This window comes from Cavia porcellus, unplaced genomic scaffold (genome assembly GCF_034190915.1).
Source record: "Cavia porcellus strain 051 isolate PalLab524CR breed Dunkin Hartley unplaced genomic scaffold, mCavPor4.1 scaffold_18, whole genome shotgun sequence".
In the NCBI taxonomy this organism is placed as follows: Eukaryota; Metazoa; Chordata; class Mammalia; order Rodentia; family Caviidae; genus Cavia; species Cavia porcellus.
Window position 1 is genome coordinate 69,989,071 of NW_026947501.1, and position 57,736 is coordinate 70,046,806.

General features: G+C 55.0%; 1 protein-coding gene across 4 annotated transcripts; it reads right to left on the reverse strand.

Annotated features, from left to right (window-relative positions):
* Window positions 1-491: 491 nt before the first annotated feature.
* Window positions 492-56,019, reverse strand: Crmp1 (collapsin response mediator protein 1). Of its 4 annotated transcripts, none has more exons than XM_003464345.5 (14): window positions 55,538-56,019; window positions 32,826-32,914; window positions 29,381-29,565; window positions 25,786-25,950; window positions 21,604-21,665; window positions 20,195-20,275; window positions 14,930-14,998; window positions 13,606-13,726; window positions 12,759-12,915; window positions 11,957-12,098; window positions 11,547-11,717; window positions 3,496-3,675; window positions 1,937-2,102; window positions 492-1,501 (listed from the first exon to the last, which is right to left on the reverse strand). In XM_003464345.5, the coding sequence occupies exons 1-14, from the start codon at window positions 55,916-55,918 to the stop codon at window positions 1,410-1,412; spliced, it is 2,061 nt and encodes a 686-aa protein (XP_003464393.1). In that variant the 5' UTR covers window positions 55,919-56,019; the 3' UTR covers window positions 492-1,409. The 4 variants fall into 4 exon arrangements, with proteins under 4 accessions (XP_003464393.1, XP_063086251.1, XP_013002001.1 ...); XM_063230181.1 differs by lacking the exon at window positions 55,538-56,019 and adding an exon at window positions 51,808-52,129; XM_013146547.3 differs by lacking the exon at window positions 55,538-56,019 and adding an exon at window positions 47,765-47,890.
* Window positions 56,020-57,736: the final 1,717 nt, after the last annotated feature.

A 57,736-nucleotide genomic window follows, 5' to 3' on the forward strand; every position in this document is an offset into this window, starting at 1 on the left:
AGCACTGAACCCACTCCAAGTGAAAAGCCCCCAGCATGGCAGTGAAGCCTGAAATCCCAGCACTCTGGGAGGCTGAGTTTGGGGGTCTGAGCCCAGCCAGCCTAGACAACTTAGCAAGCCCGGGTCAAAATTAAAAAATAAAATGAGGGCTGAGGATGTAGCTCCGTGTGCAGTGCCTGGGTTTTAAATTTTGAGTCACCTGTAGGGAAAGGGTCCCCTTGAAACCATAGTGCTAAGTAAAAATGAGACAGAGGTTTCTCTTATGTGAGAGACCTGAAGTATAAATCTCACAACCAGACGACAGACAGGTGAGAAGGCAGAGACCAGCCTTGCAGAGATGGGAGATACAGAGATGGTGGCAGACAGCTGGGGGGACCCAGAAGCACAAGGCCCTGTGCCAGCTCCCCAGGAAGGACGCATTGCTGCGTCTGTAACCCCGAGCCCTGCAAAGGTTCGCTATAAAGAATGACAGGCAAGGGAAGACCATCAGCTCAGCGCGCAGTTGGTTTTATTTTTTTCCCACAAGCTTTGAATTCAGAAATGAGTCACAACAAGTGGTTATTAAGTAAAAATGGGGTGATTACAAAGGAAAACTGTACAAAAACGTTAAAAATCTGACTGCCCTATTCACCTCCTCAGAGGGGACAGGACAGGGCACCCTGGGGCGGCTGTCACCCCACCGTCCTCGGCCTGAATGGAAGTGGCAGTCCCTTGTGAACCTGGCCCAGCCAGAAGCCCAGCGCTGGCTGGAAGGACACACAGAGCAGAAAGACACCGCGGCAAGTTGGGGCGTCACGGACATGGGAGTCCGACACAGGACGGGGCAGTGTTTCTTTGAGACCAGGCGGGAGGTGTCCCCTGCCATTCTGAGAAGTCACAGATCTCCGTGGGACGGGCGGGGAGGGTTCGCTCTGGGGCAGATCGGGGTGGGGGCATTCGGTAAACAGCTTCGTTTCTGAGTCTGGGCATCGGCCCTGAGGTCTCCGCGTGGTGTCCACGACAGCCCTTGATGGCCGCGGCCGCACTCACAGACGGGCATACACAGCTTAGAACATGCATCAAACTATATCCTAGGTCACTACGGGTGCAAGGGAACCGCCACTCACAGGGTCGTGGAGCCACTGACGTCACAGTGGGGGACAGAACAAGACGAGGCTAAAACCTGCGGCTCACGAGGGAGGGGAGCGGGAGCCGCGCTCCGAGGCCCACGGGAACGCGCGTACACGCCACGGCCAGGAGTTTCCAAGCAAACACGCCACATGAGAACCACTGCTCCTAAACCAAAAGAGAAAGGACATCATTCAGTTCCCCCATCGGTACCAACTAAAACTGTGGGCTTCAAGGACAAGGACAGGAAGAGAGATGGCTGTGTCTCAGACTCCTTTGCGCTGTCCCTCTGCTCCTCCGGGTCAACCGAGGCTGGTGATGTTGGAGCGGCCACCCGGGGGCGCCACGATGCGGTGGCCGGTGCGCCGCGGGTTGTTGTCGTCTATCTGGGCACCTGAGGGAGACAGAGGAACAGAGGCCACAGCTGGGTGTGATGCGGGGGACCTCGCTGGCCCTGGCCCTTTCCCTGCCCTGTCGCCGGGGTCACTGCCCCGCGCACCCCGGGTCACCCAACAATGCTAAATCTGTCAGCAAACCCTGGGCGCCCCTGGGTGCAGGCTCTGAGCTGCACACATACGGGGTTTCCTGCAGGCACGTGGGCCAAGCACCACATCCTGGTAATATGACGGAATCCTATGGAGGCCTCAGCTTCCTCCCCCTCAAAAAATAATAGGACCGTCCAGTGCACACGCAGGGCCGGAGTCAGGGTGAGACGCACTGGGGGGTAGCACGCGCGCTCTGTAAACCACGAGCTGCGGGCGGAGGACAGCCATGCGCCCCATGCGCGCCGGGACTCCGCGTGGCCCCGGGGACCCGCCGCAGCTCCCACCTGACAGGCTGAAGTTGGACTGGTGCAGGTTCCGGATGGGCGGCGGCTGGTGCTTGGAAGGCGAGGACTTGGCAGAAGGCGCGGGGGTTGCATATTTGGGTGTGGCCGGCACCTCGTACACAGGACCATCGTACATGCCCCGGGAGACCCCATGCAGCCCCGCGACCTGCAGAGGACGCAGGAGGAAGGGGAGGCTGAGAGGTGGTGCATGTGCACATGTGCTTTCTGTACACGCAGCCGGTGGGCGCGGAGAAACACACGCACACAGACACACCCAATGCGCCCTCACACACAGCTGCACACACCCACACATGCAACCCACATCTCACGCACTCCTACTCTGCACCCCACACCTCTCATTCATACCACACTTGTGATAAATGCACACACATCGGTACACTCCTAAGTACATGCACATATTATACATACATGGACACACAGTGTTCCACGCAAGAGGACCCCAAATCCACCTACAAGAAGAGGTCACTCTCCCTCACCCCTCGGGGCATCCTCCTCCCCAGACACCCCGGCGCCCTAGGATGGGGCATAGTTTGATGCACAGATGATTCCAGAAAGGGGAGGGAGTGGGGAGGACGATGGAGGGCGAGTGGGCAGGGCCCATGCACAGCGACTGCGTGGAGCCCAATCCTTGCATGGAGACCGGTCTGCAGGGGTGCGACTGGTGCCACTGCAAGCGGGCACCCCATGCGTGGCCAGCTACCTTGGACAGAGCCATAGGGCGGCGTCTGTGCCCAGCCTCTGAGAACACTGTCTGGGGCCTGTTCAGAGCCCACCAAGGGCCAGTGACAGCAGGGGACCGTGACCCTGCCCTGACTGCCCCTCTCCCCTCGGCAGCAGGCAGGCCCGCAGGCTCAGTTCCCCCCACTTCTGGGCCAACAGCCCCAGGCAGCACCCCAGCTCTGGGCAGCCAGAGCCAGGCGCTGTGGAGGCTCTGCCCCACTGGCCTGGCCTCTGCTCTGCCGCCATCCTGCTCCTGCATGCAGAGGACCCGGCTAAGGACCTGTCCTTCTGAAGCCACTGTCTGCCGACTGCGTCCTGAGTCCCCATCGTCGCCACCCTTCCCACCTTGGCCTGACTCGCTCTTCCCTCCTGACGCACAGCACGTGGGTGATGTGGTATTTCTGGGCCGGGCCACCCCTGGTGGGTGACACAGAGGGGCACAACAGCCATCCATGGGGCTGGGGCCGGGGTGCAGTGCCTGCCCCTTCCTGTCTACACTGGGAAGAGCACAGATGCACACAGGGATCCCCCAACATGTGAACAAAACACATGCACACAGCTGGCCTTTCTGACATATCACAGGGCTGGCCCCAGTGGGCAGCTGGTCGCCATGGTGATGGGAGGACTCCCCACCTCAGAGCTGCTGCAGAGGGGTCAGAGCCTTCTCATTGCCCCCACAGGGACCTCCTGAGAGCAGGGCTGGGATGGAGCCCGCTGGACAGATATAGAAAGGGGATACACATGACCGTGACACTTGTCACCACTGCACAGGACAGACCCTGAACACAGGACAAGGCTCTGAGCCACCAGCCACATACCTTGTTGCGGATTTTGACGCGCTGGTAGAGGTGCTCGGGGAAGGGCTTCCGTGGGATGAAGCGGCCCATGCCCTTGTTCACACTGATGTTGCCATCCTCGAAGACAATCTTGCCCTGGCTGATGACCACCAGCGGGGAGCCGTGGCACTCCATGCCCTCGAAGATGTTGTACTCCACCGCCTGCATCCAAGCACGAGAAAGCGTCACTCACCATGACTCCCAAAGCTTTTTCTCTGCAGGAACTGTGTCATTCACACATGCCATCTGGCAAAACCAGCGTTTCCCAAGGTGATTATCCCTCTCCTAAAGCACCTTCTTCAGGGCTGCATAGTATTTCTAACTGCTCTGCCCCAACTGAACACTTAGATTGCTGGTGGCTTTACAGGATCAAATATTGTTCTGGGGCACCAAGAATGCAAATGGTGCTCCCCAGGGACAAGCAGCATGGCAGCTCTGACTACACAGGCAAACAGACCAGGCTTTGCTCTTAGGACTTCCAAGTTCTGTGCCCTGCTTCCCTTCAAAGTTGTCTTCTTTTGTCTTTTGGAATCAGGGTCTCACTGTGTGGTTCAGGCTGGCCTTGGGCTCACTTTGTAGCCCAGGCTGGTCTCAGACTCACAACAATCCTCCTGCCCCAGCCTCCCAAGTGCCAGGATTACAGAAGTGCATCACCATGCCCAGCTAAAATTGTCATTTTTAAAAGGGATACTTGCTTCTTGTTTCTGTACTTACTTTTTGATCCCCTTTGGTTCTTTTTATGACAGAACAGGGGCGAAGCCTGTCCATCTGAGCCATGTGCTCTAACACGACTGGTTGTTAGTTCTGTTTCCTTCCTCTTAACCCCCTGCTGAAAGGAGCCCCGATCTGCTTGCAGTCGGTCTACTTCCCGGCTCTCCGCTCCCGTGGCCGTACCACACAGCTTGGTTTACCGTGGCTCTGTAACACGTCCTACTGACTCGGGTGACTAACACTCCCCCTTTACCACTCTCCTCCTTGTTCAGAAATCCTTTGATTATTCCCCCATTTGCTATCGAGAACTCTCTTTCTAGTTAAAAAACAGCGATGTGCTGGCTCTCAGATGACTTCGAATGTCCAGATGAAATGAGAAAGCAGTGTTCACTGCAGTAACCTTTTTAGCGTTGAAGGCCTTGCATTTATGTAAGTTTTGGTTTTTATCAGTTAGAAACAGGGGCTTGGTTCCATTGCGTCCCCGAAGGTGGTCTCTAATTGCAAAGAAGTGCCTTTGGCTCCCTGTACTCATTTACAATCAGCCAAGAGATTCTCTTACGGTTTCTGATGACTCTTCGGTGCGAACACTGGATTTTCAGGCAACACCCACCTCTGTAGACAGCTGCTGACACTGCACCCCACGCCGCCATGGCAGCGGCCCCAGGAAGCAGGCTCAGGGGCGTCTGCATCCTGAGACTTCGCTAAGCAGGTCCCCCCGAGCCCTGAGTGGTCCTGTCGAGCAGCACTGTGTAACGCTGGGTTGGTGCTGAGTGGGCCGCACCTGCCAGAGGAAGTCACGTGCCCACCAACAAAGGTGACTCGTGGCTTCCCATGCTCCCACCCCTCCTGCGGCTCAGAGCAGACCCACAGCTCCGGTTCCAAGAGGGCACTGACCTGCATCTCTAAACTGGGGGCTCTCGGGAGGCTGGGACCTTTATAGCACTCATAAACAAACACTCCATTTCACAACTGCATGGATTTTACAGCTTAATGACTTCCTCCTTTAAAGGTAGTACCTGACCAAACTCTCTCACCTGCTCCACCCACAAGCCCGCAGCCTAGTTCTCTCCCATGGGCGATCACCACGAGGGATTCTTTTCTGTCCTTTAAAGTCACCTGCCTGGCAGTGGTTGCATAAACAGAAAGCAGAACATCCCAGCCAGGCAGTGGAGAATGGTTCCACCAGGCAGGAATGAAGCGCCAGTCCCCGATGCAGCCTGGGTGGCAGGCTAAACCATGACATTAGAGGGAAGCGGCCAGTCATAAAAGGTCACACAGGGTAAGAGACAGGCGGGGAAACACCCAGGAACAGCAAATCCGCAGATCCCCACAGTGGAACAACTCAGAAGATGCAAAAATGCTCCAAGCACAGGCAGCCCCTGACCTTCAACACAAAGCCCTGCTGGCAGACAGACAGCCTCTCTGCATGGCGAAGACAAGAATCAGAGAGCCATGTCTCCCGTCACACACTAAACCAAACTCCAAGTGGACCGAAGCTCTAAATATCACAAGAGAAACACTGGACCTGCTGGAAGACAGAACCGTAGAACTCGTGAAGATGTAGGAGTAGGCAAAGATCTTATGAACAAAACCCAGACCATGAGGGAAATACTACAAAGAATCAACAAACTGGATCTCACCTTAGTTTTCTTTTTCTTCAAAAGAAAAATCAGCAAAATAAAGAAACAACCCACAGAGTGGGGAAAAAAATGCCAGCTGTTCCTTAGACAAAGAAGTAATATCTAGTGTACACAGAGAATTTAACAAAGTCAGATCCCCAAATTTAAAGACCCAATTAAAAAATGGGCATCTGAGATGAATGAAAAAGTACAAATGGCAAATAAATATATGGAAAAATGCTCAACATCACTGGTCATTCCAGCGATGCTAATTTTAAAAAAGCTGAGATTCTGTCTCATTCCAGAAAGAATAGCTATTATCAAGAAATCGGTAACAAATGCTGGCAGGGCTGTGGGGAAAAAGGAATCCTTCAGTACTCGTGGGAGTGTAGACTGGTGCAACCACCATGGAAATCTTGTGGAGATTCCTCAAAACACTAAAACTAGAGGTACCCTCTGACCCAGCTAGTTCCCTTCTTGGTATCTTCCCAAAAGAATTAAAATCACACCACAGTGACACATGCGTAACCATGCTTATAGTCACACAGTTGGTCATAGCCAAGTCTTGGAAATAGCCCAAATGCCCATCAACGATGAATGAATCAAACTGCGGGTTTTTTAAACTGTGGGGTGAACTACTAACCCATAAAGAAGGGTAAACTAGAGACACTCATAGGTAATGGATGCCCTCAGAGACCAAGCTCTTACGGGAAATAAATGGGGCACACGTGTGTGAAAACCATGTTGTTTCTCTGGTGTGAGAAACTGAAAGTGTAAATAAGAACCAGAATGTGTGCCAGAGGTTATGAAATGGGAAGAACATTCACCTGGGAAAGGAAAGGAGGGGGAGGGGAAGGAAGGGAAGGAAAAGAAGAGAAGAGGGAGAATTAGAAACAGAGCTTTCGTAAATGAAGAGGCCAAGAGGAAGTGAGGAGAGGCCAGGAGAAAGGGGGAGAGGAGCTGAGCTAAGTCACGTATAGGCGTGATGAGAGGGATCGCTATCGTTATCTAAAACAGAGGGGGAGGGAGGGACAGAGCCTGCACAAACTATCAAAACAGTTAAGAGTCAAGAGTTGCGGCATTTATACTTATATGACAAGATTATAAAATAAACATGCAATTACCATAAAAGTCAAGGTTTCTTTACCACATTCTATTTGGCCAGGATGGTGGTGGCTGCAAGAATGTTCACCTTATAAAAGTTAACTCGGCTGTAAAAATACAAGGTCTTTCCCAAAAGAAGGAAGGAAGGAAGGAAGGAAGGAAGGAAGGAAGGAAGGAAGGAAGAAAGGAAAGAAAGAAAGAAAGAAAGAAAGAAAGAAAGAAAGAAAGACAGACAGACAGAGGCCATCGGGGGCTGGGAGGAGGGATGGACTGACGGCTGGGGTGCAGATTTCTTAGGGGGCAGGGAAAACCTGTTGGAATTAGTGACTGTACAACCTTTAGAATACACCAAGACCACCACAGCTTCAACAACTGAACCAACGGTATGTGAATTATACCTCAGTTTTAAAAGTTAAAAACCAGCTTATGATAAAACACGTTTGTATTCCTGTGATGTGGCGCTCTGAAGCCATTAGGTTTTCCACTAAGCTACAAAAGAAGCTGTGACCTTGTCACACCAGAGTTTAATGCCAATCACTGTTCAGTGGCTACAAAGAGATTTTTTAACTCAAATCCCATGGCTGATTTAAAAAAGTACAGTGGGTATTTAAGCTGACAACATTATTACCATAAAAGACATCTTGCCATGAAGCTCTCTCAAAATCCTGCCCCTCACTACCAACACACTTATCCTTCTCGCCATCCTCTGAAGCAGTTCTGAAGTCCTCTTTCTCGAGGATGTGATCAAAAAGATAGTAAATGTTGCCCGCCCACCCCACTCCCCGTGCCATCCAACAGAAAGGCAGGCTCGTAGAAACAACGCTGTGTCCTGGTCCAGCTTATTCACCGGACCTGACACCTGACTTCCAGCTCTTTCCCAGAGTCAACATGACCACGAAAGGGAAATATTTTAAAACCATTCAGGACATCAAGGTAGCCATGGTAGCACCATGAAAGACACTGAGGAAGGAGGACTCCAGAGCTGCTGCAGAAAGTGGAGAGGACCATGGGACGGTGTGTCCAGAGCAGAGGGAGGTATTTTGAAGGGGATTTATGGCACTAAGTGCTTTACTGCAGTAGAATATTTAACATTTAAACATGCTCTGTATTTCTTGATTCACCTCTGGCTCAGCATTCTCCCTCCATTTCTAGAAAGCATTATTCTCTGGCAGTGTGTAAGTGACCCTGCCTGGGGCAAAGAACGAGACAGACAGAATCCTCTGGCTCCTGCATTGCCCTCTTCAGTGTGGAAGGAATTCAGACCTGGCCTGGCACAGAGCAGGAGGGGCCACATCCCCAGGACGACCTGACTGGAAGACAATGACTTCCCAGGTGGCACCCACAGGTGTGGAACAGAGCTAGGGGTCAAGGCATCATGTGACCTTGTTTGCAAACAACATCCCTACAGACGTGACTCGTAAGGAGAGGCCACCTTAGGGCAGGCCCTGGATCTAATGAAGGCAGTTCTTATAAGTGGATGACAAGGCACAAGGAGAGCCCTGTGGGGACAGAGACAGATGCTGCAGTGACACATCCTCAAGCCCAGGAACGTGGAGGGCTGTGGTGACACCAAAAGCCAAGGAAAGCATGGGGCCTGGGCCCCCCAGAACCTGGGAGGGACCACAGCCCGGCCACCTCCTTGAGACTGGATCCCATCCTCAGAGCCGTGACAGAGGACACTGCTGCTGTTCAAGCTGTTCAGTTTGTGCCACTTCCTTACAGCAGCCTCAGGGGACCAACACACTCCTCCTCTCTGGGTCCACTTTGCTATTTATTAATGACCACACAGCTGGATTAAAGTAAGGCTTCAGTGAGAGGTGGGGATGCACTGCGATGACTCGCACTCAGGGAGTGCTGAGCAGTGAGCTTCTGCCACACAGCACTGGATTACAGTGACATACGGATCTGCAGAGAGTCGGCCTGCGGCCCGACCTCAGCCCTGTGTGCTGGCTCTCCTGCTTCCCTTGGGTCCTCGCCTGTGCCCTGGGAAGCTGACAGGGACCGGTGGACTCTGCTCTAGACTGGGGCTAAGATCCTGTCTCCCAGAGATGTAGGATGCAGAAAGCCGGAGGTGTCACCAGGGAGCCTCTGCATTCAAATGGGCCTGGCCACGGACCATGCGGCTGCCAAGAGCCCTACACAGCCCCATGAAAAGTTTCTTGGCACCAAGTGGGGACTCGGGTCATGCTTATGAGCCACAAATGGTTCCCCATGAGGATCCCTGTTCCTGAGGTCCTGGCCCCACCCACACAGTTGCACCCCTCCCCACCAGGAGGGCACTGAGACCCCGCGCTGTGAGCATGTCCTGCTTCCGGCCTGGGCTCTTGAACAGACTCGGGGAAGCAGAGACTAGACAGTGGCCTTTGGTCCCGGAGAGGAGGAACTGCAGGGAGCTCTGGATGGACTCGAAGGTGCCTTACGCCATCTCTGCGTTCTCTATGGGCTCGCTGGATGCGCAGAAACCAAGGGCAAGTGAGACTCAAAGCAGAGGTCACCCTGTCACAGGCCTGGGTGCCCGCGGACTACAGAGCAGTGCATCCGCTGTGGTTTCCGACCCGGGCTCACAGCTGACACAGCTGAGGGCTGCTAGGATGTGGTGGGAAGGGGCGGTCCAGGGGCGTGGTCTGTGGGAAGAGGCGGTCCCAGGGCGTGGCCTGGAAGGGTTCATCCCCTGCTGGCCCCTCCCTTCTCGCACTGCTTCCTATCACCATGCTGTGAGCAGCTCCCCTCCACCAGGCCCCTCTGTCCTGTGTCCAGTGAACTATGGGCCAAAACGGGAGCCAAACTGCACCTGTCCTTCCTCAAGGTGTGGGAGTGGGGTACTGTGTCTCAGTGATAGGAAAGTGACAAGACAGCACCCCTGGGCTGTGCCCTGGCTTAGCGCACTTACACCCTTTCCTGCTGGCTGCAGGCAGTCACACTAGCAAGGGGTATTTCTGATGACCAGACCGGAGGCTTGCAGCTTGAAGGAGCTGTGAGAAAGAGTCCTGGGCCCAACACTTCCCTGCTCTGAGCCAGTGGCTTATGCAGTAGGAGCCTCGAGGTGAGAACGCACAGGCGAGGATGCGCATAAAATCCCAGCAACAATCACTCCACACACAGAGAGCCTCCAGGCAACCAGAACTAGAAATTCATCCCAGCCAGCTACTGCCCTTGTTGGAATCTTCTCGAAAGCGTTAAAGACATCGTATTACAGTGACCTGTACACACCCGTGATCTCAGCAGCGCTGCTTATACCGGCTTCATCTTAGAAGTGGCCTGCATGTCCACCCACAGACAGACGGGCAAGGAAAGCACAGTATTTACACACAGTGGGGTACTGTGGCCCACAGAAGGATGGACTGGGGGGGTCTGTGGGAAAATGGACACACGTCGAGACCATAATGTTAAATAATCCGACACGAGCTTACATACTGCAAAGCTCCTCGTATGTGAGAAATCCAAAGTACAAATAAAAGAGTGAAATAAAGCAAACAGGGAGGTGGACCTTTCGCAAATGGTAAAGGCATCAAGACCCAGAGGGAGGGGTGAGAGGAGATGGAGGAGGCAAAGAAGAATTAACCTTTCAGTGTCTACTGGCACGTGCTTGGGACACCCACAGCAGCGGAACACAATGACATGTTCTCTCCAAACACATTCTTGGTCTTTGAGTGCTCCTAGCTAACATGTAAGAATGCCATGCACAACTTTTAAAAATTTCAATCTTGGGCACAAGTGGGCTGAGCTGTGCGATATGCAGGCCCCCACTGCCCACAAGGTGTTACAGCTGAGTGAACTGGAAATGTTCTAGGCAGTCCCAGATAGGGCTGGGCCCTGGGAGGAGCCAGTGCAGACGCCCAGACACTTGGCGACCGTGGGGGAGACAGACACCTCTGCTGAGGGCCAGATCTCAGGACAAAAGGCAAAACAAGTATCCCTAAGTGTAAGCGTCAGGGATTGATGTCCTACATGGGTATGGATCACCTTGAGGAAGCCAGGAGTCACCATCCAACCCCCTATAGGAAGAGTCCCTGCTGTTTAAGCATGACTGCTGGCTACTTGACTCACTGCCCATTTGTCCCTGGTTTAACAAATTTGACCTGAGCAATTAATCAATCTTATTGCTTAACAACAGCTCTGTCCCACCTTAAGCCCACCTTGTGAGTTCCCAGTTCTCCCTACCTTGGACACATCTCACCTTGAGGTTTTACTCTATGAAAGTCCTTAGAAAAGACAGAGTCCTTGGCAACCCACTCAGGACCCCTTCTGTCTCTCTCAGACAGAAGCTTTCTTTCTCTCAATAAAGTCTGCTCTTAACCTCCATTGTTCCTAAAATTCATTCTTCGATTTTAGAGAACAGGAACTCGTACTGGACACCTGGTAGGTCGGGGGTTTAATTCCCCTAGAGGAAAGGGATAAGCTGACCACCTACTGCAAACGAGCCTAACAAACAAAGACCCCAGGAGTGGGGTGGCAATGCCCTCCAGGCCTCCCCAGCTGCCAGGCTGGATAGCAGACCAGGGAAGTCTCTCAGCAACTCAGATCCAGAAGCTTCTCAGAGGCCTGCCGAGGAGCCCCACGCCGTCCACCCTGGCAGGGCCGGGCCACGCCCGCACTCACCGACTTGTGGCTCTTGGCCGTGATGGTCTTCACCTTGTCAGGGTCCCAGATGACGACGTCGGCATCGGAGCCCACAGCAATCCGCCCTTTCCTCGGGTACAGGTTGAAGATCTTGGCCGCGTTGGTGCTGGTCACCGCCACGAACTGGTTCTCGTCCATCTTGCCCGTGGCCTGGAGGCGAGAAGCACCCATGAGGCCAGCACCCCGAGTGTGACAGCACACGCGAACCTCCAGACTGAGGTCGGAACCCCAGAGCAAGTGGGATCCACTGCAGCAGCGTTCTCCAGGCTCAGGGCGCCCCGACCCGCAACGCACAGGTGCATACTGGGGCGCACCCTGCACCGCAGCAGTTGCACCTGGAGGCTCAAACCAACCCATCTCACCCTGCTCGCCACAGCCATGTCCCTTACCACGGCCTTATCCCACACCACTGTCATCCGCTCCTCAATGCCGTTGACGCCCTCAGGGATCAGGGTAAAGTTGTCCTTGCCCACCGCCTTCTGGGCAGTGCTGTAGGGACAGTGGCCGCTGCCCGTCACCTGCAGGTCCCCACTGGCAGCAGAAGACACAGTTAGGTTCAGCCCGAGCTCACCCTGAAGGTCAAAGCCTGGTCTCAGGTATCAGAGCAGGATGTGCAACCCCAAGTCCCAGGAGGTAACAGGGCTTGTAAGGGAGAAAGACGAGATCCCCACTTGTGAGGACAAAGCCAGGGATGGTGTCACTATTGAGAGCAAGTGCTAGGGATGGGGAGAAGATGGACAGGGCAGGAAGCCTGGGTCAGCTGTTCCAGACAAGGTCAACAATGCCTGGATGCTCGGTGACCTCACAGCACAGATGGGCAGGGCAGAAGTAGCTATGGTCCTCCTGCGCACTCAGCCCACAGCAGCTCAACGGCCCGCCCTTGAATACTAAACGACAGGGCTGTTTGTTTTGTTTTACAGCACTGGGCACTAAGCCCAGGGCCTCTGCACTGAGCTGCATATGTCCCGTTCCCTTTTTCTTTCTTATGTTGAGACAGAGTGTCAAATTACTGAATTGTCCAGGCTGAGCTTGAACTTGGGATCTCCTGCCTCAGCCTTCCTGCACAGAGTGCAAACCTGGCAGCCCCAGGCCTCCTCCCCACGTGTCTAACTCAGCCCAGAGGCCCAGCTTTCCACGCTGTACCCCCACAGGCCCCGGCCCCTCCCCCACCCGCAACCCCAGGGCTCTCACCAGGCCAGCAGCGAGGTCAAGTAGTCAGGTGTGGTGGGATCCGGGCTCAGGGGAGGGGAGGTCACAAACGCTGCCGCCTTGGCCCAGTTCTTGCTCCAGTAGTGGGTGCCATCTGTGCCCAGGCTGGCAGCAATGGGCTCGCCAAACACGAGGGGCCCTGTGGGGGGCAGACACAAACAAGCAGATCACACACAGGGTGACAAGGAAACGTCACAGGCACAGGAGAAGCCTAGAGGCCGAGCAGCCAGCTGTCCCTCAGGGGCAGTACCAGGCCAGGATGAAGCACCCTGGGGTGGGCCAGGAGGAAGCAGGATCAAAGGCCCCCAGGCTGGCCCAGCTCACCACAGAGGGGCTTCAGAGCTGGCAAAGCTCTGCACGCACAGGGTCTCAGCTGACCCCACCAGGCCAGAGACCATTATCCCAGCCACATGGGGAAAGCCGAGCCTCCAAACAGCCCAAGGCCACATGGCTGGCCCACGGACACACCAAGAATCAAACTTAACCTGCCTGCGCGCTGTGCTGTACTTCCTTCAGAGCGCCCCTGAGAGTGCACTGCCCACCTTGTATGAGGACAATCACACTTCACCATCAAACGTGATCGCTTCCTCTCCACCTCTGTTCCCCAGCTCTGCTTTCTGGCTGCCGTGAACTGAACACCTTGGGTCCCTTGTGCCCTTCTGTCATGGTGCCCTACCTTGGAGCAGCTGACCATGAACTGAGTCTCTGAAACCACAAGCCAAATAAATCTCCCCTCTGTAAGCTGTGGCTGCCGGTACTGTGCCTGAGAAACAGGACAGCTGACTGCCCCGGAGCCCTGCTACCCTGGGAGACCAGGACCGGTGTGTACCCTTCTTCCTGGCCAGCGTGATGATGTCCGCCGCACTCTTGCTCATGACCTTGGTGATGTACACAGGGCAGTTGATCCGACCAGCGATGGTGATGGCCCGGAACACAGCCTCAGCCTCCAGCTGGGAACACACCAGGTACAGCAGTCACAGAAGGTTAGGGGGACAGGCACCACCCACCCCAAATTCCCAGGACTTTCTCTCAGTCAGGATCTTTAAACATGCCTTAAATAAATGCAGTCAGAAAGGAAATCAACCACACCAAAGAGGGATATGTTGTAAATTGAAAAAAAGAAAGTAGCCAAAGTGACTTTGCTCCAGGGGCTGGGGGACAGTATTCCATGATCTTGGGCTTATTGGACTCTCCTCCTTCAATGCCCAGGGGAGAGGCTTAGGTAGAACACAGTGCAGAGGCCCAGAAATGGTCTTGATAACGGGCTGTGTTCAGAGGACCAGGCGACAAAAGGACCACTTAGATTCAGTCTGCTGCGCTCTGCTGTGCAGAACTGAGCCCTGCACACAGGACCTTCGCCCTGAGCTATATCCCCAGCCATTCACTGGTTTGCTATTTTCACTTTGGAGCCAGGACCTAGATAACTCACTAAGCTGTCTCAGGCTGGGCTCGAACTTGACAGCCCCCTGTCTCAGCCTCTCGTACTAGAATTACAAGGTGTACCAGCATGCCTGGCTATTTGGGGGAGAGTTGTATTTAATTTCCAATCTGCTGTGGCTCTACTACATTATTTCAAAAGCCTGCTCTCTGGGGTGAAGCCATGGGTCACATGCTATGGTGTGACAGCAGCATCCGAGGGCCACTCCCCCAGTCCTTTCGGGGGTCCAGCACAGTCCAAGAGCCTTGCAAATCATCAGACAAGGATGGAAAGCATCCTCCACTCAGGCAGGGCTGCTGGGCCTCAGGCAGCATGGAGAGGTTCAGTGCCAGGCCCACCGCCTTTCTTCAGTCCCCTCCCTGGCACCCGTGCACACACCCGTACTCAAACACACTGCCACCCCAGGGGAATGAGTTCGTTTTCAGTTCTGCGACACCACCCGGGACCAGCTGGGGGACAGTGGCTCTATTCGCCCATCAACACACCAAGTCCCCAGCACAGACTCCCATCCCATTTGGACACTGGAGCACGCACAGGGTCTCGGGTAAAGTCCCCGGTCCTGGGAGAGGCAGAGCCTTTTGCTGGCCTCCACGACTGACTCCCAGGAGGGAGTCCCCGGGGAAGAGCTGGGTCCGGACTGCGCTGCTCCAGCTGGAAAGGAATGAGGGAGATCACTCTGCAGTGCCACAGTGGCACCCAGCTGGGGAGCCTTTACCTCTTCCGGTCTGCTTAGAGCATGGCCCTCCGGACCTGTGATGCCCATCTCCAAGATCCGCTTTTGTTCCTACAAGACAGTGATGAACGGCAGGGGTTACAGAGCAGCAGAGCTAGAAGAAGTCTGTCCTCCAGCCCAGCATGGAGAAGGGGTAGCTAAGGCCGGCGCAGGAGCTGCTCGAGGTCTAAGGGCAGAGGGTGGTGTGAGCCAGGGTCCTTCAGTGGCACCTTCCAGCTCCTTCCAGCCTCCTCCCCTGCACAGCTGGGTGCCCACACCCACCCACTCCTGCTTTACCTCCATCCCGCAGAGCAGGGGGCTGATGTTGGATACAGCTTTGTCCCAGCATAACTGTGGAGGCTCAACACCCATCTAACAGAGCTGACAAATGCTGAGGTATTAATCCTTTTCTTGCAAGTGGGTTTCGCTCAGCAGTGGGTCAGTTCCTGCAGCACTGTTTAGGAAGCCAGCCTGGCGGCTCCCCAAGGCTCTTGCACTTCTGCCTCCCTCTCCCCTGCTCCCCTTGACCATCATGCAGGGAGCACTGTGCAGCTCTCCAGAACCAGGATCAAAAAACAAACTTCCTTAACTTATACCCACCCTCAGGTGTTCTGTTACAGCAACAGAAAACAGACTGAGACACAAAGCTGGGGTTGAAAAGCAAGAGTTGAGGCTCTCAGGATGTCTGAAAATGTGGGTGTGGCCTGGAGCTGGTGATGGGCAGGGACTGAGAGGAGCAGCCAGGGAAAAGCCTGGGGTGCCTTCAGTGTGCTCAGAAGGTGATGCTGGGGAGAAGGCTGGGCAAACCTAGAATTCCTTGGAAACAGACTGGGCTTTGGTGACCAGCACGCCGGTGGAAACATGGCAGGAAAGGTCACTCCGTGATGGCTCTGGTGGCCAGGAGACCATCTCATTAGCAGTCGGGTAAGAAGCCACAAAGATCTCCACCCCACTGCATTCAGGTCCTCAGACTTCAGGAAGGACACAATTTAAAAGCGATGAGCTCAAATGGCTGGTTAAGAAGATCAGTAAGCAAAGACAGAAGTGGCCGCACGGTTACTCTTGACTGCGTCTGCTGAGGTTAAGGAAAAGGGGATTCTCAGCACAGAATTTGTAAGTTCAGAAGGAAGGAGAGGATGAAAGTTGCAGAGGCGCAGCCAGATCCCACACGGAAGGTAGCCTGGGGGCAGAGGATCCCTAGAGTCTGGTGCGGGCAGGGCACAGGCGTCAACTGAATGACTGAATGAGGGGCAAAGGCACAAGATGGGGGCAAAGGCACACGGCGTCTGGCTGTGTGCCTCCCCAACCCCAAAGAAAACTGCAGGCTTGCGACAGCCCTGCAGGACCAGTCTGGGGTTTGCTCCCTGCTGGGATTCTGAATGAGACCCAGGAGCCCTCAGTGTGGGTGGCTTGGGGGTTTCTCCCTGTCACCCTGCTGTCACCCCACTGTCACCCCATGGCTGGCCACACTCAGGGGAAAACAGCCGCTGTGGGGCTCACAGTGACCGAGCTACAGCTCATCTCCAGAGGTTGCTGCTCCAAGCGGTGCCCCACCCAGGCAAACCAGTGGCTGGGAAGGGACCGACCTGCCTGGCCCAGAAAACACAGAGACCCCCGGCTCCTCTCCAGTGAGGAGCGCGGTCGGCCATGGGCAGCCGGGACGCCTGTCGGGCAGGCAAAGGCTGGGCTTGTCAGCCTGAGGTCCTGGCACTATGGCCTGCTTCTCCACTTCCTGTTTTCCGTTTTTTCTCCTGTTTTGCCTATGACACGGTTGAACCGTAAGAAGAAAAAACATTCACAATGTCTCTTAAAAACACCTGACTACAAAAACAAAACAAGACAAGACAAAGCAAAGCAAAATGAATACTGTGACAGTGTGGCCCCGGGCTGGGATCCCAAGGAGATTGGAACCAGTAACACGGAGCCGGAGCCGCCCAGGACCACAGGAAAAGTCCCCGAAGGCCGACCTGAGACCTCATGGCGAAAAGGGGCCCTTCCAGGTCATACCAGGTCTCGGCTCCCTGCACCACCCCGGGTTCCCATGGGCCACGGCCCCCCAGGGTGACAAGGCCAGGCGGGGCCATGTGGGGCTAACTCCGCAGGTGCCAGGAATAGAAGAGCCACGGGGGCTCAGCGGCTCCCACCTTGATTTCAAAGCTATCACCAAGAGCCTGCAGGTCTAGGCAGAGTCCTGCTGCAGACTAGGGGTATCCCAGAGCATCCCTGCAAGGGCATTGCCTAGTGCACCTCAGAAGGGGACCCCCACCACTGGAACCCCAGTTCAGCGGTGCCAGTGGCTGTGTGCAGCGCGTGCCTGGGAAAGCAGCGGCAGCTGACTCTGATCCCAGACTGGGGACCCAGGGACTGAACCCCGCGAAACCTGGGGCCGGGGTGACCACAGCATGGATCCAGCTCTGCCCCAGGGTGTCCGAGAGGTGACACACATGGTTAAAGGTCTGATTTCAGCATCAAAAGTTAAGCTTTCACTGCAGAGCTTCGAGCTTGCTTTGGGCCAGTAGCCACTTTCTTGGGGAGCATACACCTCACATCTCTCAAAAGTGGGGTGTTTACCCCAGCCTTGGTCCACCATCCCTGTCTTAGAGGCTCAGAACTTGTTTCCAATTCCACAGGCTCATGGCTGGAAGGAGTTTGCCCTGAGGCCCAGGTACTCAAATTTGGAATCCCCTGCTTCTCAGAGGGCAGGGATTACAGGAAATACACGCCATATGTGGCCATGTGTGGCCTCTCTCCCAGTTTTCTGTCATACATAGAGAGTCCGTGGCCTGCATCAGAAGCTGAACAGATACCAGCAAGAAGCTCTTGGACCTCCAGAACTGTGAGCCAAAAGAACCTCTTTTCTTAACAAATTATTCAGTCCTGGGTATTTTGTCACAGTCACAGAAAAGTGAAGACACAGGGCTGTAAGAAATGAGCTTTAAAATCAGCAACCACCCTTTCAACTTCTGAGTCTCCTGCCTGAGATTATCACATGGACACTGAAACCTGAGTCATCGGTAGAGTCCAGCTCCAGACCTGCCCATCTCTGTGACTTCAGGCTGTGTGGGCAGGCTCTCTGGGCCTCAGTTTCTCTTCTGTGCATTGGGGTCACCAGTGTTTGTATCACCAAGTTACCATGTTGAATAAATGGACAGCTCAGCTTGCTTCCTGGGACAGGATGAGCATCCAGGGGCCTGCCACCTGCTCGGCACCTCCCCCTCACTCTCCTCTTCTTGGTGCCTTGAAACCACCACTCAGATTTCTCCTGTCACCTTGAAACTGTCCCCTGGGCTGCTGACCCAGATTCAAACCTGCTCCTACGAGGCTTCCTCCTCACCCCAGGAATTCATTCCTCTCTTTTTATAATACATCGCCCAGATGCCAGCTGTGCTGTTGCTAATTTTAACTTCCGACTCCCATTTCTGCTTAACTCCCGCTTCTCGGACACCAGGAGCTCCAGCCCCCACCAGCCTGGAAAACATCACAATTCCAACTGCGCACGCATGCGGGGGAAGCTTGCGTTTCCTGTGAGCCCAGAAGTGAGAGATGCTGAGGGCCAAGACCTGAGGCCGGTTCATGTGAACCATGGCAGCGTCTCTGATGACAGTGTTTGCAAAAGCGCCTTGGATCCTATCTACAAGATTTTGTGACAAGGAAAAATCTGGGTTGAACCGGTTAAATGCTGGTTTCTATTTCTGCACTGAAGGAAGGAGAGACGGAAAGCGAGGAAAAATAAGGTGACCTGATGGGAAGGTGACGACGGGAGGAAGAGGGTGCTTGCAGCGTAAAACCCAGTGGCTCTGCCCAGGAGACTCTGCAGAGAGCAAGGCTCCAGGCTGGAAAATAAGAGACAGCGAAGGAACTGGTGGGTGTGGCGGGAGGTCCTGTACCATCTGGGTCCTTCCCACTGGAAGGAAGAAAAAGCTGGAGTGGAGAGAGGAGTTGAGGGAAAGACTGTGAGACAAAAAGCAAGCGGGGTCTGATGGCTTTGGAAATTCTCAGCCTCACCGAGAGCAAAAGGGTAGGACAGGAGCTGACCTGAGATCCAGCACACTAGCAGGGGACCAGGTCTTGTGATAAGCCAAGGGTGCCACCGGCTTCTGATAAGGGCTCAGCAGAGTGCAGGGCAGCAAGACCTTTTATGGTCCACCACAGAAGAGGTCGCAATGGAGAACCAGGGCTCTCAGGAGACCCTTGCTACGGTCCTCAGTCCCCCCACCACCTGGGGCAGAGAAGGCTCATCTGGGAGGACTCTGGGTGTCTTTCCCTTCATGGAATGAACGCCGAAGAGATCTCTGGAGGCTCAGGAAGTGAGAGAGTTACATTAGCAACACGCAGGCAGCTTGGGCTGAATGACCCAAAGGCAAAGATGAAAGAAGTCTGTCGGCCCCCAAAACCCTACCAGGCAGAAAGCAGGCGGAGACCACAACTGACTGCAACAATGTGCATTTACACGAAAAGGGTGCAGGACCCAGAGGACACAGCCAGGAAGATGGCCAAGAGCCCCAGAGGGTCACATTCCTCATGCCTCCCTCAGGACTTCCTCCTCAAGCCCTTCCAGGTCGGAATCCTATAGACGGAGGCCTTCCTACCACACCCCATCTCTTCCATCTCCCCCCTCGGCCACCCCTCCTGCCCTGGGACTCGAAGGTCACTAGGGCAGGGCCCAACTGTCCCCCAGCTGGCTGTCCTCTCCTCCCCTGGGCAGACTGGCTGGGGTCTCCTCCCCCTTTCACCCACAGCCTCTGCTGCCTGTCCCATGTTGGGAGCAGCAAGGACACACACTGTCACTTCACCCCGACTCCAGCTTTGGGGGGGGGGGTTCTGCAAGACTTGAGCTCCTCAGGCTGAAGTCCCTTGGCCCAGGTCACCTGTCCTAGGAGGCTGCACTCCGCCCTGCCAGGTTTCCACAGTGCCACCCCAGTCCCACTGCACAGGCTAGAAAGCAGATGCAAGAAACAAGGTGGCCCACAGACGCTGCACCACAGGCAGACCCAGAGGCACACCTGCAACCTCTACACCCCAGCTTGGCCCTCACCCCCCAACCCCCTCCTGACCCAGCCCATGACACCCACTTCCAGCTCCAAGGGCAGCAGACCAGGCTGTGGGATTCTTTTTTTTTTTTTTTTTTTTTTTTTTTTTTTTTTTGTCTTTTTCGTTTTTATCGGTACCCGGGATCAAACTCACGACTGCCTGCTTGCAAGGCAGGCGCTTATGCCGCTGAGCTAAATCCCCAGCCCTGGCTGTGGGATTCTTGTTCGCACCACTCACCTGAGCTATCAAGTCTCCATTTTCCGCATGGACCAAGATCACGGCTCCCAGCCCCTTGAGGAAGGTGAAGGCTTCGTACAGCTAAGGACAGAGAGGTTGCGTGTGAGCCTGGAGCCCAACGGCAAGCGCAGGATTCACAGGGACTGCACTTGTGTCCCCACCTGGTCTCTGCTGGCCTCTGCACACCTGGCAAGGCTGTTTCACCACATGGACACCACCCGCTGACCATGAGCCCCAGGAGGAGACTGGCCTCAGCCTGGCTGCTTCCAGACCCCCACCAGGACGTTGGGGTGGGGCACACAGATCTGATCAGAGCCCTCCCTCCACGGGGCAGGGCCATTCTCAGTCCCTGTGGCTTTTTGGGGTGGCTCCCAGGGGTACCCTCAGGACATTGGCAGCAACAACTGGAATAACCGAGTTTGCTCTGCCTGTGTCACAGCCACTCAGGGGACCTGGAAAGCACACATGGTTATGACAACAGGGACCCAGGTCACCTCCAGAACTCTGAGGCTGTACAGGGAACGGTTCCCATGACCCCATCCCTCGGATGACAGGTGCAACACAGGATTTGTGTCATAAGGTGGTCCACCTGCTCCCACCAGCCACTCATTCACCCTGGTGAGCTCCTAGCTCCTCCTGCAACCCCTGAATGGTAACCATGCAGTCCACGTGAGCATATCAGCATCCCCAGGATGCCGTGCTGGTCCCGTGGTAATGCCCAAGCATGGCCACCTTACCCTTGGCCCCTGCATTTGGTCCTCTGCAAATCCCTAAGATAGGCACTATGATGAGCCAAAGGCCCAGAGAGGTTGGGAAAGCAGCCCCAGGCTGCACAGCAAGCAGTGGGCACTCCAGCAGGCTGGCAGGAGCATCCACAGCTCCCATCCCACTAACAAGTGGACATGGATGAAGGACCCACGCAGGAGACCCAGTGGCTCAAGAAGACCAGGTGCCCAGTCAATGGCCACACACTCCCAACCATGTCTTCCCCGATCCCTGCACCCCATCATGACTGCCGGAAGCTAGTAGGGCTGGAGATTTTATGACTCCCTTGGATGGGAAACTTAAGAATGAAGGGACTCGCCCAATGTCTTGCTCCCACCTCTGTCACAACCAAAATCATGGTCCCGAGCTTCATCCAAGCCCCGGAATCCAGAGCAAAGCCCTCAGGAACCTCCCAAGCCCGCACCCATGCACCCACCATGCTCTGCAGGAGCTGTGTGATAGTGATCTTCGTGGGGACACTGAGGAGTCCCCGAGAGGAGCCCGCTCCAGCCCCAGGGGGGAGGGGGACAGCTGACACCAGGGCACACTCCAGAAGTGGGCCTAGGCCCTCCCTGCTAGCTCCAGTGTCCTCCGCCCTGGTCACAGCCCTGCCAGGTGGAGAGGAAGGACTCAGGGACACCTACCTGGCTGTCAGACATTTGGTAGAGGTCCTTATAGGCCATGTAGACTTGGAATGAGTTGACACCTGTACGGAGATTCAAAGGAGAGGAGAAACGTGTTTAAGACAAAAACCAATGGCTTCCAATAAACCACTGACCACCACGCGCTGACAGCAAATATCTACAGAGTTTACTCTGCACAGGCCAGGCTCTCGTGGGGTGCAGAAATAGATGAAAGTCCTTTTGAGGAAACAGCTCCCCAACGTCTGCAGACGCCCACTGAGCCGGGACCAGCCACGCCCGGAGCAAAGCTCTGTCCCCACAACTTGCGCTTCTCACATGGATGGCCAGGTGGCACGGGGAAAACTAGGCAGCTTAGAATTAGAGCCCAAGGAGATAGACGGCTGGAAAGGCTTCCTGTTCCTCTCCTTGGGAAAGCTCTGGAAAGCAGGGTGAAGAACGTGGACTCACGCAGGCTAAAGTGGAGCTCCTGGAAGCCTTTCAGTCAAATTCGTGAAAAGAAAGGAAACGTGTGCACTGCTGATAGGGGCGCAAACGGGGAAAGCAGTACAGAAATCAGGGTGGACGTCCCCCCAAAATTATAAATGAACAGAACCACATACGATCCATCCGGCAATCCCCCTCCTGCATGCGTATCCAAAGGAAGTTAGACCGACCCATCAAAGAGACCTCTGTGCCCCACTCACGGCAGCCCAGCTCACAGCAGCTAAGAAGCATCTACTCACAGATGACTGGATAAAGGAACTGCCTCAGGGATGCACCAGGAAATACTATGCAGTCACAAACAAGGGACCTGGTCACATGAGTGAACCTGAGGACACCAGCCTAAGTGAAGTAAACTAGGGACAGACAGACAGAAGAATGCCACAGGAGCTCACTGATGGTGAGCACTGAAACACTGAACTCACAGCTGCAGAGACAGAACAGAATGGCTGGTTATCAGGGGCCAGGGGCAGCTGGGGACACACAGAGATGCTGACCAAAGGACACAGGTTTTCAGTTCAACAGGAGGAATGAACTCTGGAGACCCCGTGTTTGTTGCACCTGGAAACTGTCAGGACAGCACATTTAAATGTCCGCCCCACAAAAACAGAAAGAAGGTGAGGCAGCAGGAAAGGAGGGGAAAAGGCAACCGTGTCCCCCAAACCCTCCTGTCTGTCACTTTAGGATGGAGCACAGCCCTGCCAGCACCTCGCTCCGAGCCTTGGAAGACCCCTCCTGGGAGTCTGACCACGAAACTACAAGGCCATAAAAGTGTTGGGTGGGGGAGCTGGTTGTTAGAGCGGCAAATGAAGACTGATACTGATACTGAATTTTTGAAAATTCGCCAAGAGGCAAGAGATGGACACAATACCTCTTCAGGTGGAAAACTGGGGTCTCGTGGAAAATGAGCCACAGGCCGACACAGAGGCACAGTACAGGGAACAGCCGGCAACACGGGAGGCTGACCAGGAACCAGCGCTGCTTCGGGCACTAGCCTTGCAGCCTCCTGCCTGACCTCAGGGCAACCCTCCCGCTGGCTCCCCAGACCCCGGACACGCAGGCACAGAGAGACCTAGCGTCGGCCCCAGGGAGAGTCAGCTCCTAATCGGAGGGGCCTGGTCACCCACCAGATGTTACTTCATCAACGTGGTGCAGAAAATGAGACAGGCTTGTGGGGCTCCATGTATGGAAACACCACATCTCCATGAGCGTCTGTGCACACACAGCGGGTATGCGCCTACACGCAATGCCTTTGTGTATATGTGGGCAGTGGTCTACAAATACAAGGGATGTATACATCTGTAAAACTTTATCACAGTAAAAGACAGACTGCCATGAATACCCTTCAAAATATTCCCCATCATGCTGCCTCCATAGCCTGGACCGACTCAAAACATTTCCCTTTCGTGGTCATTTTGACTCCGGGGAGAAGCCAAAAGTCACACAGGGCCAGATCCGGCGAACACGGTGGATGGGGATGCAGCATCCTGCCTTACCAGCTGCCTTTCTGCTAGATGGCCCTAGGCAGCAGCACTGGCTGGATTCTCAAGTGAGGGGGGCATCCAAGGGGTGTCTAATGGTACTGCGTCTTCTTCCATAAAAGCATTTTACTTTAAACATTTGATGTGTATTTTGATCGTACCTCATAAGTAGATAAAAACTAGAACATCAGATCCAAATTACTGCTTCCTAGTGCAGACGCTTCTGTGTTCTCCCGATAAGCAGGTGAGAGCTCTGAAACTGGGTCAGCACAGGCAGCCCACAGTGCTGCTGGACACAATGTGCCACCCAGCGCCTGACCAGCCCCAGCCAGGCAATACATCAGCTGCTGCCCGGACGACACTGTAACCATCAAGACCCCAATAAGTGACCAGCAGAGCCTGGCAGCCCCTCTGTCTGACCATGACGAGCCCCAGGGTACCCTCCCTCACCCTCTCTTCGTCCCCCACTGCTCCTCTCCACGGGGTCACTGGCCTGCTAAACTAACAAGCTGCAGTGTGCGGGATACAGGAGGTCAGGCGGGAAAGGCACGATATAAAATTGCAAGTCCCCTTGCAGATGGATCTGTGAGGTGAGGTCACAGCAGGAGTCATGGTAACCAGAGGGGAGGGTCGAGGCTTCTAGACAGACAGACAGTACATCACCTGGCACAGGGACAGAGGGACAAGTGCATAGAAACCCAAGGAGAGACACACCCGGGACACTCACACGGTTAGTAATTAAACAGCTGCAAAGACAGTGACAGTGGACAGGTGGCCTTCGCCTGTGCCACCAGCAAGGGCGCCACCGAGCCCCTCACAGGTGCAATCGCACAGGGCCAGGGCTGCTGCATGGGCTGGGCGGGAGGCACCTTGCAGGGAACTGATTCTAGCATTCGTATCATGACCCCAGAGAACCCTAACCTTGGACTCCAAAATTTCATATCTAGAAATCTAAGAAAATAATTAGAATGCCAACAGATGCTTGCATAGGAAGATGTTTGCTGTGATACAATTCATTATAAAATAAGCAGGAGACCTAAGTGCCCAACAAAACAGCTAAGCAAATTCACCTTTATGTTTTATGTGATGAGCATTAAAAAGTTACTGATGAACCGTACGCATGAAATGGTGAGTGAAAGAGAAGGCTCAAAAAGAAGCTACCACCGACTACACAAGGAAAGCACCGGCAAGACCCGCAGGGAACAAAGACGAAACCTTCACAGCACAGAGGCGGCTTGCCGCTCAAACCAGCAGAAGGACGCTCTCCTCTCTTGATTTTCTGACTCTTCGCATATTAGAAATGGTGACATTTTTACAATGAATAAACACAGCTCATGTAACTTAAAAACTGAAAGCACAGGCCAGGTGCACGCCCATAATCCCATCACTTTTGGAGGCTGAGCCAGGAGGGTCATTAATTTGAGATCTTCCTCGGCAACTTAGTGATTCAGCAGAGCCTCTTCTCAAGTAAAAGTAAAATTAATAAAAATGGCTGAGGGTGGGGAGTACAGGAAAAGAGAAAGATGAGCACGTGGCCTGGCTCTCCTCGGAGCCCTGCCCAGGTCCCACCGTCCCTCCTCCCTGCTGACCGGGGCCTGTTCCTTGAAATGAGGCGCATCTACACTGGGCAGGGGCCCCAGGTTAAAGCCACTCAGGACAGTCATGGGGGATGCAGGGGTGCAGGTGTGTATGTTCCTCCTAGAGCACAGGGTTTAAAGGAAGAGCCAGAGGAACCACAGATGTCCCCCCAGCCGAGAACAATGACAAAGGTGGCCCCAAAGAGGGCCCAGTGACTGGCTCTGGATAATGAAGGACAATAAATTCCATGGGCGATGAGGGAGGGGGTCACCAAGCTGGGTCTCGAGGGCGGGCAGCACTTGGAGAGCAGAGACCAGGATGCTCTGGCAGGGGGACGCCTGGAGCAGAGTCACAGGTGGCAGGGGACAGCAGCCAGGCAATGAGTGCCTGGGACAGGTTATGGCAGAGAAAGAAAAGTGAGCTCAGACCAGCAGAGGCCTGGACACCAAGCTACGGGCCCTGGGCCTGCTTCCGTGGCTGAGGGACTCTCGAGAGCAGCAGGACAGATGTCCCAGGGCGTCCACCTGTCTTCTTGCTGTTTATGTGGCAGTGGGCAGCACGGCACAAAAGGGTTTTCCCACCCCCCAGCCTCCGGGCCCACCAGGAACCAGGCCCCAGGCCCCATTTGGCAGTGTCCACTCACCCTTGTCCTGCACCAGCACCTCCAGCTCCTCCCGGACGCCGTCGTACCAGCTGGTGATGTCCACGTGGAGGGAGTAGTCACAGCAGGATTTGGTGTCAGCTGCTTCGTGCCACTTCTCGAAGGAGGTCAGCAAGCTGGAGCCAGGTTCAGGAACCACATGGTCGACTGAGAGAGAAACCTGTGTCACATGCTTACAAAGGACCCAAGGTGTGCCATCATTACCCCCACTGATGTCACCACCACCACCGTCAGTACTGCCTCGGTCAACATCAGTATCACCATCATCCTGCCATCACCACCACAGTACAATTCCCCCGACAGCTCCACCCCACCCGCATCGTCACCGTCACCACCACTGTCACTGTGGTGGATTAAGAACGGATGGTCAACTTGGACACCAGCTGAACTGATCAGCATGGTGCTGAGCATGGATGGTCCCAGGACTGCGGCCAGCATAAACAGAAGACCTGGACAGGAAGAGTAGTGGTTCGGGTTCTTAGTGAGTGGTGCTGTTTGGAGCCATTGGTTCTCCTGGAGGAGCTTGTCATGCCACTCCTCTGATACGAACTAAGCTGTCATTATCAGAGGAGCCGGGGACCTTGGCACTGAGAATGGCTACAGTGCAATTGGGGGAGCGCTGGCCTTTATGTTGAGCATTGCTTCCTGGCTCTTAAGGGGAAGATGTGCGCTGTCCAGTCTCCAGGAGAAGTTGTCATGCAGGCTTCTTGATATGAACGTGGCTGTTCTCATCATCGGAGGGCTCGGGACCTCATTGTCGCTGAGGATGGCTGTGGTACTTTTCGGGGCAACTCTGATCCTTACTTTAAGCGTTGCTTCCTAGCTCTGGTGCAGATTCCTCAGCCTGCTGGCACAAATGCTTCCTCCTGCTGGCACAGATTTTCTGGCTTCCACCACTGACCTTGTGGCTTTCCCAGTGCAGATCAATGAAATAGTTACATGCGTCATTGTCGTGGGCACCAGGTCTTCAGCTGAACTCATGCACATTATTGCCTAGAGATCTGGATCCTTGGCTGGACTCCTGAGGTCTTCAGAGTGTGGACAGATTTCCTGCATTTTCTTTGTCCTGACCCCTTGGGTGACCATTATAAATAACACTATAAATCATCTGTCCTGTAATAATTCTTCTCCTTGTAACCTCTAACTACAACAGTCACCGTCACCATCACCATCATCTCCACTGTCATCCCCATCATTGTCCCCACCCCATTAACAGCACCCCATGCCCACTGTCACCCCATCTTCGCCACCCCCAGCATCCTCTTCACTGCCAGCACCATCACCAGCAATGGCACAGATGCCAGCACTTCAGGCTTCATCAGCACAGCCGTGACCCCCAGGACCACCCTCTTGTCACGATAACTCCCAGAGTGCTGCCAGGTGTCAGGGGTTTTCTCCGCTGACCCTCAGGACCACCCATGGCAGAAATAGCAACAACCCCATTCTGCAAAGGCAGAGATGGGCTCAGAGGGAGTCAGGGACCCATCTGAGGTCTCCTAGTGAGCAAGCGGTGGGAGGCAGATCCCACCCAAGACCTATGGGACGCTCTGATCCTTAAGCCACTCCACATGGCCACGCTGGGCACAGAATGCCAAGGTGGAAAGGAGCCCAGATACTGAGCAAACAACTTCATCCTCCTTTTCTAGTAAAATCTAAAATGTGAAATTGATCCCAGAGGGCCCAGCTCCCGCTGAGGAGGGAGGGCTGGGGGTTGGAGCCCCCTCCTATCCTCATCTCAACCCCAGCTCACCCATCTCTACCTCTCTCGGCACCCACACTGGGCAGCAACCAGGGAATCGAGGATCTGGGATCCCAAAGCCCAAAATCTTGGATGGGAGAGGGATTGGCTCTGGGGAAAATGTGGCGGCAGAGTCTGAGTCCAAGCCAGTCTGGCCTAAAGTCCGGTTTTCTTGGTCTCCCAACCGGCAGCTTTGCAGGCCGGGAGCAGCTTGGGCACCTGGCTCTGCCCGGGGTGACCCCCTCTAAGGGATGCTTGGGGGACAGAGACATGCAGAGTCAGACAGTGGGGAGCCCGGCCGCTGGGACTCACAAAGCCTCACAGCTGAAAGAACATTTACAATCATGACGCCTGCTTTCATTAGGTCACATGGTAGAGGGGAGACCAAGCAGAAGCAGCCATTCAAACTGCGTCTCTCACTCCCACTGTGCGTGCACAACACAGACGCCCATGACACAGGGGCAGGAGGGGCTCGCTGAGCCCACAACCTGGGGACTTCTCCACGGTGGCCGCATCCAAGGTGGACGGTATGGTGGACAGCGGCTCGCCGCCGGAAGACAGGAAGCAGAGACGGGAGAACCCAGGGACGGGAATACACCAGTCCAGGTCACAGCCCGGGGACGCATGCAGCATCCCCATGACCCAGCTGCCTTTCCATTAGGGCACCTTCCGCATCCAAACCATAACAGCAGCATCCAGGCTGCCGGGGGCAGGGGTGGGGAAGCGGGCAGAGTACCCCGAGCCTCCGGCAACCCCCTCTCCCCACTCACATGACCAAGATAAACAAGTGCTGCTTGAGATCTGGGAGGGCCCCCTGCCATGGTTGGGATGTGATTTGCATATGTCCTGAAGGGGTCATGTGGCAGAGGCAGAGTCCTCAGCATTGCGGGGGGACCTTCAAGAAGAGAAGTCCTGTGGAGGTCATTAGATCGCTGGGCACTCTGCCCTCGGAGGGGACTCATGCTGGCCCTCGAGTGAGGGTGCTGAGAGAACAAGATGGGCCCCTGCCCACTTGTGATCTCTTCCTGTCCTGCACACTCCCATTTAGGCGCCAGCAGCCACACTGTCACTCAGCCAACAGGGTCCTCACCATAGACTGAATGAACAGGCACCTGGTCTTGAACTGTCAGCCTCCAAAACTGTGAGCTAAATCTCCTTCCCTTAGATAGGTAAAATTACCAAACTGCAGGCGTTTTGCCATACCATTAGTAACCAGACTAAAAGAGGCTATTTGTTATACAGCATTATCACAGCATGCTGACTAATACAACCGCCTAGCTCTGCAGTCTTGGACAAGTTACTTTAACCTTCTGAGCCTCTGTTCCCTCTTTTGTCATCATATCTATGTCACTGCTTTGACAACTTTAGCCACCTTCACACTTCAAGATTTTCTTCTTGCTTTATAGGTTAATTCCCCATAACCCAGATCATTCTTTACTTAATACTTTTAAACTTATTTAGTTACTTTTTTCCTCCTTTTTTTCTTTTTGGAGACAGTAGTGTAGGCTTGCCTTGAATGTACTATGTAGCCCAGGAGGGCCATAAACTCACAGCAGTCCTCCTGCCTCATCCTCCCAAGTGCTGGGATTACAAACACCACCACAGCTGGTTATTAAGTGTGTAAGAACACAAACTATAATCTCACCCTAAGCAATGGTGATATGTATAACGTGCTAGTTACTTTACTTCAGTACACATTGAAAGGGTTTTAGATCTTAGCATCCATGTGCCTATGAAATCCCCTGAGTACCACCAGCACAGGTAACCCTAAGGTGCCTGGAAGGTGTGAGCAGGTGCCCTGCAGACCACACTACTGGAGAGAAGGGACCCACGACTCACTGATCATCGTGGTCCCACCGGCTAGCGCCGCCTTGGTGCCCTGGAAGAAGTCATCGGCCGCAGTCATCCCCTGGCAGGGCTTCTGCAGGTACGTGTTGACGTCAATTCCCCCAGGGATGACCATGCGCCCATTGGCCTCCACGGTCTTCACTCCACCGGGAACGATCAAGTTCTCTCCTATTTGTCTGCAGGTAAACAACAGAGAGGCCTTTGGTTCTTAAAACACAAGTGAAACTGGCACAAGCCGCACAACCTCAGGTCCACTGAAGAAACCTCTGAGCCCGGCCCAACACAGGGCGCTGCATGGACGAAGAGGACCCAGGCAGGGCCTCCCTGGGAGCTCAGGGGGCGCAGAGTCTCCTTCACCCAGCCTGGCCACAGTCACTGAACACGGCAATGGATGGTCCCTCTGCTCCTTGGGCATTCAGAGGCTTAGGATTTAGATCTATACTGCCTCCAGAGATGGGGCTCTGGAAACTGAGTGGATTATGGAGGTGCTAAACTCATCAGTGACTCATTCGTGGGTGGGTTCTCGGCTGCCATGCCATAGGAGGCGGGGTCACTGGCAGTGGCCACTGTGGAGTGACCTGAAGGGAGGGTCCTTATCCCCGGCTCTTTCTCCTCTCTCTGCCTCCCAGCAGCTCCCCTCCACCACACCCTCCCCCCACACTGCTTCTGCTCTGGGACCAGCTGGCCAGGGCCTAACCCCTCTGCAACCATGAGCCAAATACACCTCTCCCTTAAATTCCAGGTGTCAAGTGTTTTGTCCCAATGATAAGAAAGTGACAAACACACGGAGACACTGCTATGGGCTTAACTGCCTGCACTCAAAATTTGAACGTTGAAGCCTGAGCCCCCAGAAACTCAGAAAGTAACTGTGTTTGGAGACAAGATCACCACAGTACCTACAAAGGAAAAAAGGGGCCCCTAGAGTGGCCCTAAGCCAATCTGACTGATTGCTAGGAAGGAGGAGGTCAGGATGCAGACATGGGGGAAAAGCCCGATGTGGGAGGACAGAAGAAGCCGCCTGCTCATCAAGGAGAGGCCTCAGAGGACCCACAGCACCCGCACCCCAAGTCCCCACCTCCACAGTGTGAAACACATTTCTGCTGTAGAGCCCAGGGCCATCATTACAGCAGCATGAGCAGGTTGAGCCGGGCAGACCTCGGATCCTCATTCCCACCGAGCACCCCGGGCTCTGGTCTCAGGAGAGCTCTGTATGGCAAAGCCACCAACACCACAAACCACACCGGAGACTCAGCAGGGAGGCAGAGGCTTCCAGACTTGGGCTTCCCTGCTGCCATGGTGTCTGCAGACCTCTCTCAGGGCAGGGGAAGCCGAGCAGCCCCAAATAGAGGAGAATCCTTCCTGAGCAGCCTGGCCCCACAGTCTGTGCAGGGGAGTTTGTTCTGTTGTTGTTGTTGTTTACAGGGGACTTTTTGAGGATGACCAGGGACCTCCCAATGTCACCAGCTGGCGAAGACCACGGCATGGGAGTGTGAGACATTTTTATATGAAAAAGGGAAATCCAGATTTTCTGAACTCTTGGGGATTAGGCCACATCTTGATCTCCCTAACTCACCTAAAATCCTAGCAATAAAGACTTCAGAAAATATTGCTTTCATAACCAAAAGTCAGGCCCCAAAAAGATCCCAGCCCAGGGGACAAACACAGGAGCCCCAGCTCCAGAGCTCCTGGTCAGGGCTCCAGGCAAGCTGGGGGCATGGCGACAGCTCCTGCTGGGGGCCCCTGCAGAAATGGGATATCACAGCCTGGCTGTCCCCAACCAGAACACCATTGAGCAGACAGCAAGGTAGACTGGGGTCAGTGACATACAGGAAAGTGCCAGCACACGTCACCATCACCCCAACTGTGCCCAACACCTGGGTCTCTCCCAGAGCTGAGGGAGGGGCCTGGGAAGATGCCCAACCCTTCTCACAGGAGCAGCGAGCCAGGCATGGTAGTGATGCCCTCTGGACCTGCGGGTCAAGAACCACCCGCTGTAGCTTTCCCTTTGTCTGTATTCCTGCCGCTCTGCACCACATCCTAGCTATACGGAGGGCCAAGGAGTAAGGAGGAGATGCCATGCTGAAGGAGGGAGACAAGGGACAGAGGGACAGGGCGCACCTGGTGCTCTCTGCACTCTGGGTAGGGCCAGCTTCCTGGAGGAGGAGTTGCATGGGCCCAGGAGCGCAAAATGCAGTGTGGGAAGGGCAGGGCAGGGCAGGTGCTTCGGGGAGGCTTCAGGGTGCAAGGGGCCCAGGCAGGAGGCAGCCTGGCATTCAGCATGGTGGCAGGAGCCAGGGAGAAGCACGGGAAGGAGGCTGGGAAGGGGAGGCCCTGGAGGTTTGGGGCTGGAGCTGGTGGTAGATGGAGGCAGTGATGACTACTCAGTCCAGCTCCTCCTAGGGTGTTCGGGACAGGCCTTTAACGCACCCAGCGACCCATAGGCTCCTCCGGCTGCTGCCCACCTTCTCCTTCTCTCCCTCCTTGTCTTCCCCATCTTCCTTCTCTCTCCTTTCTCTCTCTCCTCTTCCTTTCTTCTTCCTCCTCCTCCAAGCACACATGGCCCCAGCTGGTCTTCTCACCGGCCCTCTCCTCACCCAACTTCCCCTTTGCTTTCCTTCCTCCACTGCCTGCAGGCTCCTGGGAAGGTCCCCTCCTCAACTCCTCCAGATGCCAAGGGCTGGCAATGGTCTGAATCGAGTCCCCGAAACCCCTTACTGAAGCCCTAACTCCCCCCACGACTGTATTTGGAGACAGGGCTTTCAAGGAAGTAGTTCAGGCTAAACGAGGTCACCAGGCTGGGTCCCTAATCCAACATGATCAGTGTCCTTGTAAGAAGAAAGAGAAGCCTGTGTGTCACTGAGAAAAGCCATCTGAGGACCCAGTGAGAGGTGGCCACCACTAGCCAGGCAGAGAGGCATCATGAAGGGCAACCCTCCCGGCACCCTGACCCAGACTTCTGGCCTCCAGAAGCACAAGAAGCGAGTTGCTGCTGTCTACGCCACCCAGCCTGCACAAACCCAGACCCAAGGGTGAGCCCCAGGAGACACAGGTTTTTCTACAAGGGCAGCAAAGGCTCTGTGGGGAAGTCAAGTGACCCCCCATTTTTCTGCTTCCCTCAACCCAACTCCAGGCATGTTGGGCAGGAAGAAAACAGAGCACAATCTCAGTAGGATACACTGACGGTCACTTCCATAATAAAGCAGGGGTGGCATCTGCACCCCAAAGGCCATGGTGGAGGGATTCAACGTGACAGGCACACCCACGGTGCGGCAGAGAGCTGGAAGGCCTTGGGGGACCGCTCCACTGAGTGTGACCCCAATTTGTGTCCCAAACACAGGTGCACAGCTGGGCAGGGCACCGGCCTTCCACTTGGCACAAGCCGGGCAGCCTGGAGAGAAAGTGCTGCCCTAGAGCGAGGTCTTCTCTGGGAACCCACTTGATAAGTCCGTCCTCCAAGTAGACGTCGGCATAAAAGGACTGGTCATCGTTGATGATCCGTCCCCCTTTGATGAGGAGCCGGTCACTCTGCAAAGCAAAGCAAAGTATTCAGGGTCACTAGGGAGAAGCCAAGAGGACTTTGTTTTTCTGTCAGCTTTTAATATAAAGATTCTCAGACATCTTCAACAGTACTGAAAGGGGACCGGCAAGTACCCAGTAGGTCCATCCCAAGCTCAGGGGGATTTGCTCACCCCTCAAACCCAAACACCCTCCCCCAGATGCTTCTGTATTTAGTTCTAACCCCCAAGAACTTTTCGGATAAGCAAAACCACAATCCGTTACTCCAAAGAACAAAAGGAACATTAATTGCTTTGTCTTGGCCCGTAATCAGACCCATTCAGTTTTCCCTGATTGGTCCCAGAGTGGCTCTGTACAGCCATCTGCTGTCAGGCAGGTTGCATGCTCAGGCCCTGTCCCACCCTACCCCCATCTCTCAGAGCCACAGGGCTGCTCCCTGCTGAATCAAGAAACTGGGTCATTTGCACAGCAGGAATTTCTCAAGGCATTTTAAAGCACAATCATGAACAATGCAGAGCTTTTAATAAAAGAGGTCATGGAAAGGCTAAAAATGATGCTCCTCGCTCACAGGCTCCGGTAACACTTTGGTTTCCAGTGTCTTCCCTCTTTCTGTCACTTTGATTCTAGGACATCCATCCATCCATCCACCCACCCATCTATCCATCCATCCATCCACCCATCCATCTATCCATCTATCCATCCATCCACTCATCCATCCATCCATACATCCACCTATCCATCCACTCATCCATCCATCCATCCATCCACCCATCTACTTACCTACCCATCCATCCACTCATCCATCCATCCATCATCCATACATCCATCCACCCACCTATTCATCCATCTACCCACCCAACCAGCCAGCCATCTACCCACCCACCCATCCACCTACCAATTCATCCACTCATCCATCCACCCACCCATCCATCCACTCACCCACCCACTCATCCATCCATCCATGCATCCACCCACCAATCCATCTACCCACCCACCCATCCACCTACCCATTCATCCACCTATCCACCCACCCACCCATCCATCCATGCATCCATCCACCCACCCATCCACCCGTCTAGCCATCCATCCATCCACCCCTGATCATCTCAGGCCTCCAGTGAAGCCAGAAGGGCAGCCTTGGCTCCTTCCATCCATCAGGCTGAGAGATGAGAGGCCCACGTTTAAGAAGGTCCAGGTTGGGGGTGCAGGACTATAGAGGGGAAGGTGGGGGCAAAGAGATAGGGCTACCAGCCTTATCTTCTGGGTCACACAGGGCCAGCTCAAACCCAGAAAGGAAGTGAAGAAGTTGGACCAGACCAGGGGCTGCAAAGGGAGGGCCAGGAGGGTGGTTACCAGTGCCCTGGGCAGGCAGAAGGGTGCGTGAGGCCCGGAGACAGGGAATCCCAGAACACTGAGAACTCAGCTTAGTCCTTCTTCTCGTTTCCCATAAGCATGGCCCCAGCCACACTCTTTGCAGCCATAATTAAATGGCTACAAAATGCTCCAGCCCATGAACGTGTAAGCTGTTTACTCCCCCAGTGCCACACACTCAGATTCGCCTTTATTTTTCCGCAGTGATGTACCTGCTTCAAGTGAACATCCTCATGCACAAAACTCCTCCTCAGTCTAGAGGACTCGTTAGCCAACTTCTCAGCAGCCACCTACAGAAGTGGCTCAAAAGCACCAGCCTTACTTATGGCCCTGGGTAAACACGACCAAGCTACTTTCCAAAAGGATCGCCCCCACTGGCCGGGCACTGGAACACTACGCACCCTGCTTGCCATTAATCTTTACTAATGCACCTCTGGAGGCTGAGAACTTCCCACAGGTGCTTGTGGTCGAAGAACTGGAGTGAGGGTGCAGAGACAGGGGACTGTGTGGACCCGGCTCCACTGCGGGCAGCTGGGCTCCTCCCCACCAGGACCCTGAGGAGTTCGGAGAAAGCAGCCCAAGAGGGTCCCCTGGGCCTGAGGCCTCTGCATGAGAAGCAGGCAGGGACCCTCTGCAAGCCCAGAAGACAGTTTAAGCCCAACTAAAGAATCAGCGGATGCTCTGAGCAGAAGCACAGGCCCTCAGCAACTTCTCACATCTGCGCTGTCTCCCTGGGGTGAAGCTGAGTCTGACAAGCTCTCCTGGCACAGCTCTGCCCGGTGTCACTCACTGGAGGATACTGCCCCATTTCAAACCCCACACACTGTGCCCACTGGCAGATCCTACACCCCTGGCCCATGTCCTAGCTCTCAACACAGTAAGCTGATAGATTCACGAAAGTCTGTTTTGTGGATCTGTGCTGGGAAGGTCCAAAGTCAGTAGTGGACACTTAGAAAGTCTATTCAGTGGGATGAAGGAGCTGTGCCAGTAGGTTGAGGGTTCTACACTGGAGCCAGGAAGCAATGCTCAAAATAAGGACCAGGGCTGCCCTAATGTGACCCACTCTCAGTGACAAGGTCCTGAGCTCCTCTGATAATAATGGCCAAATTTGTATCAGGGAAACTGACCATGAGAGATTTCTCCAGGAGAGCCAACAGCTCCAAATGGCAACAACACTTAGGAGAACCCACAACACTACTCTGCCTCTCCAAGTCTCCTTTTCATGCTGAAAATGGTTCTCAGATGGACCGTCCATGCTCAGCACCACACTGGCATTTAAGTTGACCACTAGTTACCAACCCACAACCCCATTCATCCACCCATCCATCTGTCCATGGCACCTAGCCAGCCAGCCAGCCAGCCGGTCTATCCTTCATTTACCATACATCAGACATGCATACATATATTCTTGGTACCCATCCATCATCCATCCATCCATCCTTTCATGGTCCAAAACTTGCCCATTTTACTAAGATAGAAGCCAGCCATAGGGTGTGCTTGCCCAGTAGGGAGGCCACCAGGCTCTGGAAGATATTCCAGGACCCAGGAAAAGAGGAGGCCTGGCCTCTGCCTGTCCAGGAAGCACAAAGAGGCTGGAGCAGAAAGCAGGAAAACATTCTATCAACAGCAGCTGGCATGGGCTTCCAGAGCCTGGCTCCCCTAGTGGCAGTGTGGCCTCATCATGTCACTAAGCTTTCCTGGCCCAGCCTGACAAGGGGCAGGCGGTGCACCACACCCCAGGAAAGCTGCCTCAGCCACTCTGCACTTCCTCGATGGTGGGGCTCAGTTCGACTCTTGGAGCATCTTGGGGGCCAATATAGTTCCAAAAATTAAAATAAAATAAACTCATAATCAAGCAAAAGCTGATGTGACTGCCTCACTTTCTTTCTTGAAATTAACTGTCCCTTTGCCTTTTAATCAGAATTTTCAAAGCGTGTCCTGCAGCGCCCAAGCTCAGGGGCTGTTGGTCTCAGAACGGGATCCCCAGGTGCAGCGTTAAGAAGATGCTGCCTTCAACAGAAAGTAATGCTGGTCTGTGGCCAGGCTTCCAGAGCCTTCCCTCCACCATGTGCAACATGCAGCAAAGAACCAGCAGAAGACCCGAGTCCCTGCTCCCCAAAGCTCAGCTCCCTCCACGGCCTGGGTCCTTTCCACAGCAGACACCAGAGGAAAGGTGTCTTCCAGTCCTTGGCAACCGCCTGTCTGCACCGGACTTGGCCTGACCTTGGATAGAAATGGTGCTGGGGAACAGGTGTGGCCTCCAACTTCATGAAAGCAACCAGGACGCAGGTCAGACTCCAGGTTTCCTAGCTCCCTGCCCAGATGGGCCACCCAACCACACGCCGAGGCATTTGAAAATATTTTTATGCTCTAGAATCCATGATGCCCACAACAGATGGAGGGTAGGGACACCCTGAGGCCTGGCCGCAAACACTTCACATGTAAGGCTCCCTACTTCCTGAGCAAAACCTCACAGAACTGCACAGCAGGGGAGTGAATTTCACTATATACATTTAAAATATGTGCTCTGTATGTACATACATTTTTAAATTTTAAAACAAAACTGGTACATTTAGAACAATGACATCACTGTCTGCAGTGCACAGTAAACAGCAGATGTGAACAAAGGCAAAGCTTAGTGCAGAAGCCACTATTTATAGGCTACGAGGAAAATAAAATCTCTCATGAAAAATTCAACAAAAATCTAGCAGCTGAATCTGATCGCGTGCCAGAGACCGCCAGCCTCTCCCACATGACGGCGGGGACCCAACTGAATCACGCCAGGCTTGGCTTGCGTCCTGGGGTCAGGAAGGGGTAGGAGCAGATGTTCCTTCAGACAGATGGAGGCTACAATTTCTATCCTGCTCAGAACTCACGTGACTTAATTGCCCCAGGCCTCAGTTTCCCCAGTTGTAAACCAGAATGATCTAGTAGAGGCAGCACAGGTCTGTCATCCCAGCACTCTAGGAGGCTGAGGCAGGAAAAATGCAATTTTGAGCACAGCTTGGGCAATTTAACAATTTAGCAAAACTTTATCTCAGAGTAAACAATAAAAAGGCCTAGGACATACCTCAGTGCAAAGGCCCTGGGTTGTACACATGTGTGTAAAGTGTTTTACACACCTAGCGGGTGTGCATCTCAGCAGCAGTTTACCTGCTGACTCCCACCATTCCCTGTAGCTGGAGCACTTCATAAACAAACAAGTGCTTCAGGCAGGGCTGTGCACACCTAGCAGGGGTGCCCAGGCCTTCACAACTCGGGTGAGAGGAGGTGGAGGGACAGGGAGAGGGTCTCCCTCCAAACTCATGGGCTTATGCTATGATCAGCAACACGGCCAAGGTGAACAGGACTCCAGAGACAGGGAAGGAGGAGGGGGCACGCACAGTAGCTGCGGAGAGCATCAGAGTCCCCAGCCCCTGCGGGTACCGGCTCCAGAGCCACCCACAGACACCAAAGTCCTTGGATGCTCAGGCCCCTGAGAGCGACTGGTGTAGTATTTTCATCTGACCTGCAAGCACCTGACTGGGACTTTAAACCCTTATGACACCCACTAGGGGGTAAACACTATGCACCCAGCCCTCTCGCCATTCTGCTTAGGGGATGGATAGCAAGGAAAAACTCTGCTCATTTCAGGGGCAATTTTTTTCCTAACATTTTAAACCTATGGTGAATCTGCAGATGTTGAACCCACAACACAAATGACATCTAAATGGCCTCCGAGTGGGGAATCTGTGGAGGCCTCAGGGGTCAGGCCTGGGGACTCTCAGCTCCGAGGGTGGAAGAGAAGCACTTCCCTTCTCCAGGAAGAACTCGAACACAGAACCATCTCTGGACCTATCATCTTCAGCCTCTTCAAAACTGGGGCTTCTCAGCCCCTAGGGACAGAGTGGCAAGGTGCACCGAGACCCTGATTTCCTGTCCTGCGACCCAGCACTGACCGCTACAATCCCGCCTTAGGAAAACAGCCCAAAATGGGCCCAGAGATTCACACACTAGGCTGTGACATGATCAACCACAGAGCAGATAGCCACACTCCCAAGGGTGGGACATTCCCTTACCAAACATTTCCAAGGAAGCTTGAAAGACAAATAAAAGATAAAAATGTTAGGGGGCACAGGGACCAGGGAACTCTCCAGGGAGGTGAATCTTTCTCCCGGTAACCAACTCCCCCTGCAGAGGTGTACAGGTGCCCTGCAACACCCAGGCCCAGGGCTCCTCATGGCCTCTGAGCACTGTCCATCTCTGCTCAGCTGGGCACACCCAGGGCCTGCAGCCTGCGATCTCTCCACCCCCAGGAGCCGGCCACAGTCTCCATGGCATGGCTGAGCCAGTGGGGAGGTGGGTGACAGACAGGAAACAAGGGAAAAAGAAGAGAGACAAGAGGTGAGATAAAGAATGACACAAATGGAAGAAAATCAGGAATAGTGGTGCGGGTCTATAATCCTAGCACAACGGGAGCTGAGGCAGGAGGACTACAAGTCCGAGCCCAGCCTGAACTTCTTGGCAACTTAGTGGGACTCAGTCTCAAAAAGGCAGGGGCGCGGTGTAAACTCAGTGCAAGGTCCTGGGTGCAGTCCCTTATCCTACACACACAATTAGATGGACCAAAATCAAGCACCTTCTCTGCTTGTAAGACTCCTAGAAGCCTCACCCCATTAGCTGGGGACAAAAGAACATCAAAGGCAAAGCCTGGTGACACGGGTGACAGGGGTTCGCCTAGGCTCGTCTACTGGGCCTTGGGAGTCAGAGGGGAAGGGCAGGCAAGGCCAAGGGCAGCGTCTCCAAAGCCACCACCACCTCCCACCAGACCTACTTGAGGAGGGCAGATGCCGCTAAGCTGTCTCATCCTTTTCACAAACACTAAGCCTCTAAAGGACCAAGGATTCTCAGCCCACAGCAGCAGAATAAACAACACTCAGCCTTGGCTGGGCTGGGGCGGGAGAACCAGAAGCCTCTGCATGTCACTGTCTTCCTGCAGCAGAAGAGGCCCCCGGTCCCCACCCTCCCGCACAGTGCAGAGGCTGCCTGAGAGGTGCGTGAAACCCAGGAAGGCCTGAGAGTCCTCAGGAGAACAGGAGAGGAGCTGTTCTCAGCAAACCAACACTTACAGAAATCACCGACTTAGCAGCTCTGGCAGTCTGGAAAATAGCAGAGACAAACCTGTGATTACAGAGGCAGACGGACAGTGGCTGGGTCACAGGGGAGGGACTATGTAGGCTGAGGGCCGGGACATGAGTACGAATTCATGAAACTGGAAAAACAGGGAGAAGAGAAATGCTCCAGCAAAATACGAGGGATGCTCATGCATACGAGGGATGGCCAAAGAGTGTGGTGAGTGCTTAAATTTTAAAATGTTATTGCAGGAAAAGATGTTTTAATACCAGCATTCAGGAGGCTGAGGCAGGAGGATCGCTATGAGTTTGAGGCCAGACTGGGCTGCAAAGTGAGTTCAAAGCCAACCTGAACTACATAGTGAACTCAAAAAGACAGAAAAAAAAAGTTTTACGATTGAGCCCCTCAAAGTGCGTCCTTCACTTTGAACACAGTTCTCCCATCATTTCTGCCACTTTCCAATGCAGTTAGGAAGCCCTCTTTTCTGTCTTTATGGGGTGTGACCAGCTGTTGCCGGGTGCCATCCCACAGAAAGGCAGCCGCACAACCCTGACACTGTGTCCTCATCCACGACATACCTCCTTGCATCTGGCACCCTGCGACTTCCCGCTCTTCCCCAAAGCCAAATGACCATGAAAGGGAACTGCTCTGAATGGGTTCGGTACCTCAAGATGGCCAGGACAGCACAACCGAAGACAAGAAGAGCCTGCCAGGCCCCCTGGAAGCGTAGGGAGAACCACGAGACAAGTGTGTTCCCAGCAAGAAGCACTCTGAGTGGAGTAACAGCAATGTGTCTTCTCCCACGATAAACTTAATTAAACACTCACAGGATGGACTCAGCCTTTGGAAAGCCCCAGGTGTGCTTTTAGGAGAGGACCCGACAGGCGCTGTCTGTGGTCCTGAAACACAGGCAGGCGCTGCTATGGCGACCCAGTGAGCCTACTTGATAATGATGCTGCCACCCCTGGTGCAGTTGGCATCCAATGCTTTCACGTTTCATCGTCGCCTCCCATTACTTAAATTTCCCCTCCCCAGGATGTTGCAGTGGGGCATGCCCCTCAGTCCCCTTCCCCACGATGCCCACTAATGCAGAGCCTGGAATCTGAGGCCACTGAATGAGGGTTAACAAAAGGTCACAGACTCTAACGAGGCTGGAATGTGGAGGACAGCCCAGGGTGACTAAGTGGCCAGCTGATCCTGGCAATATTAAAAAAAAGACTGGGGAAGCCACATCTTGGTGGAGACATGTCTTACCTAAGCACTAAATGTGAGTGAATCCAAACCACTTTCTCTTAAGAGAAAGAAAAATGAATTCTGAGAGAAAGAAAGTGAATTCTGTTATTTGTTGCTTAAATCCCTGAAAGCCAGTGATACCAAAGCTCCCAAGTGCAGCTCAGAAACTCAGTGGGGTAGACGGGTATCCCCCCCACATGCACAACCCACAGCATGGCACCATGGCCTAGCGTGTCCTCACAATGAGCACTCCAGGTTGTCTAGTATTAACCCCACATCAGGTGTCTTTATCCACATTTTTGTTTACCAGATTGATGCTAGAGCTAGGAGTGTTTGTACAGTGACAAACACACTCAGGCAGGGTTGGTGTGGGCTCTCTGTGGCAGAAGGGGTCATTCATGTACACTGTACAGTGACTGTGCCAAGCCCCAACGTGGGCACAGTGCAGCTGCCTGCCCTGGTAACACTATATGCGCCGTGTAAATTGTCCTGACCCACAGGAGAAGGGGCCATGAGGGCACCGGTTCCAGCACAAGCTTTAAGAGGCAAGTGGGTTTCAGCTTTCCTTCTTGGAAGTCTGTGCCCCACCCCATGGAAACTATATTGCCAAGGAGTGACACTCCAAAGACATAATGAGCTGTACCCGTCAGCTTTCCTGTCTCTGCAACAACTTAATGAGGAGATTTATGTGGCTCATGGTTCCAGGGGGCTCAGTCCATGCTAAGCTAGCTCATCATGAAGCATGATGGGAAAATGGTAGGCGGAGCAAAGCTGCTTAGTTCATGGTGGCTGGGCAGTGGGGGACTGGAGCTAGAAAGGAAGGACCAGGTAGACTCCAAACAAGGTCACACTCCCATGATCCACCCACACACAGCCAGAACTTGTGCTCTATCTGCTTGGTGTTCCTTAGGCTAATGAAGATGTCACATCAAGAGTAACAGTTCCAGGCACACAGTGAACTCAAATAGAAGCCTACAGACAACTGTGGTTGAGCTCCACTAAGCCTCCGTCACCCACAGACTCTGAGGTTGCAAATTATCTATTGCTGTCAGCCAGGAATTAAGAGGCGGATGTTTATTATGCAGCACAACTGCATCAGAGTGAACTGGTACACTATGGAGGCCACAAGAATCGCCTGAGAGGTTCTATGACTTTAAGTGGTTTGGATCCTAACACTGCCAAGCAGAGTACCTCCATACCACACCCTGGGACCCCCACTGATTGCCTACTCATCCTCCCTGCAAGGGCAAGCCCAGCCACACGGCCCAGCTGCACACTCACCTGTTCACAGAAGTGTCCCATGTGCCTCTGACCATGCCCCAGGGGACAGCCTGCCAGTCTGGACCTCTCTGCCACACCATCTACGGAAGCAGCCCTGGAAGTAGCACAGGTGCGAGGCTGATTTAACACAGGACTCCCTCCTTGCTGGGTGGGCAGCAGAGTGGTGATGAATTAGAAATCAGGTGACCCCCAGGAATGTGGGCCGATTTCCATAACAACTGCAGGTTGTTATCACATCAGGTCTGGGCCCCTCACACCTGTAAGTGCTGAGGAAAAAGTCCCCATGGATGACCTGACTTTTAAAATAACACACTTCTCAAAAAAAAATAACACACTTCTCTCAGGACCTCAGGACTGGGGGGCCCTCAATTTGCCAGCAGGATGGCCATCCACATCCCCAGCCATCTCTGCAATCTCATCTCTGCTTCTCGGCTCACAGGGAGAAACCTAAACAGGACGACTTTGCCTTCAAGAAAATTCTACTCAGACTGAACTTCAGCTCTGCATTCAATGGGTTTCTCACTTTTCATCCTAAAATCTACTTCCTCGGGCCACATGCACAACTGGTACAAATCAGGAAACTCAGAAAGGTGGAGGGATTTTCTCAAGAACACAGAGCTGAGAGATGGTAGAGCCAGGCCTGGAAGCTGGCTGGACCTGGGATATTCAGGGACCACCAAAAGGGCTCTGAAATCCTGGACAGACTCTCAGGGTACAGCAGTGAATACCGTTAACCTAACCGACCTGACACAGGCAACGTCTCCTGCAAGCCAGCACTCTTCCTGCTTTCCCTCTTACTGAACACTCATGTACCGGGGCACTGAGAACACCGTGCAGGGCCAGAGTGCTGGGCTCCACACCGGCCCCACCTCCTGGCCCGGCAACGCGGACAGCTTCACCTCCATGTTTCAGTTCCCCATCTATGATTTCAAGGGATTCTAGAAACCCAATGATTTAAACAGCACTTTAAAAAAAAACGAGATGTTTTTTAAAAATCCTTGCTAAATCTTATTAAAATGCTGCTTCTCTTCCCCTTTTCTCTAACTTCTTGGGTCCATTTTGATTGCTCTAACAGAGCACCCGAGCCTGGAGACTTTACAAACAATACACATCTATTCAGTTCACGCATCCAAAAGCATGTTGCATCTGTGAACTTTGCACCATGTCCTCAGGCCAGAAGAGCATGACAGCACACTGTCAAGAGAGGCAGAGGGGTGGATGTCACTGCTGAAAGAGTTTGCTCTTGCATTAATGAGCCCAGCCCCACAGTGACCACATTCATCCACTCATGAGGGTGAGCCCCCGAACTCAGGATCTCTGCTTCCCAGCACCGCTGGATGGGGACTGAGCTGCCAACGTGCACACTGCACAGAGCACACTTCAAACTCAGAGCTCTGCCCGGTGTGGCTGCACCTGTTCTGCAGCCATCAGCGGACTCCCACCTTCTCCTGCACCTCCCCAGGGCGGCCCTCACCACCTGGTTCCCTGTGGTCCATCTTGTGCCTGCACCTGACAGCCAGAGTGACCTTTCTGAAACACAAAAGCAACCCTGCTCCACCTCTGCTCAATTGTAGGGCAATGTGCCCTTCTTAGACTCCTCCACACCTTACCTTGCCCTTCAGCCAGGACTCCCATATGTCCTCTCACTGTCCTTCAGCTCCTGAAACTGCACTTCGCAGAGCTGTGCCATCAGCCACAGCCTTGCTGTGGCCTGATAGCCTGCCGGATGCACTGTGCCCAGTGACTTCCGCCTCGCCCGACACAGCCAATGTCCTGACTCCAGCACTCACTCCTGGTGTTCATCTTGCAGCTCATTTTACATCGCACATCCCAGGAGACCGTGAGACCCTCCACTCAGCACCCGGAGGCCAGCTGACTCCTACAGCTCCCACCCACGAGGCCTTGGGCGAGGGTCATATCGTGGTAGGCAGTAGTTTCACCAGCCGCAAACGGAGCCAGTCAAGGAGCCAACTTCAGAGGACTGTGTGGGATAAAGGAAAGGCACTGCGCCCACTGAACAGTGTGGGTGACCTATGAGATCAAATGCTCTGTACCCCATCATCAGTGTTCAGACACTCAAGAAAGCACAAGAAAAATTGCTTTCCTTCAGTTTCTCAAAAAAGATGATGATGCTAGGAAGTTTTAAACCATGTTAAAAACTGGCACCCAATGATTAAAGATTTTTATTATTGTTATTATTGTTGTTGTTGTTGTTGTTGTTGTGCTCCATATGCAGAAACAAAGTGTTCCAGTTTATATCTAGATGCCCCCCCCCAAAGCCTCTTGTGCTTGGAGGTGGGGCTTTTGAGAGACACTTGGACATTCATGGGGCTACAATTTACAGCTTGGTATGATGTTAGGAAGGGAAGCCTGGTTGAAGGAGGTGAGCCACTAGGGGTGCAGCCTGGAAAGATCTGTTCTCTTTCTCCTCCCTTGATTTCTCGACTGTGATGCTACTCTGTCCATGCCACCCTGCCTTGGATCTGGACACCTATGGACTAAAACCTCTACAAACTGAGAGCCAAAATAAATTGTCATGTTTTAAGTTGTGGGTGTCAGGTATTGTGTCTCAGTGGAGAGCAGTAAGATGTAAAATACAGATAAATAAAATACGGATAAAAAAGTCACACAAAGAGAAGGAAAGGAAAATCCAAACACTGCCTGTAAATCATGCTTGATGAGGGATAAAAACCTGGGTCAGTTTTGGAAAACAGAGTCCCCTGGTAAGGAAGAAACACTTTCATGGGCCGCTAGGTCTGCTGTCCTGCTCCTCGCTTCTCTGAGCTCCAAGCCTTCCTGCCACTCCCTCTCCTCTGGCTGGTAACTACCTAGACACTAACCCTACACAGCCAGGCGTGCTGAGGAAGACCAAATGCAGGTGCAGCCACGGCCTCATCCACAGTTTGCAATCTCAGCTCCATTCTTCCAGACCCGCTGTGTGAGTCCCTGCTGTGAATCCCTGGCATGCACATGTGTAAGGGCACCCCAGGGGCGGAACTCAGGACAGACACAGTCACAATACTCCATGTGTTTAGAGTCAAGTAGAGCAGATGGACAGGAGTTGAACCACAGATGCCAAGGTGGGAGTGCTCACAATCCCAGCCCCAGGAGGGAGGAAGGATGCTCCATAGAGGCTGAAGACCAACAAAGGTGAGCCTGGTCCAGGAGAAAGCTCTGCAAGTCCATGGCACAGCAGGGTTGCAGCCCCTATCTCCAAATCTACCATTTTCTCCTTCTACCTGCCTGCTCGTTTCCACTTCATCTTTGCCACAAAGCACCCCAGCACCCAACTCATCCACATCCATTCAAACCAGGCTCATTAATTCAAAGCAAAGCTGTGATTTGGTTATTACATCTCTTGGGGACAAAGAATATTTTCTTTGCAAGACTCTTGGAGGTTTAAAGACCAAAGGACACTGATAAAGTCCACACCATGATCGTACTCTCCTTCCCATAATGTCTCTGTCTCTCCTGGAACCCTGAGCAGCTGCTAGCCTGGTGATGGCGAACCTTTCAAGAGCTTTCTTTTCTTTTTTCTTTTTTTTTTTTTTTTGTCTTTTTCGTTTTTATCGGTACCAGGGATCGAACTCACGACTGCCTGCTTGCAAGGCAGGCGCTTATGCCACTGAGCTAAATCCCCAGCCCCTCCTTTCAGAGCTTTCAATGGTAACAAACAGCCCTGGCTGCCCTGGTTCACTCTTCAGCACCATAGCGCTGTCCACTGCCCTGCCCTCCTCTTAAAAGCTCAGGGGCAAAGTCATCTGAAGTCCCCTTTCCAGGGCACCACTCCTTTTCACTCACCGCAAATCAGAATAGAATTCAGCACCTCCCTGTTGTGGGTGTGCCAGGCCACACATGACAGATATGCTAAAACCATGCTGCAAACACAGCTTTTAGCAGCACATCTGGAGATTTTTGTCCGCATACCCCTGCGTGGGCTCAGAGGCTGTTACTGAAATGTCTTGCATTTTTCTGGCTTTCAGTTACTCTAATAATCAAATCTGGCCCTCTTTTCCCTGGTCAGGCCTTCGCTTCCTGACCACCTCAGCATCGGTGTCAGCAGGTGCTTCTTAGCATCCCTGTCATAGCAGAACTTTTGCACACAATGCTCATGACTCCTCTAGAAAGACTCAATCAGGGCTCCTCTGCATTGATCCAAGACTGGGACACAGGATGCACTTTGCCCAGAGGACCAAGATCAGATATGAAACAGGCCGTATGTGAGCAGAAATTCCTGAGCACAGGTCAGGTTGCTGCCAGGGCCTCGTGTTCTTCTGTTCCTTTCACCTGGGTCTCAAGATGAGGTGACACTTCAACTGAGCCATCATCAGCCAGCAGTAGGGCAAAGGTACAGCTACCTAAAGCCTCACACAGCATGAACAAGAAACAAACAGACGCTGTTGAGATCTTGTGGTTGTGTGCCACAGAACCAAATGAACACACTGCCCCAGAGTAAGAATAACACTGTCTCACATTGCACTTACCTCGCGCAATATTATAAGAATTTTACATATGTTGTCCCTTACAGGGGAAAAATCCTATAAACTATGATAATTCTTCTCATTTTACAAACATAAATTTGTGAGGACAGGGGGCTGGCGATTTGGCTCAGTGGCACAAGAGCCTGCCTTGCAAATGTGTGGTCATGAGTTTGACCCTTGATATCCAAAAAAATAAATAAGTAAAAACATTTGTGAGGATGAAATGGACACAGAGAGAAAAAGTAGCTCATGGAATCACACAGCCAAGATGAGAACGCAGGTTTCTTCCATCAGCGTGGGTACATCTTGCCTGACTTCCAAAGCCCTACAAAATCTGCCCACCTTTCCCCCAGGTGCTTCGCCTCCTGAACTAGCTGTGTGGGAAACCTTCCCTCTCCTTGGGTCATCCTCCTCCCGACCCCAGGTCCCATCCCTGATGTCCCCGCCTACCCAGCACTGAGCACCGAGCTGTACCCAGCAGAGCCACCTCCACGCTTCTGCCCATGCGGGATCCTCTCTTCCGAGCCCTCTAGCACCTGTGCTCTGATGCGACTGGTCCTTTAGCCAGCCTTTGCTTACTCCCTGTGTGCACAACTTCAAGCTCCCAAGGGGCCTTGCCCATGTCAAAGAACCAAAAAGATACGTGGCCAGCACTTGGTGAGCTGGACTCTGAACTTTCATTTCCTCAAAGATTGGAAGAAAGAGTTTGGGACAAGAAACTCTCACCTGTCACTGACAATACACCTGGCACATTTAGGGATGTGGTCCCTCGAGTGAAGGCTTGACCAAGTTAATTACAAGAAACAAGCATTTGGGGTGACAGTGGCACAATTGTACCGGAGAGATGTTATAACTCGTTACCACTGTTATGTTCCCTCTGAGACACTTTTTAAGAATCTGCTTTCAACAAAAATCTTCCTTAGAATACAACCCACTTCTTCCTCACTGCTCTGGGAATTTTCCACTCTGGCTGGATGACAGAAGGTCTGAGTCAGTGTCCGTCCAGTTGTGACCCCTTCAGTGTTCTGGTCCCTGGCAGGTTTGCTCTGCACTCTGCTGGGAGGCTCAATTCCACTCTTCAGCCTGCGTCTGACTTCACAGTGTCTGCAGGCACTCAAGCTCCTTGGCGCAGGGAGCAGGGAGGAAACCCACGCCACACAGAACGCGCCTGGGCCCGCAGGGTTTCCCACTCTTCTGCACCTTAGAGAAACGGATTCAGCCAGATGCAAGTCCCACTGCAGGAGCCTTCTTCCCTGTCTGCTGAACACCCACTAGCATCTGAGAACATAAACACCCATCACACACCAGACACATGCCCAGCTACAAACACACACAGGGAACCCAGCACTTTGCTCAGCAGGTGGAGCCACCCTTCACTCACCCTCCTGAAAGTGAACTTGAATATGGAGCCTTCCCCATTGCCCCGGGCAAGACTCTGATTAGCCACTGGCCGTCTTCGAACTCCAGGCCACATCTGGGAAACCAGGATGAGTCGCCGCAGCTGCCTTCCTTATAGCAAGGCCTGAGAAACAGGTCAGTGAGCCAGGAGGTCATTCTGAAGGTGGGTCTCAAGGCATTTACAGAGGTGCAAGGGCAGGCGTGAGCAGCGCCTGCAAGGTTCTATATGTAGCAGTACTAGCTGTGACCACAGTGATGTGGGAACTGCCCCCCCCACCCACACACACACAGAGTAAGCCTCCCCCTTGGTGGCTCAGTTTGGAGCCAGGTGTTTCTGCAGGGCCATAAAAACCACACGCCTTTGTTTGCCCAGAGCCACACCCAGGATGCTCTGCTTGCTTATGCGCAGTGGGCACCTAGACACCGGGAGGCTAATCCCCAGTGGGACCATTCATTAAAAGAAATAAAAAAGCTACAAAGGAAGAGAGCTTCTTCAATATTTTAAACAGTCCTTGGGGGCAGAAGCTAAATGTCTGCACTCTTCCCTTCCTCCTTCTCTGCCAGGCCGGTCCACATCCTCAGAAACTGGCAGAAACAGGAAAAGAGCAGAAGGTAGCACAGCTGCCACCCCAACCTGAGCAGGAGAACTCCTAATTCTATCAACCCGCCTCCGAGTCTTTACCCATACCGGACTCCATCTTGAACCCATTCTTTTCCCAATGCAGGTACCCATCTGGGTGTTCCGGGGATCTGGTGAGGCTGGGATCTTCTTCCCCATATTTAAGTGGGTCAGCAGAGAGACTCAGAGGGCGGACAGTGACTGATCTGGAATGGGACCCGCTGCTACAGGTGAGAGCTGCGCCTTCTCCCTCTATTTACTCACAGGAACCTCATCTTAACCCTAACACCCCAGCTCTCTCCACAGGGTGCACAGCTCGATCTCAATGCAGAGCGACACACAGAGCTGAGGGTAGGGTCCACTCCCCCCACTGCCCCCGGAAGCCTGGCTCTCCACACCTTGCTCCCTGTCCCCTCCACCTCTCAGGACTAAGCTGAGTGTCCTTGCTGGGGTCTCCTCCACACTCTGCACCTCACCACCTTCCAAGGCCATTTCAGGCTTAGATGTCAGTCACTGCTAAGTCTGCATGGCTGAGGCCGAGGTCACCCATTCCCAGGGCCCAGCTCCGTGCCCTGCACAGACCTGGTGCTGATTATTACTGCTCACTCACCCAGGACTGCTGCAGGCCAGGCCAGGCAGGGAGGCAGTATCTGGAAGGCCGTAATGGCATTTATGGAGGGAATCTGGCCCCTGTCACATGTGTGTTATTAGCAAAAGGCCCTCAGGCAGCTGTAGGATCCATGCAAAGCCCCATCTGAGTCCATCCCATCTGGATTTCTAATTTCTCCTTAAAACTCACAGACCTTTCTGGCTGGGATAGGTGATGTGAACCGGAGCCCCTTTCCGGGTTACACATACTCCTTGTGCTCCCACCGGGCTTATGAGCCATCCCTGGGGTTCCCTCACCCACAGAGTAGCCTCTTGCTTCCTTCAAAGGACCAGAAGGTAGCCTTTCTAGGCCAGGGAACCTAACACACCCAAAGCTGTCGGGGCAGCCGAGGATGCTCGGCAGTACCACCAGGGACCCTCTATGACAGTGACAGCACCAAGGTACTGAGAGATGCCAGAGCCCTGCACACCCTGAGCTATCCAGTGTGAAAGGCTGGGCAGCTCCTCTCCACGGCAGAGGCTCCCAACAGGGAGGGCACCGAGGCCGGGTAGGCGGAGAGCTGTACCCCTCAAGGGCAGCATTCCCACAGACTGCCTCGAGACCATCTGTCAAATCTCCATCTGGCATCCTGAGGGCGCAGACCTGCCTCAGGCACACCGCTTGAGGAGCTCAAGGCTCCAGCCTCAGCAGTCCATGTATCACCCGCAAATCCATCACAAGCCTTAGCTCTCCCAGAGGTCAGTGTCCCAAGAGAGGGACACTTTCTTCCTGTGTGGCCTGACCTGGGATCCCCACATTCCTTCCGTGGATTATTTGCCAACTGTTTACAAATCACCCTGTGTCTCAGAGGACTGAGTGTGGGAGACAACTCCCAAGTCTCGCTTGACTGCAAAGCAATTACTGTACCTCTGATTACTTGGAGACTTATTTAATTATACTGATATGTAGAGAGCTGGCTATGGTACTCCCTTCTCTCTTCAACTGGCTCTAAGCATTACAAATAAGGCTCGCCAAGGTGCTGGTATGTAATCTCTAAAGCTGACAGACAGACAGACAGTCCTGTGTCCTCCCATAGTCTTCTCCATATAAACACAGTGGGATGTTAGAGCTAATAGCTCCGGGAATGTCAACTGGGTAGGAGCCCCAAGATAAAGAGGCTAGGACTCTCCAGGACACAAGAGTTTACATATCAATAACCAAAGCAACAGCCCCCCAAAACAATTCAGCTACCTTAATTGGATCCTCACTGTCACCCATCCCTGAGCCACCCCCCTTCTTCACAAGATAATAAATGCTGGGAGAGGCCTAGGATCAGGGCCTTTGTCCACGCACCCTCACTGGGATTGGATTTAGGACCCCTTGGCTGCCCTCAACTTGAAATCTGTCTTGGTGTCTTTACTCAAGCTGTGGGTTGCATTGGAGGTGGTAGATTGGAATTAACTTGCTGGGATTCCAATAACGTCTCAGTGGGATTACAAATATAACCTTTTGGATGGTGAGGAAAACTGGAAAAGGATTAGAATACTTGGATGACTGTACATAATATTTAGGATTACAATAGCTGAGCATAGAGATAGATAGACCGGTGGGGTCCCTGGTACCAGGGGCCACACGTTGGGCAGGAACTCAACAGAGGCCAAGAGCTGAAGTTGTTCGTGATCAGTAGGGAGTTGGGAGCTCAATACTGAGCCCAGCTGGGACCAACACGAGGCAGTGAAGGTGAAGCAATGGCCCAAGTCCCGCATAGCCTTTCCCTTACCTGCACCCCCTCCCGGATCCAGCCTCCCGGCGCTTCAAGCTGGCAAAATCTCCCTCAAAGAACAAGTGTTGCACTGCCCTGGCAGGCACGTGGAAAACGCCAGGTCCCTCCCGAACCCCAGGTTGCCCTGTCACAGCGGCCCAGGGGGCTGTCCCCAGGTCAGCCACAACTGTGCCCCCAGAGCAGGCTGGGTCTCCCACCCCACACCGCAGGAGTCACCCCTGGGAATTACACCACTCCCGCAGTAGCCTCAGGGGCACCGCCTGTGCAGATGCAGGCCATCCCTGAGCTGGACTCTGATGCCCGCAAGGGAACCGCGTAGGGGCCTCCGGCCCTGACCGCTTCGCCCTCAGCTCCCCTCCCAGACAAAGCCTGAAGATTAGAGTTCCTTTGTTTCCGGCCACACCCAGGGACACAGCGCAACTGCTCTGCCCGGACCGCGGTCCCCGCGCCTGGCGGTCCAGCTTCAGCCCGTTAACCCTTCCAGGGTCGCTGCCACGAGGGTCGCCCAGGAGGCCGCTGAGAGCCTCGGCAAGGGGTGGGGACGAGCTTCCATCATGGCGCTGCCGGGTCTGGACTCCTAACACCGGCAGAGGCGGGGGCGGGAGCCGAGGTTCACCTCTCCCCTTCCTCAGCAAGGGGCGGGGATGCAAGGGCCGTGAGCTGGCCCGCACCCACCGCAGCCCGCTCGGGGCCCGAGGGAGGGGGTTCGGACCCCGTGCCCCTCCGTCTTTTGTTCAGCTCGGCATCCTCCTCAGCCACGCCATCCTCCGGCACCTCCCGTGGGGGAGGGGGACCGCACGCCCGTGGAGAGGGACCCGAGGCTCCAGCCCCGCCCCGCCACGCGTCCTCCCCCCCCCTTGTCCCCAGAGGCTGGGGGAGGGGGCAGCCAAGCCCAGACCGGCCCCGCCCCGCCCGCGGCGACGCAGGAAGCCTCCCAGGCGCCCCTGCCGCACCCCACCCGCGCATCTGGACCCAGACGGCGGCGACCACCCCCACCCTCGCCACCAGGCGCGGCGGCGGGCGGAGGCCGCTTACCGTGATGTGCGGGATGCTCTTCTTGCCCTGATAGGACATGGTCCCTCCGGCACTGCGCCCGGCGCCGGCCTCGCTGGATCGCGCTGTCGCTCGGCCCCGCGCGCGCGGTGACAAAGGCCCGTAGGCTACGGAGGGAGGTGCACGAAGCTGGGCGCCAGATGCCCACGCGCGGATGCCCGGTTGTGGCCCGCGCTCCGCTGCCAGCACCGCGCGACTCGGCGCAGGGCGGGAGAAGAGGAGGAGGCAGGGCGGGAGGAGGGGGCTGCGGAGAGACAGCTCCTCCCGGCGGCCGCGGAGCCCGATTCGCCCCTCTCGGCTCGAACCAGGAAGCGCTTCCCTTCCAACACCCGCTCACCGCCCCGCCCGCCGGCGCGCGCGCCCTCGCCGGGCCCAGGCCGCGCTCCCCAGAAAGGGAGGGGTGCTTTTCGGGGTGCGCTTTATAAACGCAGGAACCAGCTTTCGGGTACGCGGGCAGCGCCACAGGAGTGCGACCCTGTGCCCAGGGTCTCGCCGGCACCTGTGCGTGGGGACGCGGCGTGGACCTGTGCCGGGACCCGCCCAAGCTGCCAGGAGCACTCCTGGCCCGCGGGGACCGCGCGCAGCGACCGCCCCCCTGCGTCCACTCCTTCCGCCGCCTGCTCGGTCCCCTGCGCCACTCCCCGAATGGACCAAGCCTGTCCCTCGCCAGCTTTCTTCACGCTGGCCCTGCTCCCTGAATATTCTACCCTAGACAAAAGGTTGTCATCCCAGGCCCTCGGGCGCTTCTTCTGAGGCTTCTCCCGCCAGCTCCTCACCCGGTCCTAACGAGCCTTCCGGAGGGCCTCCAGGCAGAGGGGATGAGCAGAGTCGAGGCAAGACCCCAATCGGGTCGTGGCCGCCAGCAACCCGGCATGGGGCCACCAGGCGCCCACAGACCTGCCCATCACATAGTGAGTACTGGGAGGCGAGGCCCTGAGGAACAGGATGCCCCTGCCACTGGGCAGACTGCTGGCCAGCCCCAGGGACCCGTGATCCTGATGGTGCCCCGGGAAGGGTGGACAGGAAGCCGGGACACCGCCTGATGGATTTCCCGAGAGCAAAGACGCTGAAAGAGGGAGAGAGCCCCAGGAACCCCTGAGAGCACGGGACAGAGCCCCCCCAAAAAACACCAAGTGGAGTAAAGCACCACTCCTCCCTGCCACTTCTCTGCTCAAATCCAAAGCGAGGGACCCGGTGAGGTGACCCATAGGCTCTGCTTTCAAGTCACCACCCCGAGGGAGGCTGGGCCGGCCTGGTAAAGCGCCTCCGCGCTCTGCTTCTGGGCTGGAATCTGGACTCCATTAGTGTGGTCAATTCCCTGGGCCAGATCTGCAGGCCACACAGAACCAGAGATTCAGTCTGAAATGGACTGGAGTTCTAGGTTCATACAGCCCCGCCAGGAGCACCGGGCGTTAAGTTCTCAGGTACAGATGGAAAAGAGGCTTGCGGGGGGTGAAACTGCCCGGGAGCCAAAAGCAGAGGCAGAGCCCAATCTGCAAGCCATGGCCCCGCCCACCGCCTAGGTCACCAAGCCGGCGTGGAGCTGGACCCTAGGTTCTCCGGAATGAGCAGAAACCCAGGTGGGAACAGGGTCCCTCCGTGACTCTTCCACCTGCTCTGGTGCTAGAGCCCGCACATTGCTCGGGGTCAGTCTGGCGAACTGGGAAGAAAAGCCCGAGCTGGGGACAGGGCCACGTGCGAGTTAAGGGGAGGAGCATCTGCTCCAGGCTGGCCAAACAGATCGCTGCTCCCAAGCAGACTTTGCCGGTACAAAGCGCCGCAGCCGCTTGGCCTCCAGAGTCGCCAAAGGCGCGCCTGCGCCCCAGTAATCCCTCCTCCCTCCTCCCGGGGCTGAGCCTGGCAGGCGGGGGAGGCGCCGGGGCACCCGCAGCAAAGCGCTGGACTACAGAGCCTCCCCCCCCCCCCAACCCCTGGAAACCTAAACCTGCGGCCGCTGGGTCTGCAAAAAGTAAAACGTATCCTCTTGGGGCCCGGAGACCCCTCCGCGTCCTAGTCCTGAACCCAGAGTGCTTTCCAAGCCCCTTGCGCGCCCGAGACGCCACCTTTGTCCGGTCCCTAAGAGACCACACAGAAAACAGAGGAGACTGGAGCGGGGACAGGAAGGAGCAGGGGCGGGAGGCATCAGGAGAGGCGAAGCGACCCACCTAGCCTGAGGAATACAGGGTAGAGCCCAGGGGCCACGGTGGCGCTGGCGACCCTGGCCACAGCCCAGGCAGAGACGCGCCGTGGGGACAGCCCTCGGCCCGCACAAAGCGCTCTCGCCTCGGAGCGGCTTCACCACGCCTCAAGGGAGGAAGAGAGTGGACGGCCCACACGCGCAGGTGGAGATGCCAAGGGTTAGCAGGGCGAAACGCCTGGCTGGCTCCCCAGCACTTCCGCCCGAGGCCCTGAGGCCTCCGAGTGAGTTAGGAGCCAGGACCTCAAGGTGGTCGAATCACCAGAGGGGTGGCAGGAGGAGACTGGACTCCACACTCTTAGACCCGCCCCACCACCACCAACCCAGGACCTCGAGTTCAGGACCGCGGAGAGCTCCCGGGAACCCGCGCCTGCTGCCCATCACGCAGACCTAGCGGAGAGCTCCAGCCATGCGCCGGCCCGGCTCCTGCCTCCTGCGCCTCCAGGAAGCCCTCCCTGATTTCCAAAAGGAGCGTTCCTCCCTCTAGGTTCACGTTATGCCTCTGATAGCATTTAAGGGGAGAATGGTTAATTAAAATGGTAACAATAAAACTCAATGGCAAAACATTTATTGAGTGCTCACTGCCTTTCGGCATTAAGTAATTTAATTTTGCAAGGGATCTGTCGCTAACATCAGCCTGGGAACTTCTGGAGGGTGGGGCCGGGTGACTTAGCCGGGGACCCAGCCTCACTGGAACCCTGAGTGCTAGACCAAGCCCAAAGCTGGGCCACGCTCTGGTGCTCCAACTTCCATTTTCCAGGCACCTCACCCTTCCACCCCAGGGCTCGACCATCCATCCGTCCAGCTCCCCGGGAAGCCCCAGCTTGGGGCGGGGGAGACCTCAGGGCTCCCTCCCTGCTGCCCCGACCCCACCCCACCTTGAAAGGGGATACGGGCACGAGGCTGGGGGTTCAAATCCCAGCCCTACTCCAACTCCTACTGCCAGGTGGGCGCGGTGGCGTTGTGCTCTGCGAGTAGGGGACATACCTTGAGGACGGCAGCACTTGCAGGTGGGGCTTCCAGCTGCCCGGTGACCCACATCCTTCTCCAAACCCTCCCCCGGAAAGCACGAGAGGTGCCCTCGAGAACGGCTCTTTCCAGCTGGAAGCTGTATGACCACGGCAAGTCACGGACCCTCTCCCAGAGCCGTGTCCACAGCGACTAAGTGGGTGGACAGATAGGCGGCCAAACGCAGGACAACCCTGCCCTTCTTTGCCGAGATTCCAGAGGGCCCTTGAAGGGCCCCTGCGGCTGCTTTACACAACTTCCCCTCTCAGGCCGTCTGTCTCTCTTGCTGCGGATCAGCAGCCACCACGGACCTCGAGGGCCCCTTTGGGCTCCTGCGGACGACACTGGCCAGCCCTGCTGAGTGGCAGAGCCTCCCTGAGCCGCTCACTCGGGGCGTGGGGGAGGGTCTGTCCTTTGCCTTCCCGAACCTCGGAGACCCGACGGTGCCCAAGCCCAGGGCCCCGCAGGCCCGCCCCCGCGCCTGGCCCACCCGCGCCCCGAGGGTACCTGGCCATTGTCCCGGCCGAGCGGCAGGTCGCGGGGCGCAGGGCAGCGGATGCGCAGCGCGGGCGGCCGCTCGTCGCGCTCGCCGGGGGAGCTGACGGCCGAGCCCGAGAGCTCGCTCACGTCGCTGGCTGTGTCCTCGCTGCCGCCAGGCCCGGGTATCCCCACGGCGTCCAACCGACCAGCGCTGCGCGGCGTGCGCGCCGAGCCGCGGCGGCCCACGCTGTAGGCGTCAAAGTCGATGGTCTTGTTCTCGTAGGCGCCCTCCACCGCGGCGAACATGCCGCCGTACTTCTGCCGCGGGGTCTGCGCCGCGCTGCCCGGCCGCGCCAGGTACACAGGCAGGTCGTCCTCCGTGTTCCATGCGCGCCTTCGGTCCGCCATCCCCGCCCCAGCCAGCCGGGCCCGCGCGCCAGCCCGCCCGCCGTCCTCGCCTCCGCCGCGCACCGCGCTCCGCGCCTTGGTGTGGGCCCGCGGCGGCCCAGGCGCGACTGCAGCCGGGAGGCGGGGAGGGGGCGCGGGGCGGAACCGGCGCGCGGGGCGGGGCCGGGGCAGGCCGGGGCGGGGCCTCGGCGCGGCTGCGGGCCAGCGACGCGCGGGCTACAAAGAGCCGGGGGGCGGGGACTGCTGCTGGGGCGGGAGGGAGGTGACGCGCTGGAGCCGCAGCACGGAGGGTGGGTGGCCGAACCGCAGTGCCCTCCGCTCACCCTCCACTCCCGCCCGCAGGCGGAGCACAGAGAGCGATCGGAGCCAGGGCTGTGAGCCGCGTGCGTGTACATGCGCGCACATACACACCACACACACACACACACACACACACACACACACACACACACACTACAAGCACACAAGGTTCACACCGCACAGCAATGACACCAAACACGTGAGAGATTTAGAAACGCAGAGAGAGATTTAGGCACACGCAGTTACACACACAGGCTGGTTTATGCACCAGCGTGGGCAATGTTGCACACACAGACATATCGGCGTATGCACACGTTTCTAGTCAATGACACATGTCCGCAGCTCTTGGTGCATCCATAGCGTCACGCGGAAATTAACTGTCCCCGGAAAGACTGCACTTTAGAGACGCTACTTATTCATGCACGTGCCTTACAGCCCGCCTGCTCCTCTTGGCAATGCGCAAGTGCTAGGGACAGGGTCATGACCAGAACAAGGTCCCTGCCTTCCTGGAGGAGATGTTGTAGGGAGGGGAGACTGCAGCTCAGGTAAGACGCACCCTGCAGTAAGAAGGGCCCAGGGAGAGCCCGCAGGAAAAGAAGGCCATGCTTGTAGCGCACTCCCAGGGATGCACGAGACAAAGCCACTCTTGACCCCAAGCTAGTGACCCACCTTGTACTCAAAGCACATGCCAGTGACACCACCAACAAAGGAATTTCCACACCAGTGTCCAAGGCAAACTCACAAGTCAGCTCAACACTTGTGAGCTCTCAGACCCCAACAGGGTGCCCACCCACACATCCACACTAGAATAAATGCGGTCAGGAGCTGACAAACAAAGAGCACACACACACCTGACACTCACCCAGGCTGGTGTATAGCCCATCTAGGGACACTGCCCCCACCCTGGAGCAGCCCCTCCTTGCTGGCCTGGAACTTGCAGCATGGGTCTCCCCATACCCAGGGCTCCTCTGACAAGGGCTGGGGAGGGCCTGAAGGCCTGAGGTTGCTCTGCTGTACTTGAAGTCCAGGCATCAGTGTGCTGTCTCCTCTAGACCGGGTCTCTAGTTTCAGGATCTTCAAGCATAGGGTCTGGAGAGTCTTTGGGGGACTCAGAAATCCCAGGTGCACCTTCTAGACTGAAGAATAATCAGCTGGAGGAGCCGCCCCCATAGATGAGTCCGGAGACGCAGTGGGCCTGGCAGGACCGCAGTGGGGACCCAGCCTCGCTGTCCCACCCCTCTGCCTGCTCCTCCAGGGCTGGGAGCTGTCCCTTCAGCACCCAGGCGGGCTGGTCAGATTGCTGCAGTGCATACTCGGGGATACTCGGTGAGCCTGATGGGAGTTCCTATTTCTGTGACTGCTGAGATTCATAGACTGAGGACTCTGGGGACGCTGGATTGTAGCCTTTGCTAACACCCTCTTCCATGTACTGTCTATGGCAGTTAAACCTGACTGTCAACTTGACTGGTTTGAAAGACACCTAGGAGATGTGTAAAGCCCACTTTGGGGTGTGTCTGG

Coding starts and splice junctions, on each gene's coding strand:
- Crmp1 (XM_003464345.5), bottom strand. CDS start 55,918: ATGGCGGACCGAAGGCGCGCATGGAACACGGAGGACGACCTGCCTGTG. Junction 14,999..20,194: donor ATGGAGACTTGATAGCTCAG/GTGAGTGGTGCG, acceptor ACTGTCTTGTAG/GAACAAAAGCGGATCTTGGA. Junction 1,502..1,936: donor GTCCAACTTCAGCCTGTCAG/GTGGGAGCTGCG, acceptor TGTCTCCCTCAG/GTGCCCAGATAGACGACAAC.